A 52,316-nucleotide genomic window follows, 5' to 3' on the forward strand; every position below is an offset into this window, starting at 1 on the left:
GTATAGTAAGTGCACAATGAGGCACAATAAGACAACGTAATGCATCACAATTATCTGAATTCATTGGAAACAGATGTAACATACACAAGCCCAGACCAGCTCAAGCATGGAGGAGTCAGACAGGTTAGTAATTTGGACCTGACCACTAAACTGTGTGTGTGTCATACAAAGACAAAGTCCTAATATAAACAAAGCTGACTTTTAAAATATAAACTATGACACAACTGCAGCCACCTTTCCAGATGCCATGGGGTGACCTTGGGCACATCACTGCTGTGTGCTGGTAAATCAGCTTCTGCAGAAAGTACAGACTTTTTGCTTAAAAAACCATTAGTGGAATTGCTTGTGGTAGTAGCTACAAGCATAATGGCTTTGAAGAGGAAGTTTTAGATAACTGATGTTTCTTCAAAAGTTACTTGGTTAAAAGTCCAATATAAATACAACTAGCCTTCACTAGTTCAGGTGGCCTTCACTTCTCCACAGTGGAGGCCTCTTACCCAACATAAAGCCTCATATCAGAAATTAATATAATTTGTGTAAATTGTTGGTCTGGACTCTTTTGGTGACCTACTAGAGAAAAATTGCATTTCAAATCTGGGAGGTTTTGCTCCTGCAGTCAGTGACGCATAATAAATGTCTTACCAAGTGTCAAGATTCAAGGTGTATGGGAAAGGTGCAAGTTGTGCCAGTCCCCTCATTACAAGAAGCTGTACATTAGACTGTGTACAATGTTACTGTAACTATATAAACAAATGGGAATTTTGGCAACCCTTTGGGGCATGCTAATAAAGATACCTTTTGCTCGACATGCACTCAGATAAAATGGTGGTGTGTGGAAGCTAGAAGCCAGAATAGACAAAGACCAAAGGGCTCCCTACTCATACTATGTAACGGAAATGTCTCCATCTATATGCATGGTGTATAGGGTGACGAGATGGCAAGTGTAAAAAATCAGGATGGGAGTGGGGGGTAACAGGAGCTTATATAAGAAAAATCGGGACTGTCCCTATAAAATCAGGACATTTGGTCACCCTAATGGTGTAGGAAATTCTTCAGAATATGCGACTTCTTACTAAATCCACCCAGATTGTGAACAAAGAGATACAGTGAATAAGCGACCATGATAGAGTTTGCAGTTGTTTTAGTTAAGAGTAATATGTTTTCTTATTGACTTGTTGCTAAACATATGAAGAAAATATATCTACTGTAAGGGGGGCAGTGTGGCCTTGTGAAGAGCATGCTGGACAGGGGTTCAGGAGACCTGGGTTCCACCTCAGCCACTGGGTGGTGCTGGGCACATCGCTGCTCTATGCCTCAGTTTCCCCATCTGTAAAATGGGGGTGACAATACCTCTTTTGTAAAGCACTTCCAGATCAACTGATGGAAAGCACTATATAAGAACTAGATATCATTATGGTGGCTAATATGACAGTTGATTATTCAAAAAACAACACAAGGTTAGGCCTAAGATGAGAAATGCAAATTTTAAACCCCCTCACTACTACGCATGACCAAGAGCCAGATTTTTAAAAGTAGTTAGATCCCTAACTCCTGAGTTAGGGACCTAAATATCTTTTAAAATCTGGCCCCACGTGATATGGAGAGCCTTTTCTTTGCCACTGTAAAAGAAAACTCACTCAGCTTCCTCTCTATTCTATGGACATGGAAGAAGTAGTCTTTTGTGGTAGAAATCAGTTCTAAGGAGTCTAGGTTGCACATGCCACAAATCCTCCCTATATTACAGGAAAGGTGGAGAAAAGGAAAATGAGCAAAGATAATCAGTTAAGACTCAAAAAGAAAAGGAGTACTTGTGGCACCTTAGAGACTAACCAATTTATTTGAGCATAAGCTTTCGTGAGCTACAGATCACTTCATCGGATGCATAAAATGGAAAATACAGTGAGGAGATTTATATACCACACTATCAGAGGCTCATTCACCTGCACATCTACCAATGTGATATATGCCATCATGTGCCAGTAATACCCCTCTGCCATGTACATTGGTCAAACTGGACAGTCTCTACGTAAAAGAATAAATGGACACAAATCAGATGTGAAGAATTATAACATTCATAAACCAGTCGGAGAACACTTCAATCTCTCTGGTCACTCGATTTCTGATCTAAAAGTGACTATTCTTCGACAAAAAAACTTCGAAAACAGACTCCAAAGAGAGATTGCTGAATTGGAATTAATTTGCAAATTGGACACAATTAACTTAGGCTTGAATAGAGACTGGGAGTGGTTGAGTCATTATACAAAGTAAAACTATTTCCCCTTGTTTATTCCCCCCCCACTGTTCCTCAGACAAAAGCTTATGCTCAAATAAATTTGTTAGTCTCTAAGGTGCCACAAGTACCCCTTTTCTTTTTGCGAATACAGACTAACTCGGCTGCTACTCTGAAACCAGTTAAGACTCAGTTTTCTTCTGTTTAGTGGGAGGCAGTATGAGCCAGTGGATAGGGCACTAGACTAGGTCTATTGCTAGATCTTCTGCTGGACTGCTGTGTGACCACAGACAAGTCACTTTATACATCTCTATGCCTCATTTCCCCACCTGTAAACTGTAGATAATGATACTACCTTTCTTTGTAAAGCAACTTGACCTAGATAGATGAAAAGTGCTTGCAAGAGCTAATTACTAGTAACTGGCCAGGGAAGGGGGAAGTTACTCAATTTTCACAAAGCAAAAATAAAAGTAAACATCTCGTAACAAAATGGCTGTTTGATATTTCCATTGTAAATCCAATACTGCATGCAAATTTATATGGATTTTATATTTAAAAATATATTCAAAATACATCTGGTGCTGCATCAAGGCAAGTCAATGATACATTAGCATTCTATTACATATTAGTCACAATAATCAGTTTATCCCTATAAAATAAGACTAGATCAGGGCTATTTGTTTCTTTGTGCTTTATTTCATTTGAGCTATTTTAAAAGTCATCCATAGTTGAAGCTGTGAAAGATCATTCATGCCCAGAGTGAAGTGGCCACAGATAGTAGTCTCAGGACTTGATTATCTGAATGATGGGTCACTGTAAAATGAAATGTGATATGATGCCTACTGTTCATTATGCATTTAACAGTTACACCGTTAAGCTACAGTTTGACTACAAAATGCAGCATCACTTATGCAGAATTTTGCTGCTAACATTTCTGCTTAGTTATGGTGCCATGTTTGCTGTTTCCTGGAAACTGTTCAATCAGATGCCAAGACTCCAGCAATATGCTGATACCCATCTGCACTTTAAGGGGAATGCTACAACCTGGCATGAGTTCCTGAGTCACAAATGCAGATGGTGGGTGTCTTGTAGGGAATGAACCTGGGAAGAGAGAGCATTCTATCACCTGAGAAATGAATCAATGACCCAGTACACAAGTTGACTAGGAAAGTAAACTTCATTTATAAAGACAGTTTAAAATATTGCTATTATATTTTCAGAAACATGCTTTTTCTTTGTATCACTAGAGCACGAAAATGATTGCCCCCTGGAGAATATATGGGAGATTTTGTCTGACTTTAAATGAGGGTTATTCACCAGTAACTGGAGTTTTTTGAGATGGACTCTGCATACTCACACTCATGGGATACACTGGTGGGGCAGCTCTGCAAGCAGTGCCCATTGTAGCACTCTTGTGCTCACTCCCGCCCCTCCCCTTATCGTTCCTAAACATTCTGAGGGGGAGGCTATAAAAGAGGGTTTAGTACTCTGGCCACCCGAGTTCCTTCCTCTGCCTCCTCAGGTCCAAGATTGTAATTAGGACTCCCGGGAAGAGGGGAAGCTAGGCAGGGAGTATGAATGTGCAGAGTCTCTCTCAAAGAACTCTGGTTATAGACGAGCAACCTTAATTTCTTCTTTGAGTGGCCTCTGCACATTCAGCGTCATGGGATACTTTGATAAATAGTACTGTCATCTGAGGAAGGTGGGACATGGAGTCCTTATTAAACGGTGACTGAAGTACCACTCTCTAAAATCCAACTGATTAGGTCTATTACATAATGTTTTGTGAACATATGAATAGAGGTCCATGTTGCAGCTCTGCAATTTCTACAGTAGAAATATGCCTAAGGCATGCCAAGGAGGCTGCCTTTACACTGTTGGAAAGGTATTCCAAGTTAGACTCGTTAGATGTCTTCAAGTCACCAGGGCCTGATGAAATACATCCTAGAATATTCCAGGAGCTGGCTGAGGAGATACCTGAGCCATTAGCGATTACAAAAGTCATGTAAGACGCAAGAGATTGCAGAGGACTGGAAAAAGGCAAATATAATGCCAATCTATAAAAAGGGAAATAAGGACAACCCAGGGAATTACAGACCAGTCAGTTTAACTTCAGTAGCCAGAAAGATAATGGAGCAAATGATGAAGCAATCAATTTGCAGACACCTAGAAGATAATAAGATGATAAGAAACAGTCAGCATGGATTTTTCAAAAATAAATCATGTCAAACCAACATAATAGCTTTCTTAGACGGAGTATGGGGAGAAGGGGTAGATGTGGTATATCTTAACTTTATTAAGGCTTTTGATACTGTCTCACATGACCGTCTCATAAACAAACTAGGGAAATAAAGCCTAGATGGAGCTTCTATAAGTTGGGTGCATCACTGGTTGGAAAACCGTTCCCAGATAGTCGTTATCAGTGGTTCACAGTCAAGCTGGAAGGGCATATCAACTGGGGTCCTACTAGGATCAGTTCTGGGTCTGGTTCTATTCAATATCTGTTCAATAAATAAAAGGGAAATCAGTGACTCTGCATCCTTAAAACTGAAAACGGGGAGACAGATCTCCCTGGTTCTAGGGGTAGGGAGCCAAACATCTGGGGATATCTGAATCTGCTCCTTGATCTTTTGTCTTTTCCCATCAGGGAAGTGGGAGTAGGAAGTGGACCTGTGGTGTTTCTTTTATTCCCCTTATCACTCCACCAAGAGGACATAGGAATCTTCATAACCTTCAGATCAGATTTGAATTGTTGATCCAAGTGATGTACCTGAACAGCTGTCATTATGGTAGACTGTGCCAGCATCAGAATCAGAAACGACTCCTCAGTCTTGTTGTATTAGGGGTATGAGCTTTCTTTAGGTATTTTCCCTCTTCTGTGGCCTTAACCTTTAGCCTAAGTTCTGAGGGTGTTTTCGGAACTGACCCTGAGGGATCCAAGAGGGACCCAGAGTAGTGCTTGGCTCTGCTAGGACTGATCATATCTCGGACCAAACTCCAAACTGGAACCAGAGGTGTTGGATCCAAGAGATGCCCCACTAGGATTGGTTCTGGTAACATAAGTGGACATCTGTGAGGTTCTGCTGTATCTAGAATTAGGATCCCAATGGCTTAGGATCTTTCAATATCAAAGGTTTTGTTTTCATTCTAGGAGAGGAGCAGCGTACCTTTATCGAGATCTTGGGCTTTTTATCCCCTGAGGGGCTAAGGGCCAACACAGGCCACCTGGGACTCATGGAACAAGTGGTTATGGAACCAGAAGGTTTGGCCACAAGTGCCTCTTGCAGTCATATGGCTTGGAGCCAGCTCTGATGCTCCTTGTGAGCTCTTGGACTGAAAGTGCTGCAGATCATGCACCGGGAAGAAGAGTGTCCTTCATCGAAGCAAACCAAGTATCTTGTATGGTGTGACGGGGCAAGGCCAGATGGCTATAGGAAAGTAGTGAGACACAGGCATGTTAGCCCCAGGCTAAACAAATCCCTGTTACCATGGTAACCAAATGGCAGTTGCTCCAGGTTAATCAAGACACCTGGGGCCAATTAAGTTCCTTCCAGAAAGCAGTGGAGACAGCTAGGTTGATTGGGACACCTGAAGCCAATCAGGGGCTGGCTGAAACTAGTTAAAAGCCTCTCACTTAGTCAGGTGGGGGGCATGTGTGTCAGGAGCTGTAGAAGGGAGCCACGCTGCTGGAGAAATGGAGCAGTACAAACCTTATCAGGCACAAGAAAGGAGGCCCTGAGGTAAGGGTGACGAAGATATTGAGGAAGTGGGGGCTGCTGTGGGGAAGTGGCGCAGGGAATTGTACTTGTCCTGTTTCCAAAAAGTCAGTTACCAAAAGCTGCTACTATCCAGGTCCTGGGCTGGAGCCCGGAGTAGAGGGCGGGCCCAGGGTCCCCTCTCCTCTCCCCGACTTATTACTAAGACTGGGAGACAACAGAGACTGTGAGAGGGAGGAGAGCTTCTCCTCACCTCCCTTGCTGGCTTATGATGAAAATGGCTCAGTAGGCTGTGACCCTTGCCTCTAGAGAGAGAAGGGCTATGTGGAGGGTCACAGTGAGTCTCTGAGGCTAGCGTAATCCGCCAAGAAGCACGGGACCCACTGAGTCAAGGTCAGAGCATTGTCACAATGGGCATCCAAAGTGGAAATACAGCAGGATAAGAGGCACACCTCTTAACTCCTGGCCACTTCCTCTTCGGATCTGCCACAGGATCTTTAAGCCCACCCAGAGATGTGGGAACTAATAAAAATGAATAAAAGAAAATCTTTCTTAAAGAAAATATGCAAGCTAAAGTTTCAAACCCTATTCCTACCTAACTATGAAATCTAACTAAGGTACTGGGTCTTTGAAAAGATTGGATCAGCCTGGAGGGGTTCCTGGTCCATTTGGAAGGATCTAAGGCAGCCAGAGCTCCACACCCCCTTGTACAGCCTTGCCCTCAGAATGTTAAGAAACAGTGAGGGAAGGGACCGAAGGGGGCAAGAGAGTGCCACAATGGGCACTGCTTTGAAACATTCCATCGCTGGAGCTGCACAGCCCATGCATCCCATGACTGGGAATATGCAGAGGCCACCCAAAGAAGAATGTTAATTTCTATCTCTGTTTTCTAGTCACAGGAATGGGCCAAAAAAAACAAATTTCCTAAATCCAGCAGAGCTGCGCTCCCAATCCCTCAGAAAAATCTCTGTAGGATTTGGGGCACTTTCCAGCGGCTCCCACCCCCGACCCTGACAACCACCATCTCTTTGAAAACCTGAGAAAGGAGAGAGGGAGCACCTGACCTCTCAGACGCTGGAACAGGTTCTGTCCCTCATGAAGCCATCTGAGGTTAAGAGGGTCCTAAGTTTTGTGGTGGGGGTGTCACTGTGTGTACAGATTCAACCTAGGACTACAATCTGCAATTCATAAATTGAGTAGAACCTCGTCTTACCCACAAGGGTTGCAAGGCCCTAACTAAAAGCCTTAATACTACTACCCAAGTACAAATGCCCCACAGGTTAACACAACATCTAGAATAAGTTGTTTAGAAATATCTTTTTGCATTATTGGTAGTATATATTTAATAGTGGGAACATTTTGACAAGTCCAGATCATAATTAGCCTAGTCATACCTCAGTTTAAGTCAACATGCAGTTTTTCTCTTAGTTTTTCACCAACACACTCTAGAATTGGAAATACTTGTTTGCTCTTGATTATTGGTTGCTCACACATGGGAACGTCACCCTCATACTCTGTTAGCATGGGTTGTTGCAGAGCAGCTGTGACTGAGCTTTCTAGGAAGCCCCTGGATTTTGAAGGATCAATATCCATAAGTAAGGAATGATCAGGTGTCAGCCACATTGCATCAGCAATTACTTCAGAGTTCCTAGGTAGTTCAAATGGCATTACAAATCTTGTTGGAAAATCCCTCTTCTCTTTACTGATTGTATCCCCTGGCATTTTAAAATCGATTACTGTTTCCATAGAAACATCACCATGGGTTTCTGTTGCTGGGGAGACCCAGTTTGAAGATGTATGGAGGAACTCTTGGTCTTCCGAAGGGAAGATGTCTTCCAAAGCTACCATCTCTGGTATTTCGTGTGTCAGCCAATGGTTAACTCTTCTACAATTTATGTTGTTAATGAAATTCAAACTACAATCTGACTGAGTTGACATGTCTTCTGAATAACCACGATACGGATCTAAAAACTGTAACAACAAAATAGCTCTAAGTAAATGAGACAAATACTGTATTATCACTTCCACTACAAATATGAAGAACTGATAAGCTCTTTTGTAAATAAACATCAGTTATTTCAGTCAGTAGTGGAACAATAGCTAGCGTTACAATATTAATGCAGGCTTCCCTTAAAATCTCTGGTGTTGTTTGCCATCAGTACCAGCAGAAGCAGACCCAAGGATGCAGTAAGTTATTTTGGCAAGGGTGATTATATGCCCAGTGACATTTTGGTGTGAAAGTACTGTCACCATAGCGGTTTCAGTACCACAAATGCTGGACTTCTGATCACATGATTTTAACTATAACTAGCACTTACTTGACAGCGAGCAAACCTGTGAACAGTCCTCTACAACCCTCTACAGAAAATGGCAGTGAAGAAAAGACTACAATAGGTGTGCGTGCTCGCCATGTGCACCGGTGCCGGAAGTTTTTCCCCTAGCAGTACCCATGGGGGGGAGCGCCGCCCGCGGCCCCTCGAGTGGTGCCTGCCTGGCATGGTATAAGGGGAGCTGCATGCTCCCCCCACCCTCAGTTCCTTCTTGCCAGACAACTCCGACAGAGGGGAAGGAGGGTGGGATGTGTAATAGGCATGACCAACACATCTCGAAGAACACCAGAAATGGAAAAGGTAACTGTCATCTTCTTCGAGTGATTGCTTATGTGTATTCCACAATAGGTGAGTCCAAGCTATATCTGTTGGAGGTGGGTAGGAGTTCACAAGTTCCCAGGACGGAGGACCGCCCTGACAAACCCGGCGTCATCCCTGGTTTGGGGAACGATTGCCTAGTGCGAGGTGAACATGTGAACCGAAGACCACGTGGTGGCCCTATAAAATGTCCTGGATGGGGACGTAGGCCACAAGGGCAGCTGACGAGGCCTGTGCCCGAGTCGAGTGTGCCCTCACAATGGGTGGCAGGGGAACACCTGCCAGCTCGTAACAGGAGCAGATGCACGAAGTGATCCAATTGGAAAGCTGCCAAGTGGATATCGGCTGGCCCCTCGCGTGCTCAGCCAAGGTGACGAACAGTTGCGAGGACTTTCTGAATGGCTTGGTCTGCTTGAGGTAGAAAGCCAGAGCTCGCTCCACATCGAGCATGTGGAGACGGCACTCCTCACTGGACGCATGAGGCTTGGGGCAGAGGACTGGTAGAAAAATGTCCTGACCCATGTGGTAGGCGGAGACCACCTTCAGGAGGAATGCAGGGTGTGGGCAGAGCTGGACCTTGTCCTTATGAAAGACCGTGTGTGGCAGCTTGGAGGTCAGGGCCCTGAGCTCTGAGACTTGCCTGGCCCACGTGATTGCAACCAGGAAGGCCACCTTCCACGAGAGGTGAGACCAGGAGCACGTGGCCACTGGTTCAAACGGGGGCCCCGTGAGACAAGCCAACACCAGGTTTAGGTCCCACTGCGGGACCGGTGGTCTAGAATATGGAAAAAGACGATCGAAACCCTTAAGGAACCAGCCAGTCATAGCATGGGAAAATACCGTGTGCCCTTGCACCGGCGGATGGAAGGCCGATATGGCTGCCACGTGCACCTTGACTGATGAGGGCGCCAGGCCCTGGGCCTTCAGGTGGAGGAGGTAATCAAGGATAAGTGGATCAGGGTGGCAACCGGGGAGACACCCTGGTCTGCCTCCCACCAAGAGAACCGGGACCACTTTGCCAAATAAGCGCGGTGAGTGGAGGGCCGTCTACTTTCGAGGAGGACGTGCTGAACCTGTTCTGAGCACATTCATTCCTCTCCGCCTAACCGCTGAGCAGCCACGCCGTGAGGTGGAGTGCTCCTGAGAAAGCTGGTCCGGGTGGAGCGGCAACGGCAATGGCGGAGCTACTGCCAGGCCCGTGAGGATCCCATACCAGTGATGCCTGGGCCACGCCACGGCAATCAGGAGGACCCGGGCCTTGTCCATCTTCATCTTCTCCAGGACCCTGCTGATTAGAGGGAACGGGGAAAAGGCATAGAGAAGCCAGCCTGACCAGGACAGGAGAAAGACATCAGAGATAGTGCCCCTCCCCAGGACCCCCTGGAGCAGAACTGGGGGCATCGCCGGTTCTGCCGTGTCGCCAATAGGTCCACCTGGGGAGTTCCCCACTTTCGGAAGAGCCAGTGGGCCACTTCCAGGTGGAGGGACCACTCGTGTTGCAAGGAAAAGTCCCTGCTCAAGTGATCCGCCCTCTCCTTCCGGGCGCCCAGTAGGTGGAAGGCTTTCAGGTGGATGTCGTGGGCTATACAGAAGTCCCACAGCCTGAGGGCTTTGTGGCAGAGGATCAGGACCCACCTTGCTTGTCGATATAGAACATCGAGGCCATGTTGTCCGTAAGGACCCTGACTACCTTGCCCTCCAGGTGCGAGTGGAAGGCCATGCATGCCAGCCACACCATCCTGAGCTCCATGACATTTATATGTAGGGTCAGGTGGTAAGCCAACCACAGGCCTTGGGTCTGAAAGTTCCCCACATGGGACCCTCCAACCCAGGTCCGATGCATCGGACACCAGCTCCAACGACAGGGCGCTGTCCCTGAACGGGACCCCTTGGAGCATGTTGTTTGGGGCGGACCACCACGATAGGGAGGTGATCACAGAGTCCGGCAAGGTGAGGACCTTGTTCATCCTGTCCATGGCCTGGGAGAACTTAGAGGCCAACCAGAGCTGGAGGGGCCTCCTCCTGAGTCTGGCATGACGGTCCACATATGTGCATGCCAACATGTGACCCAAGAGTTGCAGGCAAACCCTGGCTGTTGTCACCAGGAATCTTGTGACCGAGTTGATGAGACCTTTCAGGATCTCAAATCTGTCTGGCGGGAGAGAGGCCCTGGCAGACACTGCATCCAGGAGCACCCCGATAAACTCTATGCATTGGACCGGGACTAACATGGACTTGGTGTTGTTTACCAAAAGGCCCAGGGCGGTGCACATGGACAGGAGGAGTGCCACGTGATCCCTCCCCTGCAACCAGGAGGTGCCCTTGACAATCCAATCGTCCAGATAGGGAAATATCTGGAACCCCCCACCGTCTGAGGTAGGCTGCTACCACCAACATGCATTTTGTAAACACCCAGGGGGTAGTGGACAGACCAAACGGGAGGACAGTGAATTGGTAATGATTCTGTCCCACCGCGAAACAGAGGAAGCACCTATGCCCCTCGAATATGTGAATGTGGAAGTACGCGTCCTGTAGATCAAGGGCAGCATGCCAGTCCCCGGGATCCAAGGAGGGGATGATGGAGGCCAGGGAGACCATGCGGAACTTCAGTTTCACCATGTACTGGTTCAGACCTCGCAGGTCCAGGATGGGCCTGAGCCCCCCTTTGACCTTCGGGATAAGGAAATAACGGGAGTAATACCCCTTGCCCATGAACTCCTCGAGCACCACCTCTATCGCTCCTAGTCCTAGCAGCCGCCCAACCTCCTGCTTGAGCAGAGCTTTGTGCGAGGGGTCCCCCAAGAGGGACAGGGGTAGGGGGTGGTTGGGCGGGCAGGAAGTAAACTGGAGGGTGTAACCCCAGGAGATGGTGTTGAGGACCCATGGGTCCAAGGTTAGCCGCCACCATTCCAGGAGGAAAGCACACAACCGGTTGGAAAAGGGTAGTTTTATTGGATCCCGGGTGAGGACTGGCAGGGTGCCCCCAAGTGTCCCGTCAAAAACACCTTTTCCCCACTTGCTTGCACTTGGAGGATCCAGGCTGGGGGTCAGGGTGTCTCTTATATTCCTGCTGCTTCTTATAGGCGGCCTCATACTTCGGGAGGGTGGCCTGGGCAGGGAGTCTGCTGAGGCTTGAACTTAGGTTTTGCCGGAGCCGGGACATAGAGGCCCAGAGTCTGGAGGGTCTTGTGGGAGTCTTTCATGCCATGCATTCTTGTATCTGTTTCCTCCACAAACAGAGCTTTCCCGTCAAACAGGAGATCCTGCATGGAAGACTGTGCCTTGCTGGACAGCCCAGAGAGCAGGAGCCATGGCGCCGTCTCATGGACACTGCGGAGGCCATGGATCGTGCAGCCATATCCGCAGCATCTGAAGCTGCCTGCAGGGATGCCCTAGCGGCCGCTGCCCCTTCCTCCACTAGCACCTTGAATTCCTTCCTATCGTGCTCCTGGAGGGAGTCCTCAAACTTGGGCAGGGAGTCCCGCAGATTGAATTCATACCGGCCCAGGAGAGCCTGATGGTTTGCCACTCGTAACTGGAAGCTCGAAGACGAATATATTTTCCTTCCAAAAGAGTCCAGTCTCCGAGAGTCTTTGTTCTTTGCGGTCAGGGGCTGGCTGACCCTGCTGTTCCCTGTGGTTGACTGACTCGATCACCAGGGAGTTGAGCACCGGGTGGGTATACAAGTACTCATGTCCTTTAGTGGGTACAAAGTACTTGTGTTCCGCCTTTTTAGAGATGGGGACCAACGAGGCCGGTGTTTGCCACAGAGCATTTGAAATCTTAGCCACCCCTTCATGGAGAGGCAAGGCCACCCTACCCGGTGCTGATGGGGACAACACATTAAACAGGGAGTCTGAAGGCTCCTCCATCTCCTCTGCTTGGAGGTGGAGGCTTGCTGCCACCGTCTTTAAAAGTTCTTGGTGGGCCCTGAAGTCCTTCTGCGGGGCAGAGGGGGGTGGGGTGAGGAGGCCGATGCGGTGCTCTGGGTGTCATCCGGCACTGGAGGGTCCACCACCTGGTCAGACTCTGGGCACAGTGCTGAGGACGCACGTCCCACCGACTCCTTTCTCAGGGGTCTGGAGAGGGAGGCCAATGGTGATTCCGAAACTCTGGCCATTGAGCGAGCTCCCCTCAGGGGCTGTGCCGGAGGCCACGGTGCCCACTGGTACCATTGGGCCATCCACAATCCTCGGTGTCGCTGCACCTGCTGTGGCACTGGCGGTGCCGGCTGTTCGGGTTGGCTGGCCTGGCCCATCGGAGGATGGCTACGAATGGAGACTGGGCTGGCATAAGATGTGCTGCTGTCTCTGGACCGGAAGGAGCAGTGGTGCCGGGATCTACGATGGCCACAGGACCACGATCTCGACGTGGAGGATCAGTACCGATGGTAACAACCGCTCCGCGAACCGCCTCAACGGGCGGACCCGCGACGGCGAGACAACAGCAATCGACGCCCGGGGCTGCGATGTCTTGGCGGAGACTTGGAGCGGGAGTTGAAGCGGGAATAGCAGCGACGACCGTGCCGTGACCAACTCCGAGATGAGGATCGTTGGCCACACCCGCTGTGGCCCCGTCGATATTCACTCCTTGAGGACAAGCGGTGCCGAGAGTCCCGTCTGGATGGAACCCAGCCAGATAGGTTGGTCGGCGTCAAGGGTGATCTACATGGACTCTTCCCAAGTAGTCGCTGGGCGGTGAATGGCGTCAGGAACATTCCCTCGACCAAGACCAGTACCGGGCCAGAGGCGACTGCGGAGATCCCAGCGGCGGCTTGCCTCTGGAGCGTGGGGCTGACATTGGTGGCGCTCCAGGCACTGGCATGGACATAACGTCCCAGGCCGTCTGGAGGGCTTCAGGTGCAGATGGCATCCGGACATCTGGAGAGGCCTGTTCTGAAGGGGCCGGGCTACTCCACTCAACGTGAGTCAGAGGCCTGGGGCCCGGTGGGGATCAAGGACTGCCCGACATGGGCCTAGCCTCTGTCCCAGACTTCCCTCGGTGCCACTGTGAAGAGGGAGTCTTCCTGGCCCTCTTTGGCGTGCCCCCTGGATGGGAAGCGATGCTGACTGGTCGATGGCACTGGAGGGTCGCCGCATACCGATGCCGCGGTGCTGGGTACCGGTTTGGAGCGGCGTGCTGGAGTCGGGGTCAGTGCCGACTCCATCAGGACGGCTCGGAGCCTAATGTCCCTTTCTTTTTTGGTCCGAAGCTTAAATGACTTACAAATCTTTCACCTTTCACTGATATGGGTTTCTCCCAAACAGCGCAAACAGTTTGCGGGCGGGTCACTTCTTGGCATAGAAAGCCTACAAGAACCACACGATATAAACCCCAGGGCACGGGGCATGCCCCAGCCCAGGCTCACTGACTAAACTGCTAACTAACTACAGGTACTAACACTGAACGAACGAACAGTTCTGGGGACGAGCTACAGCAAAGCTCGAGCAGAGCAGTTCCGACGCACCTTCACTGGCGGCAAGAAGGAACTGAGGGTCGGGGGAGCATGGAGCTCCCCTTATACTGCGCCAGGCAGGCGCCACTGCAGGGGTCGCAGGGGGTGCTCCCCCCTTCACTCCCCCCACGGGTACTGCTAGGGGAAAAACTTCCGGCACCAGTGCACATGACGAGCACACACACCTATTGTGGAATACACATGAGCAATCACTAGAAGAAGAACAGATAGTTAAAATACTTGGAAAGAAAACCTTCCCTGTAACAGAGGAAGGGTTTCTTTTGTTTCGTTTTTGTTTGTTTGAAACAGCTGTTATACAGCATATTTAGAGTATGTTCCTAATATGGAAGAGTAGCTTGGTAAGGAACTTGAAATCTGTTTAAGGCTTTTTATAAACTACAAGTAAAAAGGGTGGGGTGGGGGGGAAATCATGTCATGAAATATACATGTACACTGCTCTTTTATACTCTAAAGTGCTTTAGAATAGTTCGCCCTCTGAATATCTTGTCAGGTAGAACAACAGCAGCTAGTTTTGGAAGAGAATCTTGCGCAAGGAATGACTAGTACTGTTCAGAGAAGAGTTACTACAAAACATTCTCATCTCCCTCCAGTCCGCCCACACCCATCTCTCTCTCTTCCCCATCACCAAAACAATAAAGCACAATTGGGGCACCTTATGACGAAGTAGTGTGCCTCTCTGTCTCATCTTCATGCCACCGTTGGTGCTAAGGACACTGAATGCTTCCTTGATGCAGTTATGTCTGTTCCACATTTGATCAGCCATGGTTCAGAGGGGAGGATTTTTCACTGGGATTTCTTAATACTTAATTTAAAAAATGTAAATATTTAAAAAATATATATAAACCACAAGGCAGTTTTATAATATATCATAAGTTCAACAAACAGCCAACAGCCTCTCCTTGCATGAGAGTTTGTGTTTGGTTTGGCTGCCACCAAACTAACTTAGCATTGTCTGTCCCAAACTGTCCATGCCACAATAATGAGAGGTCATTGAGAGAATGCAATACACACTGACATTCACTATCAATATATAACCCCATAAGAGTGTTGTAGACAATAGACTCCTGTCATATGGTAAGAGTATCACCTTTTGTAACCCTGAACCACATCATGTGACAATGGCCAAGATATAGAAGATCAGTTTCTCCTTAGTACCCCTATATATCACAACTTTATCGTATGAGTTGAGAAGGGGGATATATGTGATAGCCATTCCCCTATGACTCTTCTAGATAAAAGTTTAAACAATTGGGGTTTTTTTTAACATCAGAATATTTAAACAAGGCTGCTAAATAATCAAATTGCAGAAATGTACAAACTACTTGAAGTTTCATGTCACTTGGTTTCTCTACAGGTCCTTCAGTATTAGGCCATCCCTGGTTTAAGAAAGTATGTCCATCAGAAATATGCACAAGAACATCTGTAATTATGTATTTGCCACAAGATCTCTGTAAACATTTCTATGTGACAATTAAAGACCTCCAAATGCAGTTAGAAGCCAATATAAAGGAACATGTCTCAATTCAGTTTAAGTGCGCTGAAAAGCTCTGTGACAGTGTTGCCAAACGAAAAAGCAACAGTCATGGTTTACTTTTATGTAGTATTGATATAGTACCCATCACCATGATATCTGAATGCTTATTGTACTGAACATTTTTTAACACTTCTTGCATCTTTCCCTGGCCAGATTTTTGGGTGTTCTGCATGAAGAAAGGAAGGTTTCAATAGCATCTCACATCCACTTAGGCAACAACACCTAGCTACAAAATACACAGTGACAAAGGGAAACTAATTTCTAGCTTTTCATCTTATCTCCATGGTAAACAGCTCAAGTATAAGAATAAATACTGCTGTCACTTTTAAGAGAGTAAGACTTTACTTGAGCCAGTCATTTATACCCATTCTCCCAAATGCTAGCAATCAATTGAATGTTGAAAAGCTGTTTACAGCTGTATGCTGTAAATTACATAATTCCAGTATGCATTTTAGTTATGACCTGTCCAGCCCCAATAGTAAATGTATATAAAATATTTTCCAAAAGAGAGGCTCTCCGTCTATAAATAGTGCAACTGCTCACCAGTGCTTTTTATAGTTTTCTAGGTCCATTATACATGTTAATGCTATGAATATCACTCTCCCTTAGTTACCTTAGAGAACATGGTATATATATAGGTACTTTTATGGTCCACATTACCATAGAGTTTGTGTATTTCCCAAAATAGCATATAGAAAAAACAGCTAGATTCATTTATAGGTCTGGGAGTTGTTTTTTGTTTGTTTGTTTATGTTTTGTGTGCAGGAACAGGTGTATTGTGTGTCTTTGTCAAAAGTAAAAATAATGCAGACAGAAGTCCAGGAGCAAAGTGGGAGCTATCCAGTTATTGCACTGAATACAGCACATATGATTACCTGCCTTGTGGGCAGGTGGTGTATGCGTGCATTTGATGCAAGCAACTCATGGCCCTTAGAGAGACAGTATAGACTCTTGAGGCCAGAGTTGCTGAACTGGAGGAGCTAAAGGAAACAGAGAGGTATATAAAGGAGACTTTCAGGGACACAATAGAGCAGTCCCACCCCCCAGTCTGCCAGCCTCTGTGTTGTTAAGGAGTATGAAAGTCTCAGGGTAGAAGAACATCAAGCTGGAGCAGAGGGACACAACCCCATAGTTGGGACCCTCCTTCCAGATGATGTCGTGTTCTGGTCACCTCAAAAAAGATATATGAGAATTGGAAAAGGTGCAGAGGAGGGCAACAAAAATTATTAGGGGTACGGAAGAGCTGCCATATGAGGAGAGATTAAAAAGACTGGGGCTGTTCATCTTAGAAAGAGACAACTAAGGGAGGCTATGACAGAGGTCTATAAAATCATGAATGATATGGAGAGTGTTATTTACCCCTTCGTGTAACACAAGAAGGAGGGGACATCCGATTAAATTAACAGGCCTCCGGTTTAAAACAAACAAAAGGAAGTACTTCTTCACCTAATGCACAGTCAACCTGTAGAACTTGTTGCCAGGAGATGTTGTGAAGGCCAAAATTCTATCTGGATTCAAAAAAGAATTAGATAAATTAATGGAGGGTAGGAACATCAATGGCTATTAGTCAAGCTAGTTAGGGATGCAACCTCATGTTCCGGGTGTCCCTAAACCTCCAACTGCCAGAAGCTGGGATTGGGTGACAGATGGATCACTCGAATTTGCCCTATTCTGTTCATGCCCTCTGAAGCATCTGGCACTGGACACTGTCAGAGACAGAATATTGGGCTAGGTGGATCATTGTTATGACCCAGTATGGCCTTTCTTATGTATCTGGGAAGAACTTAAGAAGGGAAAGTGAAGTTCAATAAATTAGTTTGGCATCTAGTTCTGAAAGTGGTGCTCTGTAGTAATTCTTATCTTTTGCAGGAGTACATTCCATAGTCTACGTTCAGCTACTGTGAAGGTTTTAATCTGCACTCATGGGCCACCACCTACTGCTCAACATTTTTACTATTCCAAGGGAACATAGCTGGTTTCTTCCCCTCTTCTCATGCTTCACATCTGAACCAGCTTTCATGGAGGTAAAGGCATAAGTCATCAGTTCACCAGTAAAGAAAACTAGAAATAGATGTCTTCAGCATTTTCCAATTCACTGTTGTGAGTTTTAAATCTCAACACACTAGAGGATACATTTTAGGAGTATTTTTTGAGAGAGAGAGAGAGAGAGAGAGAGAGAGTCAATGATTTTAAAAGATTTTACCATGTATTCATGTGTTAGTCTCGCTACAAAGTCTGGATTTTTAGTGGACTCCATTAGATCACAAGAGTATAATACACAGGAGGGGGAAAAGGAGTTTTGTTAGAGAAGCCCTCCTAACAAATTAAATATCCAAACACTGTAATTCCTTTAATGCCAGCCTAACACGTTCATCTTCCACTTACTTTAAGCCTTTTATTAATGACGTATTTAAAAGGTTTGATTTCCAGAGCTAAAAAGCAGAGAACATCCTCAAATCCCACACACTTTTATTCTCCAGAAATGAGATGATAATATCACCTCCCCGTCCTTTTACCTGTGCCACTTCTCTCTTCCTGAGCCTAAAACACCCCATGCAACTGATGCCTGGGAGAGCTCACTACTCACTACATCCCCAGAGGTGGGGCTGTTACATCCCTATTGCAGACATTGCATCCCAGCACCATCCATAGCTGCCCACCCCAAAACTGTGGTACCAGTGCCACTATCACCCAGCCCCACCTGATCCCTGAAACTTGTATCCTATCTACCATGGCCTCAAAGAGTTCCTGCTTTATTGGTACAGTTTCTCTACCTGCCAGCCTGCTCCACTCCACGGTTTCTTATCTCTTCCCTCAGCCCCTTCCCCTCACCCCTCTTCCCTCGTTTCAGAAGGCAATTAGCAAAACAGGCATAATGTTTGATTTCAAGAGATATGTCATGACAATTCACAGATGCTCTGAGTCTCTTGTTCTGATGGCATTTTATCTGGCTTCTTAGCTTACTGTTTTTTATAAGTTAAAAAATAGTTTCAGCTTCTGTGTTATAATAAGCCTTGTGAATACGCTTCATCCAATTTTTGTAAATGACCACTTCAGTCAATGAGAGAATTTGGAGAAATTATCTAAGAAACGGTCTGAAATAAATCAAGCATTCAAATACCTTCATTTTAAACATTTGAGCATCACCAAGACGGAAACGTTTGCATGCATAATCCTACCTTTCAATCATTATTTCCATCCAAATTCCCAAAACTGCTAGTTAATGCAGATGCACACAGGATCTTTTTGCTGTATAAACTATCTTCTTAGTCATCAAAAGCCAAAGTCATCTGTTTTGATGTCAGATTTATTACTGTGGCAATAGACTGTGATGTCACAGATGATACTGTGACATCACTGTTTGTACAAATAGGATATCTTGACTGTGAAGGGAAGAAGATTTTGATATATTCAGCTACAGAACACCTTAAGCAGTGTCAGTGATCTAATTAAACCTACATACAGGATATTCAAATATAAGATTAAAATTCTGTGTTTAATTGTTAGGCAAAAATTAGTGAGATTAAATCTCTTGGATTAACATAACTGTTCATACAGTCTTCAAACAGCAAAAAAAAAAATAGTTATCTTTTCCGTAACTGGTGTTCTTCGAGATGTGTTGCTCATGTCTATTCCACAATAGGTGTGCATGCTCACCACGTGCACCGGTGTCAGAAGTTTTTCCCCTAGCAGTACCCGCAGAGGAGTGCCCCTAGCGACCCCTGGAGTGATGCCTCCATGGTGCGGTATAAGGGGTGCTGCGCGCTCCCCACTCCCTCCGTTCCTTCTTGCCAGACAACTCCAACAGAGGGGAAGGAGGGCGCCCTCCAGATCCCTGGAGACATCCTGCTCGGTACCATGCTCCTTGACGACGAACGCAGGTGGTGGGGCACGGGATCTGGATGCAACTGTGTGGCCCACACCCATGTCGTCTCAGCACCTTGAGGGGTGGGACAACATGTGGCTGCCGGGGGCACGCATGGTTGTGATACCACCGAGTGGGAGTCCCTAGAGTGAGTGCCCTGGACTTGGTGGTAGGCCCCCGGTGTCCAGAAGGGCCATTGCGCGGGCCCCTGCCACTGCGCCTGCTGTGCCGTGAATAGTGGGACTCTGCCTCCGAGTCCAATGATGTGGGCCTGGAGCGGTGGGTCTGGAGCAGTGGGTATCAAAGGCAGGGGAAGGCTCAGCCTACCCAAAGTGCCTGTGTGTCCCCACCCACACTCCACCCCCAGACCCCCTCCTGCTTCCTGCCGCGGCTCTTCTATTGTTCGGGACATGGCTGCCTGGACACAGTGGTCACCCTTCCTGTGTCCTTGAGTGCTTCCACTGGTGGCTCAACCTGCAGGTGTGCGAGGGAGTCCCCTTCGACAAACCCCAGCCCTCTCTGTTTCTGGTAACGGATGCGTCAGTGATGGGATGGGGCGGTCACCTGGAAGAACTACAGCCGCAAGGCCTCTGGTCGCAGGTCAAGCTCTCACTCCACATCAACATCAAGGAGTTGAGGGCAGTCCGATGAGCATGCCAAACCTTCCAAGCCCAATTGCAAGGGAAGTGTGTGGGGGTCATGACAGACAACGCAGCTGTGCTGTTTTACATAAACAAGCAGGGTGGGGCTCATTCCTCTCCCCTATGTTGGAAAGCCCTCAAGCTGTGGGACCCCAAAGCCCACTCTATTCACTTGGAAACATCTTACCTCTCAGGTTGCCAGAACAAGCTGACGGACTACCTCAGCAGTTCCTTCCACAACCATGAGTGGTCCATCCACCCGGACATGATACACAGGGTTTTCCAGAGGTGGGGAGTTCCCCAGATCGACCTGTTTGCCACACGCAACAGAAAATGCCCATGATTCTGCTCCTTCCGGAATCACAGTCCAGGCTCGCTTGCAGACGTGTTTCTTCATTCCTGGACGGACCATCTGTTGTATGCATTCCCACCGTTCCCACTTGTCCACAAGGTTCTGCTCAAGAGCTGCAGACACAAGGCAGCGGTCATACTGGTGGCACTGGTGTGGCCTCATCAGCCCTGGTACATCGCGCTCCTGGAGCTGTTGGTGGACACCCCAATTGAATTGCCCCTGGTCCCGGACCTGATCACCCAAGACCACAGTCACCTTCACCACCCTGACCTCCAGTCCCTTCACCTCACGGCTTGGAAGTTTCATGGCTAAACCCCATAGAACTCATGTGCTCTGAGCCTGTATGGGTGGTCATTCCAAACCCACCTGTCTTCCCCTCTCTCAGAGGAGCTGGCAAGAAGGAACTGAAGAGCTGCAGGGTCAGCAGGATCCTATATTCACTGCCATGGAGGTGCCACTCCATGAGGCTCCACAGCCAACCAGATAGGTGCTGCTAGGGGAAAAACCTTCCGACAACCGTGCACACAGTGCATGCACACCTAATTGGAATGGACATGAGCAACACATCTTGAAGAACAACAGTTACGAGAAGGGGAGTAACCATTTTTTTCCAATGACAGTCACAGGCGGAAAGAAGGAACTGAGGCGGGTAGCAGGGCAGCAGGCCCCCTATATAGTGCCATTAGGGCGTGACTCCTGGGGGCACCAGTGCTGACCCAACAGCTATCACTGTGGGAAAAACTTTCGGGCAGCAGTGCAGGCACACCTACATTGGAATGGACATGAGCAAGCACTTGAAGAACAGACAGAACCTTGCAGCCAGACTTCCCCAAAGAGCTGAGAATGGCCATGGCTGCATAAGGTTCTGGAAAGGGGCACATCATGGGAGAGAGTTCTCTGTAGGAAAGGTCTCTGAAACCCCTCTCCAAGAAACTAAGCTCGTAGGAATTTGGAGATATATACCTAACTTGGTCACGTATCTCCATGATTGTCCTTTGATTTTTCCACCTATTCTGCCAAATTCTACTGACATTTGCTTGTCCATCCCCTAACTCAACCTTTTCAAAGAGCATATATGGTACTTCAGGGCTGAATTCAATCGACTCAAGCAGGCAGAAAAAATAGCTATGGGCTTTCTACTCTGTGAAGTAGACGGACTGGCTCAGTTCCACCCTGTATTGCTCTCCCTTGGGAGAAGGGGGCAGAGTTGAAGATAGACAAACCTAATCTTAGCTGCGCCCACTTCCCTTTTTCCAGTGGATGGGGGCAAACTGTTGGTGTAGAATGCTCTTGGATTTCACATTCCTTCACTAATTTTGACTTTACATAGATCATGTTGTGCTCTACCTTCAAAAGTTACAATTCTAAAGAATACATTAAATTGATATTGCAAGTACTTGGACTAATTTATGCAGGTTTTCACAGATTATTTCTCCCAGTGCCTGTGCTAACGACCTGGATTAGGTCATCTGTAGGAACTGAACCCAGAGTTTTATGAAATTTTTATACATGGTCTAGACTCCAGCAAGTGACAACTAGCCCTACTGTTTACATGGGTTACAAATGAAACAATCAAAACTCCAACTTCTAAATTGTTGGATGCTAGCAAATCAAGTCTCTCATTTCAGGAATATTGATTGAAGCACTAGGCTGTTCAGTGCCCATAGCCCTGGAGACAGTGGAACATCATGCACATGCCACAGAGGAACCAATTTAGCATGTAGCTCTCCCCTGGGTGTTGTAGACTACAGGTAAAGTAGTTCCTATCAAAGATGGTGACTGGCATACATTGGGGTTACATCAGTGACCATTCTGAAGTTTTTTCCCCCCCAGCAATTTCCAAGTTTTGGGAGATTAAGTAAAGGAAAGAGATTCCAAAGGTCTATGGCTTTCCTAGGAGCAGAGGAAGAAGCTTCTATGAGCACAGTTGCAAGATTGGAGCCAGGGATACAGGATATTTAGCCACAATGGAGGTTCTAAAACTTCAACCTGATCCTGAGGCCTAGGTGTGTGATCTAATCTTTTCCAGACTAATACTGTGACTGCATTATGAAGGGTCCAGTAAGATCTCTGGCCTGAACTCCTCCCCATAGCACAGCAAGAGACTGGGATTGTACAGAACCCCTCCTGTAGTTTCAGGCAGGGGACATACCTTTTGGTCTTCTACTTGTGCTTTTTGGTGGTCATGCTAGGAGAAAGGAGAAAAATTGTTGCTTAGGCTGTGTGTAGTTGCAAGGTATCAGCACTGAACCTTTTCAGATAAAAGCTCATTTCTCTAAGTTAACTACAGCTGATAAGAAATTTAACACAACTGTTATGTCCACACAACAGGTTAAGTGGTCCATTTACGTTCCTTCATTAGTATATTCACACTTAGGGAGTCAGTTTGTCAGAGCCTTAGCCACTTATCTGACACCTTTAGACTACATCTAGATGCCTCTGAAGGCTCCCCCACCCTCTCAAAAATCCACTTGTGTCTTTTGCTCTTATATTGTACCCTCTTCAGGGCCAGGAATATATTTCTGGTTTTAAAACATTGTTAGGTTGCCAGCCCTTGAGGGATTTCTGTGAGACCACTTAAGGAACTTTAGCTACTTATTCATAGGACGCTCACGTTGTCCGATATTACCTTTCTGATCTGTCAGCTAAAAGCAGCCCCTATTCAGGAGGCAACTGCAGTTGGCATCTGCCACTGCTATTGTTCACCTCTCAGCTACTGTAAGTTTGTTAATTTTAAAAAAGAATCTACCCTTGACAAAGAAAAAGCCACTTAAGGGAAGAATTTGTTTCCCCAGACAACAGTGTAGTTAAGCACAGATGACTTCCTTGAAGCAGCAGCTCCAAGATTTCAGCTTTTTCATTATACTAGACACTTAAATGTTGATGTTTAGCATGAAGCTGAGCAGCTGCTTTAGGTAAGGGAATCCTTCCTAGTGCATGATTGACATCAGACACTTTAAGAAAGCCAACAAGGCCTGTTCCCATGGATGAGACATTGACTCCCACAATTTAACTGTTTTAAGTCCAAGCTTAAATAAAGTTGTGTGGCAGCTGAAGTTTTCAGAGTAACTGTGGTCCATACCCACTCAGAGATGCACTAGTGGTATATCTTGAGTCTGTGAAGCCATGTTGGTTGGAATGTTGTCATGACTTTTCCCTTGCAGCTTCTAGGCTGTAGAGGGAGGGGGAGGAGGAAAGGGATCTGGGTACCAATTACCTCAACTGGAGAGTTGAAGTTAGGACTTGGAAGAGGGGAAGGTGGGGAGTGGACCATGCATAGGACACCACTAAATCATGCAGATAAGTCACTTGTTTCCAGACCATCAATCAGTATGACTGCCACACCTGTTAGTGAAATAACTTGCATTCCCTCACAAATAAGATTCATTCATAAACACTTTTATTCTTAGTCAGCTTTAAGGTTGAACTGTACATGCAGAGTTGCATAAATCACAAGATTTACAGTGGATTCTATTCTATGGTAGAGTGCAATCCAAAATCCTTTTACAGTATAAAAAGACAGATTTTAACATCAAGACTTTGAAACATAGGAGTATGGGGGTTAAAGCTTCCCCAAATATTTCAGCTCTTCTAGATACCTAGTTACTAGGTACTGTATGCCAGACATGTTTAGTGAGTGAGGAGCTGTATAACAGATTACAACTTTTAAACATCCAGATAGCATAACATTAAATTACTTTTCCCATATTTCTGGCAATAAAGAGTAAGCCAAAACCCCTGCCATCTGCAACCAGCTCTTACAGACAAAATAATTACTCCCTTGCCTGTCTAGGGTGTTACAGTGTTAATGCACCAAGAAAAAAAAAAAACATTCCCTTCATGGCATTTCTATCTCACATTAGCTAAAAAAAGCAATGTAACAAAAATAAGGTATAACAATCTTTGAAAATAAATATAAAGAGGGAATGCAGATAGTGTCAATTGTTTTGGCAGGTAACATTCATAATATACAAAATATAACTTATTCAAATTAGCCAAGGACATCCTCAATTTTCTGTAAGCTTGCTGGCTATTTTAGTCCACTTCCTCCATACGTGAAGTGTCATCATCTCCTTCAAGTGGTGGCATCTCCTCAGCAACCGCTGGGCTAGTTTCTTCCGTAGCAGCATCATCTTCATCAATGCCTGTACAAAAAGCACAAGTGTACAATTAAGACCATCCAGAAAGAGATTAATCTCTAATACTACAGTTCACGACAAACAATTCTATGTCCTTCATAATCATAGGCAAGACTGATTACTCAACTGCACCCTCAATTATTTGGGCACGAAAAAATGTTGATCTGCAGCCATTAAATTCCTCCCAAGAATAGTATGTACACATGAACTAGGATTATAAATTCAATAGTTTTACTTACCAAGACCAAGTTTGATCATTCTATAAATACGGTTAGCATGTGTCTGGGGATCCTCCAAACTGAAACCAGAGGACAGGAGTGCGGTTTCATACAACAAAATAACCAGATCCTTCACTGACTTGTCATTCTTGTCAGCCTCTGCTTTCTGCCTTAGTGTTTCAATGATGGAATGATCAGGATTTATCTCAAGGTGTTTCTTTGCTGCCATGTAACCCATTGTGGAGTTGTCTCTCAGTGCTTGGGCCTTCATTATCCTCTCCATATTGGCAGTCCAGCCATACGTACTTGTTACAATGCAACATGGGGAGGTCACCAAACGATTGGAGACCACAACCTGTTGAGTGGAAACATTAATTACCACAAAGTTGGTGGGTTCTGTAGGGTTTAAGATACTACAGGTATGCTGAACTGCAGCAATTGTTTAGAGTACCTGCATAAGCTAAGTGATAAAATACAGCAGGACCCATGACGCAGTCAACATCTGTAGATCCACATCATAAAGTGAAATTTGAAGATACTTTAATTTAAAGTCCAATGGACCATCTACTAACTGACTAATCTTGTTTCACTCTGATTAGAAACCAAAGCATCTCCCACCACCTGATAGACTCAAATTGATTATAAAGACTAGATGTTCCAACCCTATTTTTTTTTGGTGGGTGAGAGAAAGTCGGTACAGTTGTAACTATAGACTATATGCTAGTTACTACTGTTGGATAAAAAAAATTTAGTAGTTGAGTCATGCCTTAATCTTTTTTGCATCTAAAGGGATAAGGGGCACACAGATTGCCTGATTATTATATAGTTTATTTAAAAAACCTAGCTAGTAATTTTAGGATGAGACATGGAGTATTAAATACTTTTTGCCAAGCAACACTAAGTAGAACAGTTTTACACATTCCTCATTCTTCGCTTTGCCTTAAAAACACACACACTTAACCCTGAGAAGCGTTCCATATAAGACAGGAATGATAAACTAGCAATACTTGTGGTGCTAGAGCTCTTAAGTGCTGACTAAAGGCTGTCTCGTTAACACTTAGGACCATTCCTCACAATAGCCTGTAAGAGCTTACTAATCAGAAGAGTGACGCCTACAAAGAGTGAGAGGTTCATCATACCTTTTCCACTTTCTTTTCAAGGATGTCCTTCATGATTTTGCAGAGGTTTTCAAACTTTGCCTTCTTTTCCTCCTGTTTCTTTTTCTCCTCTTCATCCTCTGGAAGCTCCAAACCCTCCTTTGTTACAGAAACTAAGGTCTTGCCTTCAAATTCCTTTAACTGCTGCACACAGTACTCATCAATAGGTTCAATCATGTAAATTACCTCCAGACCATGTTTGCGAAGGCGTTCCACAAAAGCAGAATTTGCTACCTGATCTTTGGTTTCACCTGAAAGAAGAATTCCACTTTTTAATTTAAGCCACAACTACTGACTACAGTAGATGAGTATAGAAACTGTCCCTTCTCTAGGTATTTGAGATTCTCATATAAGTAAGCTTGAGTTGTCCCAGAAGAGCAATGGAGCAGCAAACGGCCAGGTTGTTCTGTACAGATGACTGGAAATTGAAGACTGGCTAAAATGCTAACCTTCTTTTGGTGCTTGTGGAAAGGGGCCTTGCAATTTCAGCCTAAGGTGCCCAAAGTAATTTGTGAAGTGCACTACTGAGCCACCCTGAGGCCATCTGTCTGAGGGACTGCTTACAAAATTGGAGTCTCCCTTCCAATGTGTCAGATACAAGCCTGAAAGGACACTGGGCTTTCCTATTTGTCCTCTGCAAAGAGGCTGGCACCTGCTCCCTCAACAGGTTCAGCCTTATCCTTGAGCAGCTCTGAACCTAGTCATGAAATCCAGAAGCTTGAAGCCGTTTGCCTAAGGCCACTTGGATTTTGACGCTAAGCCACACATGCCCCTTTATAGAAGGGTCTTAAAAGCTGGGCGTTTATCAGGATGAAAGATAAGCTATACCGGTCCCTTAATCATGGAGGCCTAGCAATCCATGGTTGAAGGACAGCAGTTGCAGATTGGTAATACCTACTCCAGAAGAGATCACAGCTCATGAATTTAGCATGTTGTACTTTTAATACATCTCTAATTTCTCAGACAGACATTCTCAAACACTAGGTGAAGTACCACAGGAATCCTAAGAAGCCAATTTAAGTGTGTTGAGTTGAAGTTTGAGACTATTGCACCAAGAACTTCTACTTCAGCACCTGAAATTGTTGTAGTTCTCTCCCCCAAAAAGGAAGTAAATTCAAAAGATAAGGAATGGCAAAAATATGGAGACTGCTTCTGTTATTTCAGAGGCTCCCTAGTAGTCACTGACATTCCTGACTGGAATGTTTGCAAGGTATAAACTGGGGCCATACAAATGCCAACAGAAACCTTGTTTGTGTCCAGCACTGCTTCTCTCAAGACAGCTACTTAATTCTTGAACATTAGACTGGGAACAAAGACCCACAGAGGTCAACTCCATGAGTACGGAAAATACACAAACATGACATTTAGAACATGGATACTTGTCACCGATTCCATCAGGTGCTCAGAAGAGAAATATTCACCATGTAGCTTGCCTCCTTGTGCATTTCCCAACATGCATGGATATTGTTGTGTGGAGTTCACCTGCGTATGACTACTAAGGGATTAAATGGAATAACCTTGCTTCAGAGAGGCTTTAAAAAAAAGGACCTCTAAAAAGGTAGCTCTAAGTTAAAGAAAGACTCACTTGTGAAAGGTTATACATGTTTTTGTATTGCTGGCCCACTTGTTCAATTATAGACTAATCCCAACATGCAGTGTTCATGTGGTGACATCATATGGTATGATAGCCTATGGAGCAAGAACTGCCAGTCCACAACAAGACTATTTAAAAAACAGATAGGACAAGTAGTTGGAAAGCATCTACCTATGACACAAGTTCTGGTGCCTGCCTGAGTCATTAGATAGCAAGCAAAGGTCCAGTACATTTGGAAGCTTTTAAACACCAAAGCTGAAAGTAGTTGCAATTGACTTACCTGTAATGTAATATATGTGTTTCTGGTTTTCCTTCATCCGAGTACAATAGTCTTTCAAAGAGACCATCTCATCACCAGATGCAGAAGTGTAGTACCTCAACAATTCTGAGAGTTTCTTTCGGTTTTGGGAATCTTCATGTATGCCAAGCTGGAAAAAAAAAGCTAAATATAAAATCTCACCTTTTCAAACTACATGCTCATACTGTGCAAGTGCCAATAATAAAAGCAGATAATATAAATCCTTGATAGAAGCCACCATGCAAACAGACCAAGTTCTTGCTAAAATACTAAAAGGTCACCGACCTTAATATTTTTAGAGAACTGCTCATAAAATTTCTTGTAGTTCTCCTTGTCTTCTGCTAATTCAGTGAAGAGTTCCAAGCATTTCTTGACCAAGTTCTTTCTTATAACTTTCAGAATCTTGCTCTGCTGCAGCATTTCACGGGAAATATTTAGAGGCAGATCTTCAGAGTCCACCACTCCCCGCATGAAGTCTGTAAGAAAGTGTGTGTCAAATATTGCAAACTAAGAGAAAGCTTTACAATGAGATTAATAATCTTAATAACTTAGATGTATTACAAATACATAGTAAAAGGTTTTTGGGGTTTTTTCCTTTTTTTCCATTTTATTTTATTTTATTTTAGGAGGCTTGCGTTTTTGAATAGAGCAGGGGTAAGCAAACTTTTTGGTCCAAGGGCCACAGCGGGGTTGCGAAACAGTATGCAGTTCCAGGTACGGAAGGATGTGCCTCTGCAAAACTTCCTACCCCCCTCAGAACTGCCAACCCATCCAACCACACCCCCCCCCCCGATCCCTGACCCCTATCCACACACCTGCCCCAGCTCCCCCGACCCATCCACCCCCTCTTTGTCCCCTGACCGCCCCCACCCGGGACCCCCCAGGACCCCCCCCATCCAACCCCCTGCTCCCTCTTGTCCCCCTCCTGGGACCCTCCCCAATCCAACACCCCCTGCTCCCACCCCCCCAAACCTCTGCCCCATCTAACTGCCCCCCCGAGACCTCCTGCCTCCCCCTGCCACTCAGAGTGGCAGACAGGCTTATTGGAAAGCCTGGGAGGTGTGTGGGCACAGCCACACTGCCCACGCAGTGGCACAGCTGCAGGAGAGTGGGGGCAGCGGGGTAGGGACCAGGGGCCAGCCTCCCTGGCCAGGAGCTCAGGGACCAGGCAAGACAGTCCCGCGGGCCACAGTTTGCCCACCTCTGCTAAAGGGAGTTCCTTTTCTCCAAAAGGAAACTTTAAAGAATCAGATAATCAACCCTCTTCATTGTTCTGTCTTACGCTTCCACATTCACATCTTAAAGAAAAAGCCAAATCACATTTTAGTCACTATTTATGGACTCACAAAAGGTGTTTCTATTTTTTCCACCAATGTACATGACAGGTGATCAGAGGAATGTTACTTTTCAAACAAGGGCCTACTTACTCAGATATTCAGGGATTAGCTCCTCACAGTTATCCATGATGAAGACTCTGCGTACATACAATTTAATGTTATTCTTTTTCTTTCTGTTCTCAAACAAGTCAAAGGGTGCACGTCTTGGGACAAATAGAAGCGCTCTGAATTCCAGCTGCCCTTCCACAGAAAAGTGCTGCAAGAAAGTAAGCCAAGGTTTAAGAATCTTTAAAGTTAGCTTGATACATTTTACAGTGTTTGGAAGACATTCATGGCCACTTCACTTAGCTGGGGCTATGACGTCTAAGAGACATTTTTGACATCTTCACTAATAAAATGGCATTGCTTTCTTAATCAAGGTTGTCAATCAACAGCATAGCAAGAGTCAGAAGCTGTTCTCCTAGTCTCCACCAGCATGCAGGTCTTAGTGGAAGGCATGTTCAACTACTGTAGAATTTGAACTCTACAGGAGGTTCCCCATTCTCTTTAGGCAGGGCTCCTATGGTGCCATAAGAACCTACCATCCATTATATTTAGTCTGTTTTGCATGTATTCACCTTGATTGTCAAAGACGATTCCTAACTGTAGAGAAACTTTACCGATCAGAGCCTGAGAAATGCTGCTGCCTACATTAGGTTTAAGAACTTAACTTGGTTTTACAAGGCCTATGCTTTCTAGTTTGTTTCAGATGTGCACAAATCAAGTGATATAAAAAAAACTCTGAATATCCTCAAGTTAGAAAATTGCTGTAGCACTCCGTGTAACAGCAGTTTTAGTAGGCATATAGTGAAACTTTCATCACCCTCAACCAAGCAGAGAGATCTCTTCAAGTACTTAGATATCTTTTTATTAACACCCAAAGCACACAACTGAAGTAGGATCTACTGGGCTTTCAGCCATTTCGATTTCAGATATGAGTCCTACTTACTTTCACTGCTAAGTGGTCTTCCCAATCATTGGTCAGGCTTTTGTAGAATTCTCCATATTCCTCATTGGTGATATCATCTGGATTCCGTGTCCAGATTGGCTTGGTTTTGTTGAGCTCCTCTTGGTCAATGTATTTCTCCTTAATCTTCTTTTTCTTCTTCTTGTCCCCATCTTTCTTTTCTTCCTCCTCATCAGAGCCAACATCCTCAATCTCTGGTTTGTCTTCTGTCTTTTCTTCTTTTTCCTCTTTCTCTTCTTCTTTTTCCTCTGCCTCATCATCACTTACTTCCTTATCCCGTTCTTTTTCCACCTAAAAAGATTAGGAATTTAAGTGGAAGATTGACTTCATAGCATGTTATACGAGTTAGAGGCCCTGATAATAAACTTTTCATGCATGCCCATGTCCTCAACTGTTTTGGGCTGGATACCCTATATATACTGCAAACACCAAGTTCTCTCCCCTTGATCATCCTAATCTCTAATTAAAGATTTAATGTAAAAATGTGATAAAATTGTCTGTTTTTTTAACTACAGTATTGCACTTGGTTTTCTGTTACCTAGCATCCCAGTGTTTAAGCATAGAGAAGAAATCAAAAAGTAGTAGTGCTGCACAATCCTGAATAGCTAGACATGGTTAGCACTGGGAAAAAACCAAACAAGTTTATCTGGTGAAAGCCTTGTTAAAAAAAGACAGACGGAGAAGTATTTATTAAGTCATTCTAAGACACTTTAAGGATGCTCTGTAAGGAGGGCCTCTGATTTTTAGTTTCAACTGATGAACAGCAACAACACACCTCTGATAAAGCCAGATTTCATTCTTCTTGTATCCAATAAAGACCAGAAAAACATCAGAACTGGTTACTTGTATCAAAGGGGCTGTCTACACACAGCACTAATACAGACTACATGGGTGTAATTTCTAAAGCACACTAATGTGTTGCATATTAATTGTTCCATGTAAACCCTGCTGGTGCACACTAAAGGTTTGAAACAGTACTATGTTAGAGTGCAGTAGGGAACAACACTACAAAGAAATTACTTTGTTACAGTATAGACCAAGAGAAAGTCCTGAAAAAAATCTTAGTCTTTGGACATCTACACAGAACTCAGAAATTGCTAAAATAAACCCCAAAACAAAGTTAAACTCCGAACAGAAGACTTCTGCATATGAAGCTAAAGTTTACTGAAACCATTAGGTTTAACCGTATATCTTTAATGATGTACTGTGTTATGCCACTCACTGCCCATCATGTTTTAGGTTATACATCTTTTACTCTATTCTGTGACTCCATGTATGAAGAGGACCAGGTCTGACAGCACTGTTGATTCCCAGGAGTCCCCAACAGCAAGTAAGGAAAAAGCAAGAGATTCTTAGACAAATGTTATACATAATACACACACTAGTATATTAAGGATTTTTAATCTTGTCTATCACTTTAGAATAAAATTTTTATACTGTTGAGATACTATGGCTAAACCTTCTATTGTACCACTAAACATTATAATGTGGTCATTTTGAAGTGATTAAATTTTACTAGTTTAATTTACTGTTAGCATTCCAACCTGAACACTTACAAAGAGTGTAATTGGATAACCAATGAACTGAGAGTGCTTCTTCACAATTTCCTTGATTCGTCTTTCCTCCAAGTACTCTGTCTGGTCTTCCTTAAGATGCAAAATAACCTTTGTACCCCGGCCCAGAGGTTCCCCTAGAATAAAGATTTAAGAGTTTTACTGCAAGCACCAATAATTGTGTTTGGCAAGGTGCTAGTTTAACTAGTCGGGTTTTTACATCTTGATCAGAAGTAAGATTCTAATTAAACACCTTATGCTTAAGATTATCCACATTATGTCCCTAATTTATTTGGGGACAGAGCTTTCCTGTACATCCACATCTACATAGTAATTTTATACTTACTTCCTTGTGTCAGGCAGGTCACCTGCACTCATGCTTTTACAATAATGTATTAGCCCTCCTTTAAAACCACATGATCTTTAATATAAGATATGCATCCTAACTACAATCCCCGCAGCATACAAACAAATCACAGCTCCCTTTGTAGTTGAGCTATCCTCTGAAATAAAAGTTTCTAATCTGAACTGCTACCTCACATTCTTATCCTTTTTACAAGAGAAATGCAGGACCACTGCTGCACTATTATTGTAACTTACTTACAACTGTGAATTAATTTTTCAGCAGAGGTTAAGAAACACTACCCTGAGGAGCAGTTGCTTTAACTGCAGTTTCGTTTTACATGATACCATATGCTACTGCTATGCTACTGCTTTTCCATCTTCAAAACCGTTCCATAATACGGGGAAACACATTAATGAGGGGCTGCTTCAGAGCTATCTGTGCAACAGAATGTTAGCACTTACCATTATCAAGTCTTACAGTGAATGATCCTCCAGCAGAAGACTCCCAAGCATACTGCTCATCATCATTGTGCTTGGTGATCACTGTTACTTTCTCAGCAACCAAGTAGGCAGAGTAGAAGCCAACACCAAACTGACCAATCATAGAAATATCAGCACCTGCTTGCAATGCCTCCATGAAGGCTTTGGTGCCAGATTTGGCAATAGTACCCAGGTTGTTAACCAGATCAGCTTTAGTCATCCCTATGCCAGTATCCACAATGGTAAGGGTGCGATCATGCTTGTTGGGAAGAATGTTAATTTTCAGATCTTTTCCAGAATCTAGTTTGCTTGGATCAGTCAAACTCTCATATCTGATTTTATCCAAAGCCTACAAAACAAGAAGCAATTATCAGATCCCTCAACGCACTACTTGCATTTAGGTAACAATGTCACTTAATTATTTCCATTACTTACATCTGATGAATTAGAAATCAGCTCTCTCAGGAAGATCTCCTTGTTGGAATAGAAAGTGTTGATGATCAGAGACATCAACTGAGCTATTTCAGCCTGGAAGGCAAAGGTCTCCACCTCCTCCTCCATTGGTTGGTCTTGAGTTTGCACAGCTTCTGGCATCTGTAGAAATAAGTGAAATTGTAGCTCTGTAAGACAGCTCTGTAGAAAGGCTCTTAAAACGAGCACATAGTATTCATCTGTTTTATGTTCAACCACTAGAACTTCTTTTAACAAGTACCACCACTTTGGGATAGAAGGGTTACTGAGAACATGGATAACATTTTAAATATATCAGACTGAATAAGAGAATCCCAGTTGGTATTCTCTTCTGGCGGGAACGCTCCAACTCTTATAGCCCTTATCTGGAAAGACCTGGCAGTGATGGATGAGCACAACTCTCTGCTCCTCAGGAGAACAAAGTTTTAAGTAACTCAGCAGCAATTTGCAAGATTGCCTACCATGCATTTTTAAGGAGTCAGGCCAATGTTGTGAATCTTTCAGGATTCTTCATCCTCAGAGTTGCAGGAGCCATTTAGAAAGGGAGAAGTGAAACTGTGTTGAATACCTGAATTGACTTCTAGATGTTCTGCCTTGTTTGTCTAAATATATACACTTTTACACAAGTCAAAAAATCTAAATGAGTTTCCAGAGCATCTAGGGACTGTCAATTCCCTCCAATCAAGGACTGAATACACAAAGTTAACATTACATACTAACCTAACTTCAGGGGCAACTGCTGGAAAGGCAGCGCACGCCATACTAACCAGCATTTAAGTTTGACCTTATACAACATTTGGGACTAGAAAGTAACTTGCAAAACATACCGACACATATACCCTTCTAATGGCAGAAAGAAGAACTCACAATCTGGTTATTGTTTCCAGCAGCCACCTAATTTTTTTTTTTTGGCTGAGTGATCAGTCACAAATTGTGAGCTCTCCCCTCAAGGCTGTAGGGCAGATAACTCATACAACCCAAAAGTATGTATGTGCAACCGCACTGACTGTTTTACAGACAAAATGGCATTCTCTTGCTCATATCCCTCACCCAGGCAATGGTGCTATACATTAGTTGCAATGAGAGCACAATTTGTTATAATCCACTGGTTACTTCCTAGTTGCAAAAGAGCAGGTTTTGCAGTCTGGGGAAGCCCAGTGCCACAGTCACATCCCTGTTTTACCGGCTACAGTACCGGCTTGAACCGAATCCCCCTAAAGCTCAGAGGGAGACCTTACTAGCAATTTGAAAGGCTTTAGAGCAACAGCCGTGTTAGTCTGTATTCGCAAAAAGAAAAGGAGTACTTGTGGCACCTTAGAGACTAACCAATTTATTTGAGCATAAGCTTGAGCTGTAGCTCACGAAAGCTTATGCTCAAATAAATTGGTTAGTCTCCAAGGTGCCACAAGTACTCCTTTTCTTCTTACTAGCAATGTGCTTCTCCAGAGCCATAGCGCGGTAAGAAGCACCACGGAACCGGGTCAAGTTCAGATTCCAGCCTCCCCCACGGGGAGTACTGTACGTTGTATCGTTTACAGCGGGTAGAGCTGGAAACCAGGGAGGTATCAGCGCCGCACTCTCTCCACACATGGGGTCACAGCGCCCCCTACAGGCTCCGGCCGGGAACAGATTCTAGAAACTGCCAGAGCCTTCCCCCCACCCCCAGCGCCTTCCCCACCCACTCGCCGCAAGAGCGAGTCCCTTGCGCCCTCCCCTCCGCAGCCGGTCCCCGCCTCTCTGCTCAGCTAGACACCCGCATCCACACGAGCTACCCCGACAGCCCCTTCTCCACCCCCCCCTCCCCGCGCGGCCAGTCTCCATCACCCCCCTGCCGCACGTGAGGCAGCCTCGTCCCCGAGCCCATCACCGCCCGCCGGCCCTTGCACCGCCAGAGCCGGTCCGCTCCCCGAGCCTGCTCCGGCCCCTCCGCGTGTGAAGCCAGAGCCGGTCTCCGCCGCGTCTTTCCGTTCCCAGCAATTCCCCAGAACAAACGCGAATCCCCGCAGCAGCCGCCTAGGGGTCACTTCCCGCAAGGCCAGACACCGCTCTGCGGGTGGCTCTTTCAGCAGGGGCTGCCTGCGCCCCTCACACCGCCCTGCAAGCGCGCCGCCGGTCCCCTCTCCCGCGAGCAGGGCTACCGGTCTCCGCTCCGCGAAAGGACCTCCGCCATCAGCCCAAGTCACCCGCCTCCCCCGAGCCGGGGACGGGACCGCTGAGAGGTCCATCCTCTGATAGATCCTCCCGTCACCGCTGCCCCCGCGTCTCACCTTAGCGGCGACAGCTGTAACTGCTTCTCTCCGTTAACCGCTTCTCTCCGTTAACCGCACTTCTCTCTCCGCACTAACAGCACTGATATTCGCCGCCTCCCGCCCGCCTTTTATACCGCCGGCACCGCCTCCTTCCAGAACCATCGGGAACCTTCACTGACAGGCACGGGGGTGGTGACTCCAACCCTCATCACGGGAGGGGAAGGGCCGAGAGGGGGAAGCCGCTGGGGAACAAATACGCATGCGCCAGGACGAAATGCCTCGGTTTACGCACGCGTCGTCTGTCAGCTAGCTGAGAATACTGCGCATGCGCCTTCCGAAGCCCCTTTCGCACGCGCGCTGCCTTTCCAGCAGTCGCCTCTGACGGCGGCGGTGGGAAATGCGCTTGCGCGAGATCAACTGTCATCGGTTGGCTTGGGAAAGGGGGGTGCGGATTGCGCAAATCGCAAGGTGACTTCATTCTTTGGAAACTCGAACCCGCCCCGAGCCTATCCCCTCCCTCCGAACGTCCTAGAAGGAGGCGGGACCCGTTAGACTGTCTCCCTCTGCCACGGCCCGCCTCTCCTGCTCTGCCTCCTTCCCTCACCCCGCTTCCCTCAGAAGGTCCTAGAAGCAGCCAGAAGCGACACACTCCGCTCCCCCCCGCCGGCATCAGAACGGCCAAGAGGCGGGATGGGGTGGGGGCGTGTTAGCATCGCCTCCATCTGCCTTTTCCCTCAGGCTCTCTGCGCGTTTCTCTGCACGGCGCCGGGGCGTCCCTCCTCATACCATGGTGCCTGGCTTTGGGGCACCCCTAGGCCACGTTTCATGCACGACCTTGGGGTGCTACCCCCCCCCCCCGCATGGCAGGCTGCAGTGCACAGCCCTGGGGCACATCGTCCCCCTGCCACACTTCAGTGCATTAGCCTGGGGCACGACCTGCATGTTAAACTCACCGCATGCCCCTGGGGTGCTCCCCCCAGTCTGTAATGCATGGCCCTGCAGCGACCCCTCACGTTTCGCTGCATGGCCCTGGGCCACCCGCCCACGCAACGCGGCACTGCACAGCCCTGTACATGTAGTGCGTGGCCTTGGGGCAGCCCTCACAGGCCACGCTGCACTGCATGTTTCTGGGGCAACCTCCTGGCATGCCACGCTGAACTGAAGGCTGTGGGGCACCTCCCCCACCTAGGGTGGCCAGTTTTGGTTGGATGTACTGGTGGAGGTTTTCCTCACATTACATAATCTTTAATTAAAGATGAATCTTTAATTCCTGGAGACCAGGGCAATCCTGAAAGGTTGGTAACCCTACCCCTCCCTGCATACCATGCTGAGCTGCACAGCCCTGGGGTGTCCTCCCCTCTGAATGCCATACTGGGTTGTACTGGTGCTTCTCTGCCTAGCTGCTACCCCTTATGGCACAGGCGCCGACTTTCCAGTGGCGGGGGGGGGTGCTCCACCCCTGGCTCTGCCCCTGACACCTCTTCCCCCAAGTCCCCACCCCGCCCCATTCCACCCCCACCTCCGAGCGTGCCATGTCTTCCCTCCTCCCCATCTACCCTGAGCCTCCTGCATGCTGCATGGAGGGCGGGAGGCATTGATCAGCAGGGCCCACCGACTGGTGGGAGGTGTTGGGGGAAGAAAGGAGGGCTGATAGGGGGGCTGCTGGTGGTTGCTCAGCACCCACCATTTTTTCCCTGGGGGTGCTCCAGCCCCGGAGTACCCACGGAGTCGCCGCCTGTGCCTCATGGATATTCTGTGCAGCTCCTCAAAGGACTTTCCAGCCATGCAGAGAGGACAGATCTTGCATTTTAAGTAAAGGGTTGTGCATAGCATCAGTCCAGTACAGCAAATTTTGAGCCAAAACCTAAACAAATCAAAACCAGAAACTGAACAAAATAAAAAAAATTGAAATTTCCCACAAAACAAAATTCAAAAATAAATTAATTTTGGGTCAATCAGAACGTTCCACTTAGAATTAAAACATTTTGCTCTGATTTTGACCTTTAAAAAATGTTTTTAATATAAAAAACAATGACTTTCATGTGAACACATTCTAACCACTTCATTTTGGATTTTTTTCCAAAATGAAATTTCATTTAATGGGGACACCTTTTTCAATATGTGTCACTTTTGGAAAAAACAGAATTTTTTAATAGAAAAAATATTTCAACTCTACTTACAGTCTAACATCCTGATCTTGCAATCTGACTCACATAAGCAGAATTGATTGCTGGATCAGGGCCCATGGGCCTGATTTTTTGTGTGGTCCCTTGACTTCAATGAGGATTGTGGGCTTTCAGCACCTTTCAGGGTTGAGACCAAAGAAACAGAGAGACAATAGTACAATATGTAGGGCCGCAGAAGTTACAAATTGCACCTCCCTGGCTCATCTGCCCCACACTAGATATCGATTGCTGGGGTTTCTGTACCCGTATCTACACTGGGCCCTGGTCCTGCAAAGACTTATGTACGCACTTAATTTTAAGCAAATTAGTAGTCCTATGAAGGTGGGTGCTTACGTCTTTGCAGGCTCAGGGCCCTAGCTTGCATTGTCTACTCCAGTAGCCATATTATTTTGTTAATATTCTACTTTTAAAACCATATTATTTTCCAGGATTTCCTATTTTTTAGAAATCTTGAACTTGTGTTCAGTTTCTTTCAAAGAGCAGAGTCAATTGCAATTTGCCACTCTTTAATGGCTTTACAGTATTTATTTTTAACTTTCAAAACAACAGTCTATTTAAAATCCATTGTAGGTAGATTTTTCTCAAAATTCCTAGACAAATCCACTTGGGGGAAAGTGTTCACATACCAAACCTAAACTGATCACTTCAGTCTCTCCCTCTCTGCTTAAGTCCTATCCAAATGTCAGCCTGTGCAACAAGTGTAAAGCTAATATTTTCTTTATGAATCATCCATAGATGCTGTACTCTTTTTATTATGTGGCTGTAGTGACAGTTGCAGTAGTTTATCGATTATAAATCTGTTTTAAGTTGTTCATAATTGTGCAGTGCTGCAGTGTCCCGGGCTTTATTTGTTTCAGAGGCTGGTTTTTTTTGGAGAGTGAGGGGGTGGGAAGACAGTTGAGCAAAAATGGTTCCAGTGTGTTTGAGAACAAAGACTGAAAATGTACTTTTCCCATTATAAAAATATTCATGCAATTTTTAAATTTTTATTTTTTTATCACTGTAGTACCAAACATGAGTTAGGAAAACTGGTATATTACATTGAACTTACTATCCTACCACTGGAGAAAAATTAAAACAAATGGTCTAATGTCAGACTTGTAATTTATTTGGTGATTTTTAATTGTTGGAACGAGAAGTGCCAAAAAAGCAAAATCCTCAACCTGAGCAACCTGAACATTTTACCTTGCTTTTATAATAGTCCAAACCCATAGACCTGAACAACCCCAGCTTTGTGAAAATTCAACTCTGATCCAAATGCTGTGGACTGCATGCTCTGACTATGAAATGCCATGCCCTAGGTCTGCCTGAGCCTCTGACTGCCAGATGCTGGGACTGGACTACAAGGGATGGATCATGTAATAATTACCCTGTTCTGTTCACTCACTCTGGAGCATCTGGCATTGGCCACTATCGGAAGACAGGATACTAGGCTAGATGAACCATGCATCTGACCCAGCGTGGCCATTCTTATGTTCTTGGCTCCTGCCCAAATTAGAAGCCACCACATAAAGACACCATATAGTATTAGGTCAAATGTGAATTGTATTCATGGTATAGATCGGGGTGGGCAAACTTTTTGGCCTGAGGGCCACATCGGGGAATAGAAATTGTATGGCGGGCTATGAATGCTCACAAAATTGGGGCTGGGGTGCGGGCTCTGGGGTGGGGCTGGGGATGAGAGGTTTAGGTTGTAGGAGGATGCTCTGTGCTGGGATTGAGGGGTTTGGAAAGCGGGAGGGGGATCAGGGATGGGGCAAGGGGTTGGGGCATGGGGAGATGCTCAGGGGTGCAGGCTCTGAGCGGCGCTTACCTCAAGCGGCTCCCTGAAGCAGTGGCATGTCCCTTCTCCAGCGTGGAGCGGCCCCCGACCCTGCTCCCCAGCGGAAGCTCAGGGGCCAGCTTAAAACAGCTCCAGGCCGCAGTTTGCCTACCCCTGGTATAGATCCTGATCCTGTAACTGAATCTGCTCAGGTGGAGCTTTATTTTTTCATAGACCCATATTTGCCTGCTGCATGCATATGCATTATGATACAGTCCTTAATTACATGATCACGCACTATTTGGGCTACGGGACTCCCTGCCTCAGTCAGTGCATTAGGAGGATGGTGAGTCAGAAGGTTGCAAGAAGAAAAAGGTTGTTATCTTGTATTCAAGGCACTGGATTAAAATCCAGAGAATGGGTTTCTATTCCTAGCTGTGCAACAGGATTCCTGTGTCGCTGAGCAAGACTTTCATAAACATAAACACAAGGGGGCCGAACTAAGATTGCCTGGAACTTTAGTTATAGCATTTTCTAACATCTGAGTGCTTGACTTTGTAACCTTACTGTTTTTTTATGGAGTTTTTTAAAAATGTAATTCTGTTCGCTTCCTGCAGCTCCCATTGTCCAGGAACGGTGAACCGTGGCCCTTGGGAGCTGTGGGCGGATGTGCAAATGTAAACAAACTGTCTGGTGGCCTGCCAGTGGATTACCCTGACCAGCTGCGTGCAGCGCACGGGCCGCAGGTTGCCCACCACTGGTATAAAGCCTAGTGGTAGCCTAAGGGCTTGGCTACACTTGCAAGTTAGAGTGCATTAAGTCAGCCCCGGGCACCCTAACTCTGAGGTGTCCACACTGGCAAGGCACTTAGAGCACCTGGACTGTGCAGCTGGAGCGCTTCTGCTAATCCAACTCCACGAGAAGCATAGAGCTTGCTGCGGCCTAGCTGAAATGCCGGGGTGTCAGTGTGGATGACGTGTTGCATTACTGCGCTGTGATTGACCTCCAGAAACATCCTATAATCCCTTGAAGTCAAGTGGCCACCCTGGTCATTGTTTTGAACTCGGCTGCAGGCATGGGGCTATCCCCTTCCACAGCTCCGTTTCTGACAGCCGGCTGCTTATCTGCCCCGGGACACAAAGCAAACCATCTCTGTGGGATGCTGTTGCTGCAGAGGCAGGCACTTGTGAGAGAGGGGTGGGGGCTGATGTTGGGATTTCCCCCTTCTCCCTGATGCTCTCTGAATGTACAAGACAGCCTGCTGACACACTTTCTGCCCCCCAAAACATACTATCTCTCCCCCCCCGTACACACAACACACTCCCTGTCAGACTCCACCCCCCCATTTGAAAAGCGTGCTGCAGCCACTTGCACACTGGGATAGCTACCACAATGCACTGCTCTCTGTGGCGTTGCAAGAGCTGCTAATGTGGCCACGCCACTGTGCTTGCAGCTGACAGTGTAAACACGCGGCAGCGCTTTCCCTGCTGCTGTCTCCGAGGCCTGGTTTAACTTCCGGAGCTCTAAATCTGAAAGTGTAGCCATAGCCTAAGGAAGTGTAGACCCAGTTAAGGACTGAATAAAGTGCTGCCCCTGCTGCTAAGCAGCTGTGCTGTTTCCTACTTTCTCAAGTCTCATAACTGTCAATGGGAAGTGATATGGCACACAGGAGGATGTGTAGCTCAAAAGAGTGATCCATAATACAGCAATGTTTGATAACCATTGCTCTCATTACAAAGCGGAGTATCTAAATTCCTTGAGTAAGTCAGAATAAACTTAATCTAATAATTTTTTAATAAAATGAAGTTGCTGTTCTGAACTGTAGCTGGCAGCAGTCGTTGTACAAAACCAAATTATGTAGCTTTTTGTGTTTCAGTTTTCATGAGCCAGAAAGTTTAGTTGAAATATGATAACTACCTAATCTTTCTTTGGAAAAGGAATATAAATTAGGCAATGAATTAAGTCACTGCTAGATAGAATGCTGTCAGATTTTTTCACATGGGTACACATGACATAGCAGGAGTCACGGAATTCAACAACTTACTTTACAAGTGATAAGTAGAATTTATTAAAATCTCAGCTGCACAAGAGAAATCAGTATTCTATCATAATCAGTGGAACTGGAGTCAGAAGACCCAAGTTCCCTGGAGGAACTGTTATTCAGGGAAACAGGCAACGTGAGGAGTTGGGCTAGAGGCAGTGCAGCCAGATGGATAGAGCAGTGCGCAGTCTTTATTAAAGTTCCAGTTATTAAACGTAACCTGTATCATTCTTGGCTTCATTTGTTAGCAGCCCAGTGATAGAGCAATCGAAGTGCAGCAGCTGGTGACATGAGCCATGGAACGAATCAGAAACCCCCTAGAGCACTGGAGTTTGCAGACCCAGCCCAGCAATAGACCCAATGGAAAGAGGAGTTCATGCTGTATCCAGTCTTGCCCCCTTATTGGGGAACAAGGTAGAGATGTCAGTATTCCTCTGAAGTTTACCCTTGTCTCAAGCTTTAAAGCAGCTGGAGGGAACTATTGCTTCCCAAAGCAGAACAAAACTACGGAGTAATGCAGGTGTTTTTTTTTTCTTTTTTAATTAAAAAAACCCTATACACTGAGACCAGTCTAAGGGGGACAGGCTAGACACCTATATTACTGCCTTACACACACTGGCTGCTACATGCAATTTTGGAGACTTGATAAATTCCCTAATTTGGAACCAGCAGAAGTTGCTGCTATGGGTAGGCGAATTCACATTAGACAGATGCTTAGACATGGGCAGAGGTGAAAGTAAGCCGGTCCGGTCCGGTGTACCGGCAAGAGCCAGTATGCAGTGCCGGACCGGACCGGCTTCCCCAGCAGTGATTTAAAGGGCCCGGTGCGCCTGCCACTGCAGGGAGCCCCGGGCCCTTTAAATCACCTCTGGAGCTCTGGCAGCGGGGCTTGGGTGGTGCCTTAACAGGCCCGGGGCTCCCCGCCATGGCAGTGGCAAAAAGGATGAAAGTCCTATGAGGCACAACACCCTTGGAGGTATAGACAGTGAGACAACAGCAAAGGAGAGCAAGGGGTCAGGGTTTTATACCATAGTGAGATGCCTTTACTGTAGGAGACAGCATGAGTGAGTAAAGGAGAAGTGCCCTGCACTAGGATAGCATTGTAAGGAATGGCGCAAGGTGGAGCATTTTAGCAGTGTGTGTAAGAGCAGAAGAAGGTCTCAAAAAACTCAGACAGATTTTTACAAGAAGGGGATGGCACATCAGACAGCCGTGATGACATCATGGCTCTCTCCTTGAGTCTAGGAGCATATCAGGTTCAGGCGTAATGACAGGAAAACAACAAGGGACAATACCACCTCTGTGAATGCATTGATAGTAATAAGGAAATGCTGTGTGCAATTTCAGCTGGATAGTGGAGGTTCCTGCATTATGATTCCTCAGCATAAGTTGGATTAGAGTTTACCCATTACAAAACAGCAGTGACACACTAATAATTTACAATGAGAGCCTAATTCCAGCCCCTAGGAAAGTGTGAGCTCATAGTAACTAACCTGAAAAATAATGGAGGGTATCAACTGAGGTTTGTGGTAGTAGAAGTTAAGCAACACAGGCCCCCTCTCCTTGGGGGATACATTTAATACAAGTCATGGATACGATCACGGTGCAGCATCAGAGTTGTATAGCTGAAGTGCAAGAAGCAAAAGGAGGAGCTGTAGCTCACAAAAGCTTATGCTCAAATAAATTGGTTAGTCTCTAAGGTGTCACAAGTACTCCTTTTTGTGAAAAATTGAGACAATTTTAAAAGTTGATTGGGATGTTTTCAAAGGCAATGGGTGCCTCTGAGGAAACCTGTGACTGGAAGTAGACCCTGTAGTGGAACCTGTGTGCTTACCATGAAAGAAAATGCCAGTGGCACTATGTAATCCAGTATGCAAAGGAGCTTGAAAGTCTGTAGAGCAGGGGTAATGTAGCTAACGTAGTACTCATAGAGGCCAATGCAGCAAGAGAAAGTAGTGTGGTAGTAGAGAAGCCATCGGGCAAGTTCCACATCTACATAGAATCAACATCATTCAACAGGGCATTGAAAAGATGCCAGTATCCAATGCCCACAATTGATGATATCTTGCCAGAACCATCTGATGTGAGGAATGGGTTTTGGCACATAAACCTGGATAAAGAGCCAGACACTATTTGGTTGCTACAGGTGATTGTACATCCCAGTGGGCACAAGCCCAGCACCAAAGGTATTCCAGAGATTTACCTAACCATTGTAAGGGCTGCCTGGTTGAAAATAATTGCAGATATCTTCACTGTAGGTGAAGGGGGTAATGATACAGAATTTGAACAAGACCATGACAGAAAAGCACATCATTTTCTACAGTGATGTAGGGACAAGAGCATAAAACAACTGAGGAAAAAAAATGTGACTCAAACTGTGTGAGAGGATGTACATTGGACATCTCCTCACAGCTGAAGGGCTGAAAGCAGATCCCAACAAGATGAAGGGAGTCAGAGACATGCCAGCTCCAAATTGGTTAGTCTCTAAGGTGCCACAAGTACTCCTTTATGCCAGCTCCAGTGGATGTGAAAGGGGCACAATGCTTTATAGGAATGATAAATTTTCTGTTTTAAGTTCTGTCCATATCTGGCTGCAGTCATGGAGCCCCTACATCACCTCACGAGACAGGAAGTGGAGCGGGACTGGGCAGGTCCCTAACAGCAAGCATTTGACATGCTGGAACAAGTTATAAGGGATGCCCCTGTCCTGAGATACTACCAGCCAGGAGAGCCACTAACATTCCAATGTGATGAACTGGAGAAATGATTGCGAATAGCTCTTTTGCAGGAGCAGCTGGTTATTTGTGCCAGCAGAGCCTTGTCAGGGACCGAACAGGCATACACCCAAATAGAAAAAGAGCTTCCAGTTGTGGTATTTGGAGCAGAATGATTCCATCTGTACACCTGTGGCCATGCTAATACCGCAATCAGACTACAAAGCCTTAGAGACAGTCATGGCAAAGCCCCTTGCTCCAAATGAAAAAATGAAATGCAGCACATGTTGATATGACTCCTCCACTACTAGCTAGAGATCAGATATTGTCTAGGATGACTTCTGGCCTTAGCTAATGCCCTAAGTAGGGCCTATATATCCAGCACCAGCAAGTTGGGGGAAGGGAAATCAGAACATTGAATCCAGAACATGCTGCACTTCCAGTTTCAACAGTGAAACAGATGGAAATTAAAGAGGCTATGGAAATGGACATTCTACTACAGGTGTCAAAAGAGAGCAATACTAGCAGGGTGGCCAGAAGACAAAAGCCAAGTAACAAAAATATATTTTCAAATTGAAGATGAGCTATACATACAGAATGGAGTCATATTACAAGGGAAGAGAACTGTTGTCCCCATCTCATTACATAAGGACGTCTCACAAAACAAAACAAAACAAAACAAAAAGGCCTCTTACCTGGGCATTGATAGCTGTCTTAGATAGGCTCAAGAGTATGTTTAACTGCCAGAAATGAATACACAACTCCATGCCTTGATTGAAGGGTGTGAACACCTGCCAGCAGAAAGACTTACCACATGAGCTACCCACCAGACCATGGGAAAAGGTGGGAGCAGGTTTATTTACCTTCAATGAAAAGTACTACTTGATTACAGTAGACTACTATTCAAATTTTGAACGACATGTCTGGTACAAAAAGTCAGTGGCTGGCAAATTGAAAGCCCACTTTGAGATATGGGATTCTGGACATTGTATTAATTTACAATAGCCTTGAAAGAATTCAAGGAATTTGTATGCATCTGGGAGCTTGACCACAACATCTCCTCCCCAGCCATGTCTACAGAGTACTGGTTAATTGGAGTCAGCTGTGAAAATACCTAAAAGGCTGTTACACAAGACTGTTTCTTGACATTCAGACCCCTCATTAGCATTTTTGGCAAATAGGAACATCCCCTCACAGGGTTGTCAGAGGAGTCCAGTACAGCCACTGATGGGACAAAGGACCAAAACCCTGCCGCCAATGCAGGGGGACCTGTTGCAGCCTGGGAGATAGCAATACCACCAAGAGGAAATGGCCAATCGACAGAGAAAGCAGGCACTGGAGTACGACAGGTCAGCCAAGAACCTACCAGCCCTGGAGATAGGCACTCCTGTGAGGATCCAGCCATTAGAGATACACCAGGAGTGAACAAACTAAGCTGTGAGAGGAGGAGCAGCACCCAGGTCATACAAGGTAACTATGCAAGAGGCCAGGACAAGTGATCCACAGGAATAGGAGACTCAAGCCAGCAGACAAACACCCAGAGCTCATCATGGAACAGAGAGACAGAACCCTCCAGAGGCCAACCCTACAGGTAGGGAGGAGACTCCACAGAGAGATAATGTGTAAGACTTGGAGACAGGGACACAGATAGGGTATGTCTACACAGCAATTAAATAGACATGGCTGGCCCATATCAGCTGATTCCGGTTCATGGGGCTTGGGTTGCAGGGTTGTAAAATTACCGTGTAGATATTTGGACACAGGCTGGAGCTGGGGATCTGCGACCTACCCCTTTGGGTTATGGAGCCTCAGCTCCAGCCTGAGTCTGAATGTCTACAAAGTAATTTTACAGCTCTGCAGCCGGAGCCAGAGTCAGCTGACCTGGGCCAGCTGCAGCTGTGCTGTGGGTCTTTTATTCCAGTGTAGACATATCCTACGTAACCAGGTGTGCCCGTGGTAAAGGCAAGACTCCAACTCCATGTGCCAGAACCTCTGGCTAAAGGGACACGGAGTGGGGGTCTGGGCATCAATTTGTTTTTAATGTTTATATTCAAGTGTTTGTAAAAATAGGGAACATGTATCATGATCAGTGAAATTAGAGTCAGAGGCCCCACGTTCCCTGCAGGGGACTCATTGAGGGGACACCACTAACACTGAATGTGAGGAGTTGGGCTGAAAGCAACACGAGCCACTTGGACAGAGCAGTGCACAGGGTTAATAAAGTTCCATTTGTTTAACTTATTAAAGCTGAATGCAGGTTGTTTGATAATGGAACATGTATAGCTAGAACTTATTTGGCCTGTGGTCACGGAACAGAGGTCAAGGATTCCTGGAAGGATTACAATGGCAGGCCCCAGAATGCCAATTTTTAATATTAGCTAAGTTATTAAATTGTTTTCACTCTTTTTAATTGCAAAATGAAGGATAGTGGATTAAATTAATATGAGACCCAAGCTTTTTGTATCTGTCTTTTCCTCCCCTCCCTCTGTCCCCTCTTCCCCATGACCAGACCATGAACTTTATTCTCTAGTTCCTTGCAAGTTGTATTGTCATTTACACTGGTGTAAAGTGAATATAAAATAATGCCATTCTGACCCTGGTAATGTTTTATGCACTTTGCACAGTTGAAATGATTACATAACTTGTGAGGAACTGGAGAATCAGGCTCCAGGCAGTTCATATAATTAGCTATCACAAACCATAAGCCCTATACCTGAGCATGCCACTATATGGTAAATTCATTCTTCATATATGTGCCTTTAATGTGGAACTGGAAGACCTATTTTTAAGTAGGAATGATGCATATACTAGAGACAAATAAGAATGGTCGTCACCCTATTTACAAGTGCTTCTTTGCAGTACCTGGCTCTGCCTTTTGATTTATGGCATTGTAAGAGAATTATTACCATACATTTCCGGCAGTCCTTGTTCTCTGAAGTTAGAGCTGCGCTTTTGCGTCTGTGCTTCTACTATGGAACCAGAAGGCAACTCACACAGCTATAGGTTCGTAGAGTAGCACATTCACTAATGGCAATAACCCCAGTTTCCATCAGTCCCTTTTCTTAAGAAAAATGACGGACAAACCAACCAATATAAATACATATCCTAACTCTTTGGAGAAGAAAGGCAACATGTAAGACAAAAAGTTTCTCCCAAATATATACCTTTGGGTAATAATTGCAAGTGGAAATCTCAGATAATACATCAGAAAGAGTGCGTTTGTAGTTAAATTGCTGAAGTGAACATCAACATTTATGGAGACTTCCACTCTCAAAATCTGTATATTTTCAAGGGAAGAGCGTTTAAGAAAGTGAGCAAAAGTTACATATTATGCCAAGACATAGTTGCCACATTTTTTAAACAAGTGTGATCACCTATCAAGGTATTTGCATACCTAATAGTGTGTACATATGTTTTAGATTTGGTCATAGTGCAGTGAACCTACTGACTTTTCTTTACTTAAGAAAAAAACCGAGAAGACTGTAGGATCTTATAGTACCTGAGGCAGGTGTCCCGATAGAGGCCCTGAGGTGGTACTAGTCAATGCAAGTAAGGGTGTGAGAACTGGGCCCTTTATGGAGGTACCTTGCTGTCACTGAATGTCAGAAGACCTATAGTCTTCAAAAAGAGTTGGCAGTAAAAGGTCAGTTTGAAGAGGCGTGAAGTCAAGCAAGGTGCTCTGTTGTTACTAGTGATAGCAAAGCAGTCCCGACTATCAAATTCTGCAAGGAGGCAAATGCCTAGCCTTTTCCAATGTAAAGCCAGCAATTAAAAAGAGACCTTATCTGTGGACTGCAAAAGAGAACAGAGTCTAGCAAAAGAACCATTTCTCAGAAAATAACTGTGTAGCTAAGTAAAGAAATGATACAGTTACAAAAAAGGTGTTCCTTATAGCTCTGTCAACAATACGAAATTGACATTGTTATCAAAATGAGTTTCCCCTCAACTGGTGCAGAGCATGGTTTAAATCACTGAAAATGGTTTTCCTGATACCATCTATTAGTTAAGGCATTTTCTGACTCAGTTTTGAGGAAATGTTGACAGCTTTTGTTAACAATGGATTGATTTCCAAGTGCAGATGTTTTTTTTATGAGCAATTGATCATATACTCACAAGTCTCTTACAAAAATAAGAACTCTTCAGCATTGGAGAACCTTACAGCAGCTGAACAGATATGTGATTGTGGATTCCTTCCTCATCAAACTCTGCTTAGATTTAGCTTGAAGTGTGCTGGGGCAGGCTCTCATTTATCCCCATGAGAGAATCCCCAAGAAGATTGAAGTTCTGTTAGTGAAAGGTCAACATGATTTTAGAAGGGAGTAAGTACTTCCCATCTCACCTACAGATCACTGAAGTCAGCAAAGAGCTAAGTTTGGTGACACTGAGCAAGTTGGGCACATCTCATTTGAGGCAACTTAGTGTCCAGGATCATCCAAGGTAAGATCGAAGTAAAAACTAAGTGACTGTGGTAAAGTAATTGGACTGTTTTGCTACTTCATGCCTACGATGTTCATGCTTAGTGCCTTCCAGTTTAATGCTGTGATGTAGATCAAGTTGCTTGAGTCAATGGGTGAACAAAATGACTACCAAGACCTTCATCTTTTCAAGTGGGTGAACTGCTCAGTTTGACCATCTTGTGGAAAGTATCTTCCCAGCAAGAGAGATGTGTTTATGAAAAAATGTGTTGCCCAAGTTGTCAGTGTGGACTGGGAATCTATATTCTGATCGTCTCATTTAGATTCCTAGAACTTGTAGGAAATTTGAAATCCTTCACTTTTTTTTTTTTATTTTGGCCAAGCTAAATAGACATGAAGGTCATTCCTCATGCTTTTGTAATACAAGTCTCTGCAGCTAGCCTCCCTAAGTACATACCCATCTGAGACCATTGGCATATACTCAGGGCGGCTAGCCCATTCCACTGCTTGCACTGTTGTGGCTACATTATTTTTTGCCTGATAGCTTGATCAGACCTAGCACTAGTATGTCTCCTCAAGCTGGACATCACCCCCACAGCTCCATGTACAGACATATCACAGATTTAGAGTGGATTTTATTCTATAGCCCATGTAAGTCAAGAGCCATGTACAATATAAAATTGCCATACAAATCTCATCAAGGCCTTGAAACTGTTCATAGCAATGGGGTTATGGTTTCCCTAAAGAGTCTTTCGTTTTTCTGGATATTTAGATAAACTATTAGCCACTGCATATCCAGTATGTGCCTTATTATATGCACATGACTTTTAAATGTCCAGTCAAACTATGTTGAAGTCGCTTCCTTCCCCATACTTGTTTCTAGTAATTGAGAATAAAACAAGAATACCTACCACCAGTTACTACAGGTAGTACTATTACTCCTCACTTGTTTGTCTCAGTGTATTGACCTCAATGACATTTGTTCTTACCTGAACTAGAAAATCTTGCATGAGCCCCTTACCTAGTATAAAGGCTTTGGTAAATAAAGAGTGAGTGTGAAGACTGTCAGGTTTAGCATACAATGTTTAGCATAGCAATATTTCCTTGCATAGACTGCTTAAGCAATCTAATGTAGATGGCTGTTAGTCCACTTCCTCCATGTGTGAAGCATCCTCATCTCCCTCAAGTGCTGGCATCTCTTCAGGGACTGCTGGACTAGTTTCTTCATCAGTGCATGTACAAAATAGGTACAGTTAAGTCATCTATACTTCCCGAGCACAACAGCCAGATCAAGAATATACCAAGCTTTTCTACCAGTTTTTGAAAGAGCATTCATTGTAACTTTAGCCGTTACTGGCAGTGAGTCAGTAGGTTGTGTATATTGAAGCTACTATACTTCATGCATATACTAAATCCCTTCCTAGGACAGCAGGTACATATCAAATAGGATTATAATGGGAGAAATCTTACTTACCAAGATCAAGTTTGATCATTCTATAAATGTGGTTAGCATGTGTCTGGGGATCCTCCAAGCTGAAGCCAGAGGACAGAAGTGCAGTCTCATACAGCAAGATAGATCAGTGAAGGATCTGGCTGTCATTGTCAGCCTGTGACTTCTGCCTTAATGTTTCAATGATGGAATGGTCAGGATTTATCTCAGGGTGTTTCTTTACTCCATGTAGCCCACTGTGGAGTTGTCTCTCAGTGCCTGTGCTTTCATTATCCTTTCCATATTGGCAGTCCAGCCATATGTACTTGTTATAATGCAGCATGGGGAAGTCACCAATTGGTTGGAGACCACAGCCTGTTAATAGACATTACTATAGGGTATGAATAATATGCTAGATTGAAGTAGTTCAGTTCAAGTGGCACTGCATATTTACACTTATGAGTATTTTGCCACCTAGTGGTTCTTAATGGTATAAAGCTTCCTCCAAGTAGTATCTTTTAGACGCTCATGTGCCCCCTCCTACACCTGCCATCAGGGGTCTCCAAACATTCAGAAGGTGAAGCTATACAAGGGGGCATAGAGCCCTCTACTGGCTAAGTTCCTTCCACGTGTATGGGCCAGTGTCGGAAGACAAGATACTGAGCTAGATGTACCATTGGTCTGACCCAGTTTGTTCTTATAAAGACTGAAGTGAACTGCTCTGGTCCATTTGGATATGGTTTTTTTCCCTCCAGCCTTAAGTGTCTTAATTGTTTAGTATTGGAGATTAATCATATGTATAGATAATTAAGTTAGTAGTTTGGTTCAGGGTATAGAAGAACTAAAGAAAAAGAAGCCAGGATTCAAGAGATGTGCTTTGTGCTGTTGGATGACCATGTTAGGTGTCTGTAGCTTGGGAAAGGGCCACTCTCCTTCTGGGTGTTGCCTCTGTTGGACTTTCATTCCCAAAGATCACAAGGGGAGGCAGAACAGGTTACAAGTGTTTCTCTTAAGGAGGCTCTTGAGGCTAAATCCTCTGGGTCTGGGCACTTGTTGGATTCAAGGTCCAAGAGACCAGTTTCAGCTCCTGTGACTTCTTTCTGTGATTTAGTTGTGGATTGGTCCTGCTTTGAGCAGGGAGTTGGACTAGATGATCTCCTGAGGTCCCTTCCAACCCTGAGATTCTATGATTCCAGCAAGTCAAAGCAGTTTAAAGAGTCCAGGAAATCAGAACCAATATCAGGCCTTTGAAGGTACTGTTGATGGAGACAGGTAGACCACTCATGACAGAACCAAGAGCCACAATGTCAGCTCCAGCTCTGTCAGTTTCAAAGGTGGCAGCTAGGTAAGAGACTGCCACTGGTAACAGTATGCAGTGTAGCTGTAGCCCTGTCAATCCTAGGATATCAGAGAGACAAGGTGGGGGAGGTAATATATTTTATTGGACCAACTTCCGTTGGTGAAAGAAAGAGACAAGCTTTGAGTAACTGTAACCATGCCTCAGTGGGTCACAACTGAGGATACCAAATTCAGGACAAACTGGGAAGAAGGTGCTGCATTCTTGAAGGGACCATTAAGATCCCACTCAACTCTGCACTGTTTAGAACTCTCCCACATTTGAAATGCTACGAGCTTGAGAGACAGCCCTGGGGATACTTGTAGCCACAAGGAAAAAAACGTGTCCCTTTCCCCTAAATAAAAGTTTTCAGCTACTCCAGCCTTGTCAAGTGCAAGTCTATCTTCCTCCATAGCTAAGAGGTTGCTCCCTCCCTTGCATTCTGCAGCCCTGATTGCTGCTTTTCTGCTCCAAGTACATCACCCTCCTCCTTTTCTTTTAGTATCAGTTTCCTCCTGTTGACACCTGAATAACATGAATGGGCAGGAAAAGCAAACGCCACCTTCTTTTATTTTCCTTTAACTTTCCCTCCTCCCCAACCAGATTGTGTGTGTGCGCCTCTCCCTCCTCCCAGCCCGCATCTGCTGCTGATCCCTGCTGGGGAAGGGAGGAGAGAAAAAGGTGATGTCCAAAGGGGATCCTCGGTGTCTGGGCTTAAACTTCAGAGAAGAGGGAGGCGGAGTGAAAAGGAGACTAGGAGAGAGACTGCAGCGAGTTGCTGGTAGGGCACATGGGCGGAAGAGGGGAGAGGTGCTGGTACAGTATGGGGCTGCTCGGAACAGCTGCTCTCCCCCGGGACCACCAGCCTCCTCCCCAGGAGATCCTAGTGTGTTCGGTGCTCGCTCACTGAGCCAGACAAAGAACCCGCCCCCTGCTCTTTTCCCTTCCCTGCCCGGCTCCCCACAGCCCAGTTCCTCCTCCACCCCTCTGCTCCCCGAAGTCTCATACCTGGCTCTACCCTCCCAAGGTCAGCTTCCCCCCATTCCCAGCCTCCAGGTATCTCCCCCGCTCCCAACCTGGCCCGGCACCCTACTGCTTGGCCTGGCTCCGCCTGCTCACTCATA

At 45.5% G+C, this 52,316-nt stretch overlaps 1 protein-coding gene across 1 annotated transcript; it reads right to left on the reverse strand.

Moving 5' to 3' along the window:
• Positions 1–23,845: 23,845 nt before the first annotated feature.
• HSP90AA1 (heat shock protein 90 alpha family class A member 1) lies at positions 23,846–35,479 on the reverse strand. The gene is made up of 11 exons (XM_048852185.1): positions 35,328–35,479; positions 33,025–33,183; positions 32,572–32,938; positions 31,768–31,901; positions 30,194–30,502; positions 29,296–29,461; positions 28,154–28,344; positions 27,851–27,998; positions 25,959–26,227; positions 24,841–25,174; positions 23,846–24,607 (listed from the first exon to the last, which is right to left on the reverse strand). Exons 2-11 carry the CDS (start codon positions 33,181–33,183, stop codon positions 24,498–24,500), a joined length of 2,187 nt encoding a protein of 728 aa, XP_048708142.1. The 5' UTR covers positions 35,328–35,479; the 3' UTR covers positions 23,846–24,497.
• Positions 35,480–52,316: the final 16,837 nt, after the last annotated feature.

The sequence above is a fragment of the Caretta caretta genome, chromosome 6 (assembly GCF_965140235.1).
Source record: "Caretta caretta isolate rCarCar2 chromosome 6, rCarCar1.hap1, whole genome shotgun sequence".
In the NCBI taxonomy this organism is placed as follows: Eukaryota; Metazoa; Chordata; order Testudines; family Cheloniidae; genus Caretta; species Caretta caretta.

Coding starts and splice junctions, on each gene's coding strand:
- HSP90AA1 (XM_048852185.1), bottom strand. CDS start 33,183: ATGCCAGAAGCTGTGCAAACTCAAGACCAACCAATGGAGGAGGAGGTG. Junction 26,228..27,850: donor ACACATATATTACATTACAG/GTAAGTCAATTG, acceptor TTCTTCTTTCAG/GTGAAACCAAAGATCAGGTA. Junction 25,175..25,958: donor TTGAAAAGAAAGTGGAAAAG/GTATGATGAACC, acceptor TCCACTCAACAG/GTTGTGGTCTCCAATCGTTT.